Genomic DNA, 69,560 nt, shown 5'->3' on the forward strand with positions numbered 1-69,560 from the left:
TACTCAGAGTTAAGGTGTCACATAATTGTTCCAGGCCAGAGAGCAGGAAACGCTGATTTCAAAGGTGAAGACCAGGCTCTGCTGCAGCTGCTGCTGTTCTAGTTGTTTTTTAGTTTGGGGGGGTGGGGAGGGGGGAGTCGTCAGAATAATTGGAGTTTTCTTCAAAGTAGTGACTTAAAAGCTCTCGTTTCCACCTCTTACCTGCCTACTCACCTTTCTCTGCCCAGGGTGGCACCTCCAGGTTCTTGGATGAAAGTGCTGTCCTGGAAACCATTAAGTCAAGAAGTCGGTACTGAGTCGGCAGTAGCTTTTGTCTTGAGGTTAAAAGCAGTCGTGTTTCTTCAAATGCTGGGACAGCGTCCTGACCTGACCCCAAATTGGAATGGAAGCTTCTGTCACTTCTGCCTGAATCCCAAGAGAGCCAGGGCCAACTGCCCCCAGAGTCCCACCTGCTAGAAGACTCTCCTGTTCCGTGTCCTGTACTCTGGGGAACAGGCCAGGCCAGGCAGGGGCCGCAGTCATGCCACCCCGTCCACGGTCAACTGCAGACCGCGTCTGTCTTGGGCTCCTGCAGCACAGAGCGCTGCGCTGAGCTGGGACGTCACCCCCTCAGCCAGATTGGGGTTGCACCAGCTGGGGAGCCCGACCCAGAGGCAGCCGTCATCATGCAGGCTGCTGGCCTGGAGAGAACCTGGCCAGACCTTCTGCCTGGCAGGGGAATTGACTCCTGATGGTGACTTGCTAAACCAGTCATATGCTGTCTTTTGAGAAATTTCAACTTGAAGCAAAGGAAATGAATTCTCAGTGTCCGAGTAGAAAGTGGAAGCAGACTCACGGGGAGCAGGAACCAAAGGCGTGAGTGCCGTGGACTCCTCGGGTAACTGCTGGGTCATCAGGGTGGACGTTGGCCATCCAGTGGCTGTGGCCATGCGTGGCACCCAGTGGTCTGTGGGCAGCTCTCTCTGGGAAGCCCCTTCCGTCTTAGCACCCGTGTTCTCTCTCCCCTGGGAACTAAGGGCCTAAACCCGGGGCTCAGAAGACACACTGGGCGTGGCCCTTACCCTGGAGTGATGTGTAACCGGTGAGGAATCAGAACAAAGGAAGAGTGTCCTCAGTAGGAGCTGCCCTACCTTTCCTCATTTTCTATCTTATTTTTGAAATATCCTCCTGGTCAGGAATAGGAAAACATGAAGATATTTGTTAAGTAAAAAACTATTGCCCACAAAGACTGCTGCATGCCCTGCCTGTGAGAGCCTTTGCTCTGGAGAGAGGGGTTCTGGACGGAGACCTAATCCCCGGCTCATAGGGAGGATAGAGGACACCAACCGTGGCTCCTGGATGCTCTACTCGGGGACGTGGGGGGGTGGGTACGGCGGGTGAAGTGTGAAACGTGAATCCTGGTTACGCGGAGCCCGCGGCCGCTACATCTATGCTGCTGCTTCCGCTCTGGATCAGACCTTCCGTCTCCCTGGGATGGGGATGGTGAGACCATAGACAGTTCACTCTCAGCCTTTGAATCTCCAAGGGCTGCTTGGTCCCTGTCATAAAAGAATGGGGGGGGCGGGGGGCGCTGGGCTTCCCTGGTGGCGCAGTGGTTAAGAATCCGCCTGCCAATGCAGGGGACATGAGTTCGAGCCCTGGGCCAGGAAGATTCCACATGCCGCGGAGCAACTAAGCCCGTGCGCCACAACTAATGAGCCTACGCTCTAGAGCTCAGGAGCCACAACTACCGAAGCCCACGCGCCTAGAGCCCGTGCTCCGCAACAAGAAGGCACGATGATGAGAAGCCTGCGCACCGCAACGCAGAGTAGCCCCGCTCGCGGCAACTAGAGAAAGCCCGCGAGCAGCAACGCAGACCCAGTGCAGCCAAAAATAAATAAGTAAAATAAATTTATTTATATATAAAAAAAAAGAATGGGGGGCGGTGTGACAGACACACTGAGGGAGACCCGCAGAGACCACTGTGGGGGGACTGGAGTTCAGCAGCCCCTTTGGGGCTGAGGCGCGTGGAGCAAGGCTGGCGTCTGCTGCCCCCTCCTAGCCTCCTCGCCCTCTGTTCTCTCTTTGTGCCATCCAACTTGGCAGGCATCCTCTAACGTGGTGACCTACCACTTCTCTGCATCTGGGTTTCCGAGAACAATTAGGCTCTCCAAAGTGGCCCCTGTGCTCAGGAAAATTCTCAAACTTCCAGGGTAATGGGTGCTCCCATGGTCTGTGTGCTTAGTTAAGCTTGGTTAAACAGAACTGCCTGGGAGTCTGGAGACTAAGCTCTGTGACCGTGCTGGGAACTGAAAATTGTGGTGATTGGAAGCGCGATCTAATGTTGTATCAATGGATCTGTAATCAATAGTAACTTTCGTGATGCTGATATTCCCTACGTTCTCAGAATAAGTCATGTCATTTCTCTTTCTGAAGCACCCAACCTCTGGTCACCCGACCACGTAACTCTTTCTTTGTCTTCTCTCATAGTGTCCCTGTTCCCCAAAAAATCCAGCAAAGAAGAGAAACCTGTTTACTTAGCTCCTTAAACTAAGATCAGATTTGTCAATACTGAGCAATCTGCAAAGCATCCTTTACCCAAGAAGGACTGGATTGCATCGCCACCTGCTGGAGATTTCCATCGGTGCACCCTTAGGTTTAAATATTAGCTCATTTACTTAATCGCTGGGTAAGGCAGTGGTCTTCAGACTGAAATACCCATGGGCACAAGAAGACTTTTAAAGAAGGGTTCAGAAAGTTTTAAGGGCACCAGTTTCCAGCTGCCCCAATTCCATGTTTTCTCTCTCCTACAGCAGATAAACCTGAGAACCTGCTGGCAGTGGAGCCACCTGCTGTCCTTACTGCCTTCCTGCATTCCTTTACAAGACACTCAGAGCTACACAGACTGCAGGTTTGTGTCCTCCCAAAATTCATATGTTGAGACCTAATCCCCAAGGGGATGATATTTGGAGGTATTTGGTATTTAGGCCTTTCGGGAGGTGATAAGGTCATGAGGGCAGAACCTTCATTAATGGGATTAGCATCCTTATAAAAGGGACCCCAGAGAGCTTTGTGCCATGTGAGGCTGCATCGAAAAGACAGCATCTATGAACCAGGAAGCGGGCTCTCAGCAGACACTGAACCTGGTAGCACTTTGATCTTAGACTTCCAGCCTCCAGAACTGTTCGAAATATATTTCTGTTGTTTATAAGCTATCCAGTCTTTGATATTCTGTTATAGCAGCCTGAGCAGACCCAGACACTCAACCCTGGGCATCGTTCGAAGTGCTGTACATTTATTACCTCTTTAAAAGCCAAAATGCTCCAAACAAAGGGACAATTTGAAATACAGTTTGAAAGTATGTTATTGGAGAACGTCCCCTCACTCAAGACCACCTGTCTGTTGCATGTTTTGCTTTATTTCAGGGGGTAGGAGGTAGAAAGTTCCACCTTCTGACAATTAACATTATATTTCCAAGTAAAAGAGTTCTGTATCAAGATTAAATTGTGCATTTTCTTAACTTTTATTCAGATTTGCAGGAGAAACATTTTCATTAACTTTTGTCAAATGATTATTAGGTACTGTAAATGCACATTCACTTTTTACTTGGACCGAAACTTCCTCTTTGCTCTTATTTATTTCTACCACATGCCCATAAAATTTTAATATATGGGTAATGTATTATGGATTTTATTCTAAATCACCTTTTTTTGCTGCGTTTTTCACCGAATCCTGTCTCATTCGAGCAATAATCTCATTTATAGATAACTAATTTTTTAAAAGCCTACTAGATATGAGTAAAGGATATATTTCCAATAAATTACTTTAAACAGCTAAAAATTCTTTACCAAAGCATATATGTAGGTGGTTTTTTAAATCAATCATGTACTAATAATTGTAATGAGAATTTAGCCCAGAGGAACGATTTAACACTTAGAACTTTGTAGCTATAGTAAAGTAAATACTAATTTAAATTTTTATACATATTCTGTTGCAGAGGAGTATGATAGTATCATCAATAAAAGACTCTCATGTATAAACGTGTTATAATTTGACAAAATTCTGTGAGGGATATGGATGGAAATAGAATTTCGAAGGAAAAACAAACCATGTAAAAATTTAGGTAATTTTATTTCAAAATATTTACAGGATGTGGGAAACTACATCCCTTGCAACTATTAAACTTGTTATTAAAACAACAAAGAATGTGGGAGGGGTAAAAGTTTTGCCAAATTTTGGGGGAATACTCTAACGGAGATAATCGTACCCCCAAGGATCCTTGTAAGGGTTAAAAAGAGAAGTAGTAGATGCTGAATAAGTAAATGGTGGGTCTACTTTCTTCATTAATCCCTAGGATTATTGGAAGACTAAATACTAAAATATTTCCCCCTCTCAGCAATGGTGCTGGTGAAGGCTTGGCGAGCGAAGTGCCAAAGCTACGTGAAATTGCAACGCGCGCCCCTCAGGAGCCTGCGGGGACGGGAGCTTTCGGCGGGAGGGTTCGGGGTGTGTGTGGGCGCCCCCACTTCGGACCACCTTGCACTAAAGACCACTTCTCGGGCCTCACAGTGAAAGCACTAGGCGATGGACGAGGGAGGTCGCCGCCCAGGCAGGTGCTTCGGAGCCCCGCCTCCCCGGGTCTCAGCCCCGGCCCCCCACTTACCGCCCCGCCCCGCCCCGCCCCGCCCCGCCCCGCCCCGCCCCGCCCCGCCCCGCCCCGCCCCGCCCCGCCCCGCCCCGCCCCGCGCAGTCGAGGGGCGGGGCGACGGCAGGGGAGGGGCGACGCCGTCTCCAGCAAGGCCCGCGATTGGTGGACGGCACGGCGGCGGGGGCGGGGCGACGCCAGCTCTCCGGACAAGGGCGGGGATTGGTGGGCGGGACGGCAGCGGGGCGGGCCCGCGCCGGGGGCGTGACCGGGGCACGTGGTACGGAAGCGGCGAGGCGGCAGCGGCGGGCTGGTGAGCTGCTGTCACGGACCGCTAGGCGGGGAGGCCCTGAGGGCGGTGGCAGCGGGGCGGAGGCCGGGAGCGTGGGGCCCCGGGCCGCCTCCGGGGGAGCAGGGGAGGCCGGGCGCGGCTGGGGGGCCGAGGACGCAGGCCCGCTCCGCGCGTGGCCGGCCTAACGGGAGAAGAGGGTGTCGGGTCAAAAGGCCCGCTCGGGGGTCCGGGCTCTGGGGCGGCGGGGAGGACGCGCGCGCGCCGGTCTCTCGACCCTCCCTCGGCGAGGCCCGCAGAAAACTAAAGCCTGTGTCTCGTAGCAGAGCCCTTGGCGGAAGCCTGAGTTTGGTGTCGCGGGACGGCCTGCGCCCGGGGGTCAGAGGCCCGGGGTCAGGGGTCTCTAGCCCCCGCCCACATTTAAGGCTGGGAGTCTGCAGCTGGCCGCCCTCAGGCAGCCTCCGTTTTCTCACCTGTCAAGCGGAGTGATGCCTGGTCCCGGTTCGGCCTGCACCGAGTCCTTGAGACCCTGGGCCTCGCGGGCAGGGCCTCCGAGCCGCCCGCGCCGCCGACACGGGATCCTAGTGCTGGCTCAGTGATTTGGTGCAGGTTTGACTCATGCCTTTGTCGTCCCTGGTGTTTGCAGGGAGAGGTGGCGAGAAGTAATTCTGTAGAACTGTACGTTTGGATTGAAGGTCTAGATTGGGCAAACCAGAGGTCTCCACAGCTGTTTCAGTGGTTTTACACAGACTTGAAGCCCTGATTCAGGCGTTTGTTTAGGGTACCATGTGCCTTGAATCAGTGCGGGACAGGATGGGGGCACTCAGAACTGGGAGAATCATTCGTAGGCATTGCTGGATGGTTCCAGGTGCCACCGTATCACTTCTTCCTCTCACACTAGTTTCACTGTTGAAGTTATGTTACTCCCCAGAACCTTAGATTCCAAGAGGAGAGTAAGGCTGGCATTTCTTTCTAGAGGGTAGTATTTGCTTTTGCTCACTCCAGCTCGGTGCTTTCACCCTAATAAATGGAGTTCGCCAGGGCATATAAAAGAAGTGGTGGTGAAACGGGAAAAACCAGAACTGTGAGTGGGAGGGAGAAATGGACCTGGCCTGACCTCTCTGACTGGGTTAGCAGTTCAGAGGAGCAGTTGCTTTTTCTCCAGCCTTGGTGAGGTGGCCTGCAGAGCTCAACAGTCGGTCTTGGTCTCTGTTTACTCTCCTTTGATAAAAGGTGCAGCTTAGATAGTTGAATCTTTGACCTTTGCTGGAAGGCCATTGGTTAATTGGGCCTCAAAGAACATAATATTAATGAGAATATATTACAGTGAGTGTGGGATTTGTGGCATTTAATGACCAGAAGCTCAAAAGTACCTGATGTAGCATATTGTCCTGCTAAATAGGGTTTCTTTTGTGATTGAAAACTTTGACTTGTATGCTGTGCCTCTGCATTCAGGGATCCCTGTCTTTGAGGTCAGAGCCTCAGCTGAAACCCTCTGAGTTGGCTGGAAGGTTTGTATGCTCTTTTCTGGGTGTGGGAAGAGGATTGACCTTACTGAACTCACACTGCACTTCCTCGATCTGTTGCCAGGCTTCATGTCTCAGTGGATAAAGTCTCTCCTGTCTTTAGAAGTCACTTCAGAATCCTATACCAAGAAAAAGATGCTCTTTAACTACAGTGTGTCCATACGCAGGCGCTTTTCTGGCGTCCTGCTCTGTAACTACAGAGATGTGGTAGGGTCTTGTGACGCTGCAGCTGCAGTTCTGAAATACTTCCTGTCACTGCTGAGGTTTGAGTCTTGCCACGTGATGGAATCTGAGTTGTCAGTTGGAGGAAGAGGGGAGAACCCATTTTGAAAGTGCCAATTCCAGGATTTTCTGTGCTTCATATTGATTCCAGTTTTTAAAGAAGATGAGTCGGGACTTCCCTGGTGGTCCAGTGGTTGGCACTCCGAGCTTCCACTGCAGTGGGCACAGGTTCAGTCCCTAGTTGAGGAACTATCAGTAGGATCCTGCATGCCTTGAGACACGGCCAAACAAAGAAAAAAGATGACGAGTCACATGATTTCTTTTCCCCTGTATTTGTAAGGTGGAGCAGGGCGTGTTGGGTCTCACAGAGCAGAAACTGGATGTTAGAAAATGCACCTGGGAGGCTGGAAGTTTCTTTAATCTTAATCGGGCCCTAGGAGTTTCATACGTTGTCTTGGCTGTTTCTGGGCCCAGGTTGTCAGTTTCCTTAAACTGAATTACGATCCTTTCCTCGGGCTTTGTTTGCTGTGTTGTTGGTTTGTGGCATAGAGACAAGATGTGACATTTTTGGTGGAAGCCTTGGAGTGATTATTTCCTCTGTGGTAATAGTAAGGGGGAAGTTGTGTGCTTTAAGAGAGTAAAATTAAATTTTAAAAAACGTTTTAAAATGCCGGTATGTCAGTGCTCCTGGGGAGTACCTGCTTTTAATTTATATCAGATTGTCTTCAACTCAGGCCCTTCCTTCGATTACCTTCCATTTTGACATACAATTCTGTGTACCTTTTCCTTCTGAAAAAAGAATGGAGATCAGCCTGAGCCTCTGACTGCTTTCCAGAACCACTGTATCTGCCGAGGTCACTTGCTGGAGTCCTCGTGACGACTGCATCCAGTGCTGGTCAGGGGGTGGAGTACAGTTTATGATCCTGCACAGGTGCCTCCAGGCCTGTTGATCAGTTGGACCCTGTCTCGAGGCAGCACTGACAGATTCTTCCTTCCTTCCAGGAATCTCCAGGGTCTGCGGTCTGGTTGAAAGATGTCGGCCCTCACTGCCCTGTTTAAGTACGTTGATGAGAATCAGGATCGCTACGTTAAGGTAAGGGAATGTTTATTCTAGTAAACATTCAAGTTCAGTTTAATTGCATGGTACCCAGAGAAACTTTCAAGAAGCTAATATGAATTATGCTGTTCTAATCAAGTGTTACAGATACTGTCTAGATGGAGAAAGACCAGCGCTAGTGTGATCTCACATGCGGAATCTGAAAAAGTTGCGCTCAGAGAAGTTGAGAGTCGAACGGTGGTGGTCGGGGGGTGGGGAACTGGGGAGGTGTTGGCCAGAGGGTACAAACCTCAGTTACAAGGTGGGTAAGTTCTGGGGATCCAGTGCACTGCGGGGTGATTATAGTCAGCAAAACTGTATCGTGTACTTGAGTAGATCTTAAGTGTTGTCACCACAAAAAAAAGTAACTGAAAATGTGTATTGTCTAGAGGTCTTTTCCTCTGCTTTCTCATTACAGTATATAAGTTGGCTTTTGACAGAAACTCTTAATACCTGTTTCTAGAAATGGCAAAGCTAATTGAAGATTTTTGTTTATTCTTGTGGTAGATATAAAGAACTATTTTACATTTAGCATGTTTTAAATGATATGGTAATGTTATGTATTAATCTGTTTCTTGATGTTAACTTAAAGAATCATACGTTAAGATCGCCCTTGGTAGACATGTTTCAGGTGAAATCTTTAGAGTGCTCATTCTAAAACTTCTATTTTCGAGAACTTGGCCATCGTCAGGATGGTAAATAAGCCAACTTGGACTCTGAAAATATTGGGTATTTTCTGTATCTTTCAGTGTAATTTTGTCAGATGCAGATGTAAACGTGTTTATGGAACTTTGTACATGTTACACTCACGTCATGCTTTACGGTTAACGATTTTCCTGTCATGCTGTATAGTTCTTGGTGTAGGGTCAGTACAGGCAGTCCCTTTATATCTTAAGCAAAAAGCAGATGCCACGGAGCTCTTCTTCTGCGTCTGGGCAGCATGTTCCAAATGGAGTGGCCGCAGGTAGCAAGTGACCTCTGTGGGCCGGACAGTGGCACCCTTGTGAGTATCTTCCTTCCTCAAGGAGCACCTTTTCAGAATCCCTTCTGCTTATCATCCACAAACAGAAACTTGCGGAATGGGTGGCCATCCAGAGCGTGTCTGCGTGGCCCGAGAAAAGAGGCGAGATCAGGAGGATGATGGAGGTCGCCGCTGCCGACATCAAGCAGCTGGGGGGCTCCGTGGAGCTGGTGGACATTGGGAACCAGAAGGTATGCGGCCGGCACTCTCCGCGCTGCAGAGCCACAACGAGCAGGTTTACTGAGGAGTTGATAGGCCTCGGCTAGTTCTTACATGTCTTTGCTTCAGATAACCTGCTGGTCTTTCAAACAAACAAAGAAGGCCTGATTTGGATGCTAAACTGTGTGATTTCTTGAGCTGGATTAGACAGAGATTTGTGATACTCATCACTGTTCTCCAGGAAGGAGAACTGTTGAGTGTTATCTAAGCAGAAGTTAACATAATGGCCATTCTGAGGCGAGCTGGCATTCCTTCCCAGCAGTCAGTCAGCCTTCAGACCAGGAAGTTGCTCTTTGCCAGTCAGATGCAAAACTAATGGAGACTCCCACTCACACCCACTGTGTCCCCAGTTGGTAGAAACAGCACTTTTCATGACTTGGTTCCTGGAAAAGGGCTACTTTATGTGTGGGACTTGGGGCTCAGTTGCATTTTAATGCAGGATTCTGACAGATTCTAACTTGAATGAACAATCTCACTTTTTGGCGCATTATTCCACTATTTTCCTTTCAGATGATTTCAGTCCCGTGTTAATTACATGTTTCGTGGCATGCATTTTCGAAGTTTGTAACGCTCTTTTATGTTGCAGGGATAACTGGGTTTGGTTTATCTTGGTTCTCTTGCCTGATGATTTATGTGTCCATTGAAACCATATCCTGGGATTTCAGATATGGACATTCAGCTCTTTTCATAAATGGAAGGACCCAGAGGCCCAGGTGGGCTCTGTCTCCCTGGGAACCAATAATAGGCCCATGGCAAAGGAGGTTAAAATCTGGGCCTTCCAATTCCCAGTCCAGTGTTGTTTGTGTGAGATTTCTTCTGACCACAGACTTAATAGTTAACTGAAGATTACTTAAGGCACATTAGAGCTTCCTGGCACTTTGCCCACTCATGAGAGGCTAAACCAAGTTTCTTTGAGTTAGTGTCTGTTAGGAGCATACTTGACTTTCTTCCTCTTCCTTTTTTCCTAATATAGTAAAAAAAAAATCTAGGTGACAAATAATTTTTAAGAGTTGTTTTGTTAGAATAGACGGATCTATTCTGTTTAACACGGATGTTACAGTGCGGTTCTTCAGAAAGGGCCTTCCACGAAAGACTAAATGACTGCCACACTATTTGAGTTCCATGATGCCTACTTTTATCAGGGAAGGAGTTGGCAGCTTTCATCACTGTTAGAGAAGCTCTGCCGAGGTTCTCGTGGGGCGCAGCCATAGCACATGTGGTCCCCTCTGCCCATCAGTTCATCTGGCAGTGGTGTTGCCCTTTCCTGGAGGTGGTGGTGACTTGGGGCGGGTGTGGGGTGGCTGTCAGCACTTGTACGCGCAGAAGCTGGGGTACTTTCAGGCTCACAGAGGAGAGATGTTGGGAGCCCGGTCCCTGCTGGGCAAGGTTCAGGAGCCGATGTGACGGTGGGAGGGCTGATCTGGGGCTCTTGGGGCCTCCCTGCCAGGGTTGGTGCAGGAGCCGTCAGGTCCGGCCCGCCTGCAGCCCAGCGCTGCCCCGGGCGGTGGCGGGCCCTGTCCCTGAGGGCCCGAGCGCCAGACAGAGGAGCTCAGCAAATGGGGCAGTCATGGCTCCTGAGCAGAGCAGTGATGGGAGAGCCCCCGGCGCCGGTGCAGTGGGTCAGGGGTCGGGAGCTGGACTCGTGTGGTGGCCGTTAGAGTGGGTGGAAAGGAGGGAGACGTGAGGACCCCTTGACACAGACTTGTGCCCAGACAGATGCTGGTAGAGGACAGCGTGTTCTCCCTGTGAACACATCACTGTGTCTCTCGCCCAGGCCTTGTCCTGTGACATCTGAGTAAGTGGGGAAACCCAGAGAGAGATTTGCAGTTTGTGGCATGAATATCTATGGGCCCAAGTGGCTTCTTAGAAAATGCTAAAGTGTTTCGGAGGAGCTACCTGGAGCAGAGATTTATTTAGAGAAAATCTGTTTTTAAAAATCACTTTCCTATGAGGCAAGCCAAGGGCCAGCTGGGACCGCAGCGCCCCGTGTCTTGTGTGACCAGGTCAGGGCGTTTGGTTTCGAGAACGGTTCTTTGCCCTGGTGGCTACAGGCCGTCCTCGCGAGGACACAGCCCCAGGGCAGCTCGCGTGGGTGGGTGGCGAGGTGGAGTCCAGGATTGCGCGTGGGCAGCTGCAGGGTCAGCAGCAGTTAAGTTGGCATTTATGAGTAGGGTGTACTGGAAGGACAGATCCCGTATCCTGAGAGAACTCGGCGGCCTGGAACGTTCCCTGATGGGCGCGGAGACGTAGAGGTGCTCAGTGCCCCCGGGAGTTTGGAGAAGGACACCTTTACCGGCCCATCCCTTGTCCCGATTTGCTTGTCGGTTTTAGCTGCTGCTCATTTTACCTCTTAATTGTAAATCGTTACCATAGCTTCATTACCAGTTTGGTTTGTGTGTTCTGTTTAGTTACGTATGTTTTCAGAGCGTTTTCTAGTAACTAGCCTGACACCCAGGTGTGTGATGGCTCCTCTGTGACTCTTCCTCGCTCCTGCAGTTGAAACTCAGCCCGTGCTCCTTTCACCCTCCCTGCCGTTGGTGGCACTTTGTAAGGACCTCGGGTTGTCCTCTTAGACTGCAGGAACGGGGCGAGGAGGATGGGGTGCCGGATATTTTGCAGGGCCTTCGTGGGCCATGGTTTACCATGGAAGGTGCAGACGCTGAGCTGATGTGAATGTTGGAAGGGACCTGAGTTTGATGTGGGGCTTGGCACTGGCTTGCCTTCGTACACCTGCATTTCTACCCTAGATGAGGAGAGAATCCTGTGATTAATATCTGTCCCCCGCTCGTAGGGGACTGGGAGGCTGATACGGCCTCTGGGAGAAGGCTCAGGAGGAGTCCCAGCTACTGCGGCTTCACGCAGTGTGGCCTCCTGCAAATTACAGTTCATCATATCCTGGTCTACGGCCCTTTCTGTGCATGACTGTAATTTACATAAAAAACTTCAAAATGTATCTTCTGCTTTAAGATTACCGTAGTTTTTATACATTATTTTAGAAAATAATGAACTAAGCTGCATCCCAAACTCAGCCTTTGTAATATGTTTTGTTACATAAAAGTTTTTTTCAAAAATCAACCTTTAAAAATTTACCAAGCCACCTGCAGTTCGTAAACATAATTCACTCTCTGTGCTCTGATGAGATGGGGCACGTTCAGGGTGGGATGGCCGTAGTCCAGTCTCTGTGCTCCGGATTACGGGAAAGTATATTCTTGTTAATTAATGACTCGGTTGAACAGTATGATCTTGAACTCTGCAATAGAAGTGGTTGATGAGAACACATAAGATTGTCCAGGGCATGTTGATAACATCTTCTGTAAACACCACCCTCTTTAAACAAAGCCTGTCCTCCATGGCCTCCTCTCCTCCCCCAGCTCCCTGATGGCTCGGAGATACCACTTCCGCCCATTTTACTCGGCACACTGGGCTCCGACCCGCAGAAGAAAACGGTGTGCATTTATGGACATCTGGACGTGCAGCCGGCAGCCCTGGAGGACGGCTGGGACAGCGAGCCCTTCACCTTGGTGGAGCGAGACGGTAGGGACGCTTCCCCAAGGACGAGGACTTGTGGCATTTGCTTAGGAGGTGCACCCGTGGCCTCTGGGCTGTCTTTCCAGAGCTGGCTGTTTGTACATGATCTAGAAATTGGGTTCTGGAAGCCTCACGCGCGTGCATCCATCCTTGAAACCTCCGAAAGCCTTCCTTTCTTTGTCGGAACCAGGTCTCTGGCGCCTTGGGCCTGCTGGGCTTCCCTCTCCTGCTGACACTTTCCCAGGAAGCCCGATCCGAATGGAGGTGGTGCGGCATCCCAAAACCTGGGATCCAAATCTGATCCGATCCGTAGCTGCTTCCGTGGCGCGTTTTAGCAGCTCCCGTCAGGGCTTAGGGAAGCGTTGGCCTTTCCCCGATGCCTGCTGCCCTGATGAGGATGGCAGTGACGGCTCAGTGAAGCCATCGAGGGCTCCCGGGCTGGTCCCCGCGGGCACCTTGCGCACCTCTTCAGCGCCCCCCGCGCTGGCCCCGCTTCTCGCTGCCCCTCAACCCGCCCCGGGTAAAGGCTCCGCCTGCCTTCGTCACTGAACCTTCACGTTTCCGCACCGGACGCAGCCTTTCGCCACGTGGAGCAGCCCCTTCATTTGTGCCTCGTCCCCTTGGGCCGAGTGCTGCAGACCGTCTTTAAGTAAAGCCTTTCTTGCGGGACACGCTGAGTTTCTGTTGGAGCTTCCCCGGCTCAGGGACAGTCACGTCATTGCTGCGCACAGCGGTCCTCAGGGTGCGCTTGCTAACGTGTCCTCAGTCCAGAGCCTGGGCCCCCGCCCTTCCTCTCGTCCCCTCTCCCCTCTCCCAGCGGCGCCCCTCCTCCCCACCCCTGCACCAGAACCCCCTGGAGGTCGTCCTCCTCCCGCCCCTTCTCTTCCCCCTTGCAAGGCCCTCCCCTGGCCTGTGGAGACGGGTCCTGCACCGCCTCCCGCCCTGCCCCACAGCGGTGCCTCTTGGGGGACCCGGTGGGCCCCATCTTCTCTCCCCTCATTGCGCCTCTTTTTGCGCCAGCCCTGGTCACCTACTGCTCAGCCCCTCCCTGACAGCCCACCCCCAGGCAGACACACAGACACGCAGGACGGAAGAACCTGGAGCGCCCCCGTAGCCCGGAGAAGCTGCCCACACGTGCCTGCTGGCGTGCCGGGCCGGGGGTGGGCACTCTCGGCCTCTGTCCGCCTCGGCCCGCACAGCCCCGGCTCCCTGGGGTCGCTTGGTCAGTGTTTGCCACAGGGACGAGGATGCGTCTTAGAAGAGCTCTTTAGCTTTTGTGAAAAGCAGATTTAGTTTAAAAAAGAAATCCCCAAGGCAGTGATGGCTTTAAGCCCCACGCCGCTTTGGGGAGGGTCAGGTTGACCTGCCGAACGTTGAAAATGGGCTAAGGGTGAGGAGGACAGAGGACCGACCGGGACAGACTGAGGCCGGGAGGGGCCCCCTGAGCACACGGCGCCCGGGGTTCTGGCCTCCCTCGGGCCTTACGCTGCATCCGGTTCGGGAGGGGGGTCTGGGTTTGTTTCCCTGCTGTCCTTCAAGGTGGCCAGTGCCCAGCCCAGACACCCACCTTTGTACGGGGGTCCCAGAGGTGGCTGTGCAGCGGGGAGGTGACCGGTTACCCTGGGGAGGGGCAGCATCCTGTCCTTTAGTGATAACCTAGAGAGGTACGTGACGGACGTCGGTTCTGTTCTTCATCAAATTGGGCTGTGGTGTGGGTGAGACTGTGGTTCTCCTTGGTCGGTGCACCTGCATCCAGCCAGGTCTCCCTCCCCCGCTGCTGCCGGCTGGCTGTGGACTAGATTTTAACACACTAGCCAAGTGGCAGTGGTCCCGCGGAGCTGGGTTTGCAGCGCGTGCCCTGAGACGGTGGGGACCTTGGCCGCACTCCCACGGCTTGCTCTTAGATCGGGCGAGTTCTCTGGAAGATCCTAACGGTCATGTTGGGTGGAGACTCGGGGCTCCTGATAGAATGGAAATGGGGCTTCCGACACGAAGAAGAGGCTTAGGATGGCTGCGTGGGGTCGCGCTGGGATGTCGTCAGATGTTCACCGAGAGGTGCTCCTTTCTGTGCGCTGCGGCCGTCACCTGATGAACTTGCTGATTGCTGTTCTAGGCAAACTGTATGGGAGAGGAGCCACCGATGATAAGGGGCCAGTGGCCGGCTGGATGAACGCCCTGGAAGCCTTCCAGAAAACGTGTCAGGTACGCCGCCCACATCTAGGGCCCGATTCACCTGCTCCACCTGGGGATGCAGAGTGGGACTTTCTGTTCCCAGAACAGCCCCTAAAGATCAAAGAGCACGGGCCAGGAGACAGCAGGCTTCCCCCCCAAACTGCATCAGCGCAGCTGGGTCATCTTCCAGTTTATAGGCTGTTTTCCAGTTTGGGGAAACATTGAAGGTGCAGTGGTTTTACAGTTGTCCCAAGGTCACCCTGTTGGTGACTCAGCAGGGACCCAGGCAGGTGAGAGTTCCGGGCTCTGACCGCGCCTGGGAAGTGGGCGCTTGCCAGGGCGTGACCCGGGCCCTGTGCTAGCCGACAGACCCTTACTTTCTCTGTGTGGTTTTTATCCTCCTAAAACTAAATTTGATTTTTAAAAATATATTTCCTTAACTGAAACATCTGCTCCTTGTTGAAAGTTTGTAAAATACAGAAAAGTAGAGAGAAAAAAGAGGTGCCTAGAATCCAGGCCTCAGAGACTTAATATTTTGTTACTTACCAATCTTTTCAAGAATTCTTTTTAATCTGACTGTGATCATAACATATAGGCAGTTTCTGCATCTTGCTTTTATCTTGTGTTGCGATAAGAATGATAAGACAAGCATTTTTGTCAGGACATGGGGTGGTAGATCTGAAAAGGGTTCGAGGGAGCTGGGCTCGGGCTGGGAAGGCCCCTCTCCTCCAGGGCCCCTGGGATCAGCGGGTGGCCGAGCGGAGGGGTGGCCGTGTGCAGGGCAGAGCCGCTCAGCGCACCTCCCCTCACCCCTGTTCCACTGGAGTGGCAGAGGGGCGCTGCGTGTGGTGAGCAGCGCTGTCTGGGGGCAGCTCTGAGCTAGGACCCCGCAGACGTGAGTCCGTACGGGCCCAGCCTTCCATGGCCTTTGGCACCGCCTCGCTCAGGTGTGGCTTCACGTTGTCTCCTGTGGAAGGGCCGCGTGCCTCACAGCACAGCCTTGGGGAGACCTGGAAGCCCACCGAGCAGGAGCCACGTGGCATCTTAGGGTCACTGTCAGCTCTGGAGGAGAAGGGCTTGCAGTGCGTGGAGCGCCTTATGAACTGGGGGAAGCGCGCGCTCGCTCTTGCGTGCACTGCTGGTGGCCACGCAGATGAAGGCTCTGGCTGTCTGTGTCGTGGCCTTTGTTTTAGAGAGGGCGGCTCAGCTTTGCTGGAGACGCTGATTCGCGCTGGGCGAGCGCAGAGACCCCGATGAGTGGCACATGTGGTCGGGCTGGGAGCTCCTTGGAAGGAGTCCTTCTAAGGGTGACCGGCCGAAGCCACGCTTGTCCCCTGGTGGCCCAGCGCCTGGGGACTGAGGGTCTCTGTGGGCCACACACAGCCCGCCCAGTGGTCGGTCTGGAGGAAGTCACTTGTTTGAAATTCGTGACTTCCCAACATTGGGTGGCTTCCTGGCTGTTGCTTCTAAGCCCGTGAGCTCTGAGTGCCTTCCTTCACCGGCCTCCTGCCCAGGAAGTCCCCGTCAACGTCCGCTTCTGTCTGGAGGGCATGGAGGAGTCTGGCTCCGAAGGCCTGGATGCGCTGATCTTTGCCCAGAAGGACGTGTTCTTTAAGGATGTGGACTACGTCTGCATCTCTGACAACTACTGGCTGGGGAAGAACAAGCCCTGCATCACCTACGGGCTCCGGGGCATCTGCTACTTCTTCATTGAGGTCTGTGCCGAGTCGTGCGGGGAGCAGCTGGGAGGGCTCTGGGTGCCCATGCGTTCTCCTGTGGTTGGCGTTTCCAAGAGGATTTTTTGATTGTTGCCAGAGTTCTGGCATTTAGGAAGCACCTTGCTTTGCTTGTTGAGGGAGCAGATTTTGATTTCGAAAATGGTCGTGTGAACGTTCTTTGCTCACTTTACTGTCGCGTGGTTAAGAACGGGCTCCCGTCAGCAGCCAAGCAGGGTGGCCATGTGTCCGCAGGTGGAATGCAGCAACAGAGACCTGCACTCCGGCGTGTACGGCGGCTCGGTGCACGAGGCCATGACCGACCTCATCATGCTGATGGGTGAGCGTGGGCTCCGTCACCGCGTGGCAGTCGGGCGGGAGGTTGGTGCGGGCACTGCTTCCAGGCTGCTTCATGCCTTCTGTCCCTCCCTCCCACCCCCCCGCCACTGACTGGTCCCTTTAAAAGACCCCCATGCTTCATTTCTGCCTCCCCTCCCCCCCATGTCGTCTCCGCGGCCCGACTCGGGCACCCCGCCTGCCCTGTCACGGCCGTCCTTCCTCTGGACGCCGTTGTGTGTTACGTCCCTGGAGGGCGTCAACCTCGGTCTAGTTGACACTGTGACTGGCCGCAGCAGTCTCCTGCACGCTCAGCCCTGTGAGAGCGAGGCCACGGCTCCCTTGCCTGGTGTCCCCCTGGCGCACGGCCTCGGCCCGCCGTGTGCTCAGTCCTGTTTCCTTCCGTGGCGGGCGGCGGCGGCCGTGCACAGAGCTGACTTTTCTGGGACTGGAGTCTACCCTGCCCCACTCGGTTTTCCGCCCTCAGCGTGGGAGCAGGTAGTTTCTCGTGGGACGTGCCTCAAACAGGACACGTTGGACAGAGGAGTGGTTTTCAGGGCGGGCCTGCGGGAGCCCGTTTGCTCCATGTGTATCCTGCTCCGTGACCGTGGACGGCTCACCTGCCTTCCGTGTGTTACACGGCAGGTGCCCCCGCTCTCCTCCCTCGGTTGTTACGGTAACAGAACGCCTTACGGAGCGCATGCACGCTGAGCGCTCACCCTCCCCACTCCTCCAGGCTGCCTGATGGACCGCACGGGGAAGATCCTCATCCCGGGCATCAGCGAGGCGGTGGCCTCCGTGACAGACGACGAGCTGGAGCTCTACGACAAGATCGACTTCGACCTGGAGGAGTACACCCGGGATGTGGGGACACAGACCCTGCTGCACGGCTGCAAGGTGCTGCCCGGGCGCCGCGAGGCCTGCCCCCCGCCGGGCTTGCAGGGTCCCCGGGCCGGAGGCTGAGGGCTGGATGGACTCGGGCGTACCCCGGGCACGGGAGCAGCCAGACGGTGCAGGCGCCGGAAGGCACCACGCGCCAGGCTGGGAGCTGGGAGCTCTTTAACGTGTCACATGTCGACTGTGGAGAGCTCGGGAGCTGGGGGACGTCTGCAGAGAGGCAGGGGCTTTTCCTCATTTGCACATGTGGGGAAGTCACTTTACCACCGGGCCAGAGATGATTTAAGCCATTCCTGACGGAGCTGGGTGCTAAGGTGGAAACCATTTGCACAAAACATTTACTTAACTGTCAGGAGAAAATCGTGTTGTGACTTTTCTCTTAATTAGCTTAGTTCCTGGTTTCTAAGGTGTGACTATAAGTTCACGTGGTTAACTAAGCTTTAGTTGAACCGCAGCGGCAGGCCCTGGGGATGCAGGAGGAGCGCAACCGGGCTTGGCCCTTGAGTGTCACCTCTCCAGGTGACAGACGGGCAGAGAAGCTTAGGGGGTGTGCGGAGGCCACCGTGGGGTGGTCTGGCGCCTGGGGGGAGGGGGAGGCCTCCTTAGACGGGAGTGCCACCGGGCCTGCAGGAGACAGGCGGGGCTGAGCGGCAGAGCAGGCCTCAGCTGTCCCGCTCGTGGGCGGCCAGTGAGGCCCGGGGTTCGGAGTGAAGATGCCTGACAGAAAGGCCTCTGATCTGCCGAGGAGGTCGTGCACTGTCCTGGAAGACGGCGGTGTGACTGGTGCTGAGTAGAGGGACGCGCTGATGAGCCCTCGCTGGGGACAGACTGCGGGCAGGGGGTGTGGCGGGATAGGAGCTGAGGCGCTGGGGCTGGGGGCCGTGAGGCTGCGGGGGGCGCTGGGGGGCGGGGAGGCGGGGCCGGGGACCCCTCAGGCTCAGGACGCATCGGAGAGGACCGAGCGGGGTAAGGATTTCACAGGCGGAGCCGAGACGGGGTCCTCGCGGGCGGCAGTCAGTTGGGTCCTGACACCGTGACCAAGAGAGACTAGTCCCAGGGGAGAGACGAGTCTGGGGAAGGTTGGGCTCTGGACACATTTGTGTTTCCTCCTGCCCCGCTGCCTTCCGGTAACGTTTGCCTTTACGTGAGGTGTCTGCTTAAGGGCCGTGTCTGCTCCTTCCGGCCGTCACTGGGCTCTTTGGTTCACAAACACGTCCAGAGTTACGTGCTGAGTCGCCGAGGAAGCCCAGGGGTTCGGGCGGCAGCGTGTCCTCTCCTGATACGTCGCGTGCCACCGCTGGGACGAGAGGGGCATGAGAGGCGGCCGTGTCAAGTAGACGCTCGCGAGACGGGGGGCTGCCTTGTGCCCATCCCCACAGCAGAGGCTGCCGGGCTTGTCCGTGGGCACCGGCCTAGGACGTGATGCACGGCCTGGCTTCCCCTCCTCGGGGAGCTCGCCCCACACTCGGTGTCCTGTAAGCCCAGGACCTAGGATGGCCGGGGTCATGCCTCCCTCCCCTTCCTGGTGCCCCTGGCTCTGCAACAGCCCTCATATGGGTGGGGCTGGCCAGAACGCCGTGGCTCCTGTGTGGTCAGTTTTGTTGACCCGGGCGGTGCGGACTCACTGGGAGGCGCGGAGGGGACACGCTTGCGGCCGTCCTGGGCGCGCAGAGCCCCCTTGGGGGGCTGTTGTAGCGGCTGCCGGAGCGCCTTTGGGGCCGGCTCATCTACCGGCCCTGCCGGGTCGCTCCTGCCTTCCTGACGGTGTGCGGACCCCAGGCCGGCCGGGCTCCTCCGTGAGCAGGCGGTGCCGTCTCCGACCCACTTTGTCGTGTTTCTGCAGAAAGACATCCTGATGCACAGGTGGCGGTACCCGTCCCTCTCCCTCCACGGGATCGAAGGTGCCTTCTCTGGGTCGGGGGCCAAGACCGTGATTCCCCGCAAAGTGATCGGCAAGTTCTCCATCAGGCTCGTGCCAGACATGACTCCTGAGGTGGTCACCGAGCAGGCACGTGGGGTGCTGGGGCGTGGGCGGGGCGTGCTGCGCACCCGGGGCCTGTCAGCGGGGCTCTGGGCAGCGGGAGGGCGCGCCTCCACCTGCACAGCCCTGTCCTCGGCTCTCGCCAGCTCCGCGGCTGCTGGAACAAGCAGTTCAGAGCTAATCAGGGATCAAGGTCTAGACGTAAAAGGGCATCCCGTGCGAGTGGCCTCTGTCACTGCTGAGGCGTGCTGAAATCTCATCTCTGACCTCGTCCCGAGGCTCAAGGCAGTTGCTGACTTCGGGCTGCCTGTGTTATGGTGGGAGTCCGCGGGCCTTTGGTCCCTGGTGAGCAGCAGAGGGGGAAGCGTCCAGGATTGGGGGGCAGCTTCCAGAGGGGGAGGATCCAGAGTGGGGCAGCATCTGGTACCTGAGAGTCAGCCAGGCTTGCGGGGAGCAGTCCCTCGTCCTCCCCCGGGGGGTTTCACGGAGAGACGGAGCCAAGACCTTCCCTGTCGGGAGGGGAAACTGAGGGCCGCTCTCCAAGCCTAGGACTGAGATGTGCTCATCACGAGGTGACCCTGGGTCAGCACCTGGCTCTGTTTTTGCTTTAGCCGTAATCGTTTTTGTAAAGCAAGTCAAGGGGCGTTTTCTTTAAACTTGATTTAAGCGTTACCATCATACGGGATTTAAATATTAACATCATATGGGAATATCTGCGTACAGGGTGAATTGCTTGAAATTAAAACATTACCTTTTACCTTAAATATCTGAAGTTTGTTTCATGATAAAATCCCTTTTTCTGTTATCGTAGTTATGCAGATCAGTGTTTAGCAGCAGCACATGAGACTCATCGTAGACCCATAGACTCACTGTAGACCCCTTATAGACCCGTTGTAGACGACTGCGGACTCGCCCCCAGAGACTGTTGTGGAGTAGATCCCCAGCACTAGGTCAGAGGCCAGGCTTGTAAGACACTGTCTCTCCTGCCTGTGCTTCAGGTTACGAGCTACTTGACCAAGAAGTTTGCTGAACTGCACAGTCCCAACAAGTTCAAGGTGTACCTGAGCCACGGCGGGAAGCCCTGGGTATCCGACTTCAACCACCCTCATTACTTGGCTGGGAGAAGAGCCCTGAAGACAGGTCAGACGTCCTCTTTGGGGGCGGATAGGCGCTGGCGGATCGTGGGCGTGTGGCTGTGTCGGCTCTGTCTCTGTGCGGGCTGGGCTGTGCCACCTCCAACCTTGAGAGCAGGGCTGCTGATCTGGACTTGGGGTTGCGGGCCAGTAGATCTGTGGCGGATCCCTGGCCTCGCAGCCCTAAAGCTCAGTGTCTTTTATTCCATTCTCCCTCAGTTTTTGGTGTTGAGCCGGACTTGACCAGGGAAGGCGGCAGTATTCCTGTGACTTTGACATTTCAGGAGGCCACAGGGAAGAATGTCATGCTGTTGCCCGTGGGGTCAGCAGATGACGGAGCCCACTCCCAGAATGAAAAGCTCAACAGGTGAGGGCAGAAAAGAGGGGCCGTCTTGGGGTGACTGGGGTGGGCCAGTCAGGGACCGAGGCAAAGAAAGGCCCTGCTTGGAGGGCAGGGGGAGAGCACAGAGCCCTGGGTGTTAGGACACAAGGTGGAGACCTCGCATCCGGACAGGGAGGAGCTGTGGTCCGGGTAAGGCCCTTCACACTAAGTACCGGCTGAGAGCCACGCGTTCCGTTAGACCAGGACCAGGGCTGGTCCCTGGTGGGGCAGTCGGACTGGACTTGAGAACCAAGGCAAGCAGCGCTCAGGGCCAGCACGCCAGGCCGGTGGGACGTCCGCTTCCGGAAGGAACGCAGTATTTGTGCCTGGCCCTCGGGACACCAGCCAGCGTGATGACTGTTCCTCCCTGTCAGGCACAACTACATTGAAGGCACCAAGATGCTGGCTGCATACCTGTACGAAGTGTCCCAGCTGAAGAACTGAGCACCGCCCTCCTCCCATCACCTTGCGCTCTTCCCGTCGCTCAGGAACGCGGAAGCCCGTCTCTCTCCTTTCCCTCTCGTCAGATTCTCCAGGCCTCCAGGAGTGGGCGCGAGACCACCCACCTGTCTCAGGATGGAGTTAACCTATCCCGGCAGCGATAAATGTTCAGCCCTGGGGGCTTGTAAACGACCCTGGGTGACAGCTGAATTCTCCGTGGTGTCTCCAGAAAATAGCCAAGGCCTAAAAGCACAAGTTCTTCTGTAGAAAGTTCTGGTCGATGTCCACTGGGCTAAAGAGAGGCCTTGGTGCTTCCTGGTCCCACCTCTGCCCCCAGAGTCAGGGTCACACACACTTGGAACATTGAGTCGCGGGCACCTGGTGCCTCGAGGGCCATCCTTTCTGTCCTTTGCTGTCTTGGGCACATTCTGTCCTTTTCTCAAGACCTTAACTGTTACTGGTGTTCCACATCTTCTGTTTATTACGATCCCTCAAAACCTCAACCTACTGGGAGGGTTATTTGATCTCAGCCTGAGTTGCTAAATAAAAAAAGCTGAGCTTCTGGAGGAGCTGCCGCCTGTGCGCCTTTCTCTGCGCAGCCGCGTGCCTGCGCGCGGTGAGGTACGCGGAGCGGGCTGGCGGGGCTGGGGCCGGGCTCAGGACGCCGGTGCCCGTCTCGCTCGTCCTCTCCTGTCCCCGCTCCCGGTGCTGCCGAGCCGCAGGAGAGCCCATCCGACCGGTTTAAACAGCACAGTCCCCCGGCCCAGCCGACGGAGGAGGCCACACTAAACTCCCCTGAAGGAACCGGGCCCTTGTTGATCATGAATGAAGTCTGTGTTTTGTCTACTTTGCTGACCCTCCTGACTCAATAGGCCGGGACTGGGATGGGGGACGGGGGTGCTGGTTATTGGGCCCTGTCACACCTGACACCTGACGGGATGGAGTGGAGCCATGCTTTCCACCCCTGGATCTCTCCTTCACTGCCCGGGTCCCCCTCCTTGCCCCTGGCGTCACCTCCACAGCGTCCTCGCGGCGTCGGGAGCCGCAGCCTCCTTGTCTCCACCCTCACCACTCATCCTGCTGGTCCTCGGGGAGGCTCACCCAGGAGAACAGTCTGGTACCAGGCACCCTGCACCCTGCAGGGGCCGAGTCCTTGGAGCTACCTGCTCAGGCTCTGTGCACTTTAGTTTCCAGTTAGGGGAAGAAGCTTTACTCAGTGCTCGTGAAATGCATTCATCCCACTGTTCTGGGGGAGGAGAGGCGTTCCCCAGTTGTGAAATCCCAAACTTGCCCTGAATGGTGTTACTCCACGGCAGGAAGCTGACTGCTAACAAGAATCCCCTGCCTGGTCTTATTTAGAAAAAGAGAACTTACTGGGCTGCATTCTTGACCCAGAAGAGAGGGAGCCGAGAGGAGTCCCGGCCTGAAGGAAAGCTGAGCGTCTCCGCGCGACCAAGGGAAAGTCGAAGTTCCTTTTGCTCTTGCTTTTTGGCCACGGCATCAGGAAAGGGTGGTAGACGTGTCAGGATCCTTAAACCACATGTGTTAGTGAGGCCGCTGTGACCACGACGACACAGTCTTCAAGGTGATGACAGTTTTCTCGGGCAGGCGGGGCTCCCCGGCTTCAACGTCAAGGTCGTGGCCTCTGCTCCAGCCTGCAGCCCCAGCCTGTGGGAAGGAGGGATGGGGGAAGACAGGCTTCCTCGCTTCTGGGCACCATCCAGAGTTTGCATCTTTCTCAGGTAGTCACACAGCCACTCCTAACTGCACAAGAGGCAGGAAACATGCATGGATGACATTTCTATCGCTGCAGGAGAGGAAAGACATACTGGGGAGTCAACCTTTATGTGCCTCTGTTGCCCCATGGTTATACCGTGACCTTTGTCCCAAGGAAAGCAGGGAAAAAAATGAGTATCTAGCATTAGAAAGAGGAAGGACTCCAGGAGCACTTGGTCATTCACTTTTCAGAGAGAATTTTAACATCTGCATCGGCCTCTGGGGCTCTAGGGAGTAGCTGAGTGGAGGTCAGGATGGTGTTCCCAGCCTGCCTGCCTTTTCCTTTGCACCTTTTCACATCAAAATGTGACTATGGGCCGTCTCGGGCTCACAGTGGAGCCAAGTGCAGTCTGTTCCTTTCAGGTCGACGTTGGGCATCATAAATCTGCTCTATTTAGTAGAACCCATTCCCCCACGTCGTAAGGGAATGGCCCTGAAGCGGACTGCTGTGTGAAGGTACTGTTTGCAGAACTCCTTTGACGTGTGTTCCCTGAAATGGCCTTGCAGGAGAGGCTGGTTCAATGCACAGCTTGAAAGGAACAGTCATTTAGTAGGAGCTGAAGTTCCTCAGGACAGCAGACAGTCCAGGTCAAACCCACCCAGGAGGGAACAGTGTGGACCAGGACCCAGACGTTGGATGGATTTGGTCCTGTGGCCCCAGCCGTTCATGTGGGAGAGACCAGGGACTAACCCCGCCCAGGGATAACTCTGACTCCCAGGCCTGGGGTGATTTGAAAGGTCTCTCTAAGTGCTTTGGGGACTCACAGCCTGTTAGTGGTTGAATCGTATCCCCTCAAAATCCGTATTAAAATCCTAACCCCCAGTACCTCAGAGTGGGACCGGATTTGGAGACGGGGTCTTTGCACAGGTCATGTGGGCGGGCCCTAGTCCAGTATGACTGGTGTCCTTATGAAGGGGGACGTGTGGACAGGAATGTACCCAGGGAGAGGGCCACGTGAGGGCGAAGGCAGAGGCTGGGCCATGCGTTTGCAAGACAGGGAACATGGACAATCGCCTGCAGCCCCTGGAAGCTGAGAGAGGCCAGGCAGAGATCCCCCTGCCCTTAGGGAGGAACCAACCCTGCCAACGTCTTGATCTTGGACTTCCCGGCCCAGAACTAGGGGAGAATAGATTTCTGTTGTTTAAGCCACCCGTTCTGCCGCCCTTCACTGTGGCAGCCGGAGCAGACTGATGCCCAGCCTGTCATGCTGACGCGTTCTAGGGTCACAGTGACAGCACAGGGCCGAGGTGTCACCTGCCAAAGGTAACAGCGTGTGTTCACGTGGCCTCCCTCAGGTCTGCCAGCCTTGGGCACGTGCGCCTGCTCCCTGCCAAAGGTGACACCCTCCACACACGCCAGGCAAAGCCCCTGGGCTGTCACCCACGGCCTGGGCTGGCCTCGATGGCCTTCAGTAACATCAGATGACTTCCAGGCCGCTGCCTCATCCCATGTTTGTGCATGCGAGATGCGTTGTCTCTCCCTCTGCTGGCGAGTTGAACGCATGTCTCTGAAGCAGCTTTGTTTTCCGAATGTGAATAGGTCCACTATTCCAGCCTTGTCTTCCCTCTGGGGGAGTGGGGAGGGGGCAGACAGGCCCTTCGTGGGGGGATGTTTAATGTGACCAGCTGAGGGCCTTGGTGAGACCTCCTCTTCCACTTTCCTTCGAGGTCCGGGGGAATTGCTGAGACCACAGAACTGCCGCCCAGTGGATCCCAAAGTAGGAAGGATGGTGAGTAGACCCTCCAGCGCTCAGAGTCTAGGGGAGCAGAGTGCTAGCCTTCCGCTTGCCTGACGGTGCGTGTGCACGCCGGTGAGGCAGGTCACGGAGCGGATCCCCACCTGCACTTAGACACGTTCTCAGGTGCTCCCTTTCTCAGCCTGAGCGACGCGGCATTTGGAAGTAGTTTATCGGCACGCTTTGGGTGGCTGTACGTTCCAACAAATAAGTAAATGGCATTATTTTCAAGCATCTTATACAGTGCCTGGAAGGCAGTTCCCCTCAGTGAATGCTGGGGTCCGGGGTGCTGACGCAAGGCCCAGGCAGGTGGGGTGAACTAGACGTTCAACAGCACACTTCTCCATACTCGTCTTTTCTTCCCACGGAAAGCAACATTCTTATCAAAACCACGGAGCACAACTTCCAACTGCTGAACGCAACAGTCCAAGTACCACTTAGAGGGTGATATGGAGAGCTCTACACACCCAGGTACAGTTCGCCGCCCTTTCTCACTGAACTCTGAACCCTGCTCTGCTTCCTGCTGCGCCCCCCCACCCCGCACACACACACACAGAACATTAGTGTGAACAGTTTTGAGGTGGAGGTCTAGGAATCTGCATTTTTAAAGCATGGAATTCAATAATTTTCAGTATATTCACAGATATATGTGACCATCACCACAGTTCATTTTAGGGTGTTTTCATCACCTCAAAAAGAAGTCCTATACTCCTTAGCGATTACTTTCCTATTCCCCTATTCCTGCCCCAACCCTAAGCAGCCACTGATCTACTTGTATCTCATTTAGGGCTCTCTATGGTGCAAGCAATGAGCTATTTAATAAGAAGCATTTCTAAGGAAACAAAAATAAAGGTTAATGATTAAAACAAACTACAAATTCTGTTTTTGAGTCCAGAGGGCAGTCGGTCAAGAAAACCTCTGGCTGTTGGGCTCAAAGGCATCTTTAGATGGTGGAGTGAGGGCAATTCTGGCAAATTTCCTGGTTTGTAGTTTGAATGACTCTGGGATGGCGTTGGGCATTCTGGTGAACTTTCCGAGTGGCCCACCCAGCAGCAGTCAAGCAAGTTGTCCATACGTGATTCATCATGGTGATTTCTCTGTAGTTTATATCAGCTCCAGTTTGTAGGGCTTCAGGAAAAGGGCAGCTTTAGTTCTTAGTGACTCCAAGTTAGAAGGGTAGGAGAAAATTGGAAATGTTAGTTTAAAGAGTTGTAGCCAGATATTGGAGGAAACTAGCAGAATTCAGGGTCCAGTTTACGAATAGATAACAAAACCTCAAAGAGAGTGAATAGGGCTTAGATCTGATAATGGATGTACTATAGTTTTTTATTGTAACATAATGTTCTCTCGACAGTGACCTCCATTCCTATCAAATATAATCAGAGCAGGACTAATTGGTAAACAGTCTAGTCTCATTACACTTGGCCTGATTATTTGCAGAAGTGCTGCAAGAGTAGTGTTTGATCATATCAGCTCTTAAGTCCACTTTACTGGAACTTTCAAAAGGAATCTCAGATTAGACTTGTAAAAGCTTCTCAAGGCCAGGAAGCCAAGCCAAGTGTCACCATCAGACTTGACCTGCAATAACCAAGATCTGGGTGAATTCCCTTCTTCTTGAGGCCTCCAGTATACCTAAAGATTCCTGGGTCTGCCAGAAAGTGACCTGTCTTACTCACCTGTAAGAGTAGGAACTCTGTAACAAGGCACCAGGCTGTCTTTTCAGGAGGCTTTATTGGCTCAGTAAAGTCAACTTTAGTTCCTTAAAACTTCTGTTCACATCTGATTCTATGCCTATCATTCTCAAATATGGCATCTCAGCCAAGGCCCTGGTAATAAACCAATGTTTTCAATTTAGTCCTGTTATACAGAGAAAAGATTCTTATTTAACTTATGCATTTGCATATATATATATATATATATATATATATATATATATATATGAACTACAGTGTCATGAAAATAAGAGCACTCAGTAAAAGTTTATAAATACTGGAGGTATGAGGGAGAAAAACATAAATGTTTCAATTCTGTTTACAAAGATACAATTTATCAGATTACTATAAGTTACAGATAGCTTAAGAGAAAAAAAGTTTTCCTTAAACCTGGAAACAAAACATTAAAGAACTAGCAATATTTCAAACAAAAAGTCACAAAAATTGCAATCATTCTCATCACTTCATTCAGTCCCATATAATGATTTTTGTTTTGCTAAATCTTGGGTTACAAGTTTTATGAATCCGTCAGCTTTTCCATTAGTTCTGGAAATCCTTGCTCAGTCCAGTGGCATGGTCTCAAAGTTAATTCAAGTGATGTCATCGTGGTGCTTCTTGCCTGTAGCTGATTATAAATGTTTTCAGAGAAGAATCAGAATAAAACTATAACTCTTTGTGAATGACAAAAGACTTTAAATAGCCATGGTTAAAGATATGGTGAGAGTTCATTTTAAAAAATGACTCAGTGGACAAGGAAATTTGATTATTTCTAAGGCATACAACGTTTTAAGATAAAAATTGGAATTATGATGATTAATTGGACAGTAAGGACACTGACAAATTTCCAGGAATTTTTGCACAATTTTGAAATAACTTATATTAGTAGCATACACCCATACAAATATAACCTGTTAAACATCACTTTTATTTGACAGTGCTTCTCATGTAACTTAACATATCAAATAAGCCTAATTAGTTTCATATCACTATTTTTATAAGGAGAGACAACAAATCTTTGATATTTTCTGGGGGCCCTCTGGAAAAATCCCAAAGTTGGTTCTGGGTCAAAAAAGACTTCATTTAAAATTTGACTTTGGGAGGTTCTCAAATATGTCAACAGGTTTAAGACACTTGATTCAATGTGATCACAAGTCACCATGAAACAATACTTATTTATCTCTTTTTTTTTTTAGTTATCTCTAACTAAAGTGACTTAAAAGATTTCAAAGGCATGTTCAGAAAGTTGCATAGTTATAAAAAGACTTTAGTTCTTTTAATATTGAGAAGACTCAGTTTTCTTAAGTAATCAAAGAGCTGATTAAAACAACATGAAATACAGGAAATTATTCTGATAAGTGCAGAATCTTTGTTTTCTAGGCAGATTATTCAACAGGTAAAGAAAAATCTTTTGCAATAATCCAAGAAAACCTTGTCCTTTTAACAGAGTAAGAATGTTGAATTCTAGTTTTGCATAGGCACACTGTTGATATTAAAGATCTTTTTTTAAAAAACAAAAATCTTAGAATAAATTCATTTAGTTTTAGCCAGCTTGACCACACAACGTAAGATTTTTTTTTCTCACTCTCTCTTCTCCAACTTTTTATACCTATTTATTTTTTTGTCCTTTATTCTCCTTAAAAAAAATGAAACAACCATTAAATAACCTCTACACTAGGACAAAATTATTCTCCTTTTCCCTTAACGAAAACACATCTTCATACCTTATACTTTTTTTTTTTTTTTTTTACCAAAATCACATTTTGCATCCTTGCATACTTTGTATATAGAGATTTTTTCCTTTACCCTTTTTATTTCTAGTAGTTTCACTTAACATATAAGACTAGAATTCTTAACCCTTAGTAATTAACATCTAGTGAAAACTAGGAGGTAGGCAATCGTGAACTGTTTGTCACATACAACATTCTGTAGTAGGTGAGCAAATTTACATACATATCATGTCATAATTTCTAGGGGCATATGCTCCCTCATAGTACAGGTTATTTTCAGTGTGGCGAAAGAACATATTTACTAACAGACTCAAATACCTTTAGTCTCTCGGTAATAAGCCAAAAGTATATAAATTTAAACTTATGTTTAGAAATGTCAGTGTTTTATCTTATTTAGAAATGATCTGGATATTTAATGATCACCCATCATTTAACTTAATGTAAATTAAAGGTTTAAGTTACCAAAAAGATTTCGGAACCTATTTTTGAGCAGACATATTTTATAAAACCTAATTCTCACTTGGGTTGCTGCGGAGGAGTTTGTTGACTGGTGCTGGGAGCCGGGCCCTTGGAGATGTCGTGGGAGAGAGAAGAGGTGGTGTGAGTCCAGCCTCGGTCCTCTGACCCCGTCAGGGCAGCCAGCACAGAGCTCCTGCCTGAAGGGAAGTATGGGCACATCATCCGTGTGATGGAGCCCAGACAAGCTGTTATACGTTTAGTCTCACTGTCTTGGGGCAGATGGAGAAACACTGGAGCCAGGGAATTGAAGCCTAAGGACATCCCTGTCCCAGCCCAGTGCACAGGACAGTAGGTAACTCCTACACACCAGGATGCGAGGGGTTCCTGTCCCCAGAGGGGATGCGTTTCTGATGGGTCTTCATGTTGAGACTGTTTACTGAGGCTGGCACAGGGCCAGGCTATAGAGATGAATTCGTGGTAGGGTCTTCTGATCAAGATTCAGTATGAGTTCACTCTTACTCTCTGCCATCCTCTTCAAACAGCGCAATTACATGTACTTTAAATGTTTTAATTAAAAAACATAGACTCAAAAACAGAATAAATATCCCTACTGAACAGAAATAAAACAAAACACACAGTGGTGAGTAGGGGCTGAAGCTGTGGCTTTGCTGGACTCTGGGTCCAAACGGACCATGGCACCTGGGAACAAGATGCCTGCAGGGTCACAGGGACCAAAAGCCCCCCAGGCACAGAGGGCAGCCAGAGCCAGCGCCGCTGCTCGGACGGAACCCAGGGGTGGGGTGGGGTGGGTCTCCGCGCTGAAGACACAGTGCCGCCCCATCGCACATGGGGAGTGCCAAGCCTCCAGCCTGGGACCTGGCCCCGGGCTGGGCGTCCTGCAGCACCAGGGGGAGGTACCCCCAGATTTCTAGGCACAGACCATTGCAGAGAGAAGGAGAATAAACCAATTGTCGTCGTTCAAGTTGAGCCCGCAGGTTAAATTTCTGAAGTATGTTAGAAACACTAACAATAAGAAAGATAATCCACAAAATTAACTGGGAAGTGAATTTACTGCCACTGAAATGCAAACAGTAGAACATGCTTCAAAATGGATACAAAGTACGTTTAAAATCTTCAAGAGATAAATGAAGGACTAAGAATAAGAAATTATAAAACAAGTGGGCACATATGAGTCAAGAACAGATGGGTAGGAAACACAACCAATTAGCAACCCTGCAAATGGAAACTAGTCACTGCAGTAACTCAGTAGAGGATGTTAATGGCAACTGGCCACAGCCGAAGAGAGAATGCATGAGCCGGACAGCAGGACTGAGGAATTCACCCAGGAAGTGGAGCGCAGAGAGAAAAGGAAAAAAAGACGGAAAGGAGAAGAGAGCTGGAGGACATATGAGAGACTGAAAGCCAGCTGTAGTAGCAGTCCTAGAAAAGAGAGTAAAGGAAGTGGTGGAGAAGTAATGTGAGCACATAGGGTAGGGGGTCCCCGGAGGAAAAGAACCAGATGCAGCTTTTTGACAGAAGAGAAGCCATTTTAGCCTAAGCCATTTTGGGATCTAAGCCTGGCCACCATGCTTGCCCTTGAACAGGTCTCCGTAATTAATGATCTTAAGGGAACGAAAGGAGGTGGGAACAAATGACTGTCATCAGGCAAGAGAAGTAAAAAGAGTGAAGATAATAAATCAGTTGTAGAGACTCCCAGTTCCGTTTCAGTGATAAAGATTAGCCTGAAGGCTCAACCCCGAGACCAACTGGAACCTCAGGGGTGATAATGTTGACCTTTTCTGACCCTCGTGACCTCAGTCAACTAAAACTTGGACTCTGGTGACCTTTGCCCCAATTCTGTGCTGAAGCCCCTTCATGAATATGCATATTCCCTTAGCTTAAAACTTTCCCAATTTTGCTGTTTGGGGGGACACTGCTTTGCGAAATATCCCTGATGTTCTCCTTACTCGCTGCAAGTGATAAATCCTTCCTTCTCCCACTCTCTGTCTTGGTTGTGTCCTTTGGCTCGACACCCACCAAGAGGTGAACCCAGTTTTCAGGTAACAGTGATATTAGAGAATTACTAGGCATTTTACAGAATAAAAAAAGACAGAAATGAGTCTTCAGTTTGAAAACAGTGATGATTGAGCAAGATGTGTAAATTTGTCAGTCAGACCCATCACAGTGAGGTTGAGGGCATCAGGGAACAAGAGCAAGTCTGCAGTCACTCAGGGAGGAAGGGGAGCGGCACTTGGCGAGGTGCAGGCTCTGGGCTCCGTGGGATGCAGAGGGGGGTCCCCGTGAGCCTGGAGCAGCTGGCATGGCTTTGCTGATGGAGAGCTGGGAGGCTGGAGGGGACTCCCAGCAGGCAGATCAGTGAACAGAGGTGCACATGTGGGTGTTTGGGGGTCTGCCGGGAGGGAAAAGTCTGCCCAAACTTGACATGCACTTTTTCCCTTATTCAGGTTTACAGCTGGAATAGTTTTATTAGTAGACAGATTCTGCATTTTCTACACAGTGTTGAAGTAGAACTAGTTACATTAGTGAAAATCAACTACTCTTGGTGTCCTTCAAGGCTATGCATGTAATTATTCAGTAAATACTGGCTGGACTTGGTCTTGTTCTGTGACAGGCACAGCTTAGGCTCTTGGGGACCTGGGACATAGGAAGACCAAGTCCCAGTTGTCATGCAGCTTATGTTCAAGTGAGTCAAATGATAATTATTAAATAAGCAAATAAGAGAATATTAGTGACAAGAGACTAACAGAGTGTACTGGGTCAGATAATGGCCCCAAATCCATGTCCTCCTGGAACCTCGGAATGTGACCTTACTTGGAAGGAGGACCTTTGCAGATGTAATTAGTTAAAATCAGGTCCTACAGGATGGGGTGGTCCCCAAAGCCACTGCCTAGTCCTTCTTAGAAGAGGCAGGGATATGCCCAGGAGAAGGGCAGGTGAAGACAGAGGCACAGGTGGCAGGGATGCCGCTATGAGCCAAGGAACACGAGGATTGCCAGCCACGCCCGAGGGAAGAGCAGGAGGGACCCTCCCCTGGAGCCTTCGGAGGGGGTGCGGCCCTGCTGGCACCTTGAGTTCTAACTCCAGAACCGTGAGCGTTTGAACTCCTGTTGTCCTAAGCCACCCAGCCCGTGGCACTTGGTTCTGGCAGCTACAGGAGCGTAGTACACAGGGATTGAAAAGTTCCTGCCCTGTCCTTGACATGGCCCTCGTTCTTGACTATTCACGTGTTGAACTTTCGTCCCCAGCTGCACAGTAGCCTGTGGCACTGATTCAGGAGGAGGCCAAGCCTGGAATTCTTCCTTCCCTTTATCGTTGGGACCTTGCTTCCCAGTGTTGAAGGTCATAAAGCCCCATGTTTTGAAATCAAAACAAGTTTGTGCTGTGAACTTCAGCTTTAGAAGATAAGATTTAAAGGCGTATCTAGGTAAAAAGCAGGCGTGCTCTCTGGTGACAGCTCCGTTTGGCCCGTCCTGCCAGCACCCTGTCCTCTTCTCCCGACTCCCGGAGGCGTCGCTGCGCCTCCCCGGTCACCCTCCTGATGCTCTGAGTCTGGGTCTCCCTGCCTCTCGGGTCCCACTGACCTCAGCCCCGCCATCCCGTTCCCCTACTCCCTCTCGTTATGCCGCCGGAACGCCCCGAGTTCACCTCTTGTGCCCTGAGATCATTCGGTCACTCCTACAGGTATTTTAGATTTATTCTGTTAACACTCTTATGCAAAAATGCCTCAAACGAGATCTAGAAGAAGGAAAAGGGGGCAGCGGCTGTGGTGCAGCCTCAGCCAGGAGCTCTGGAGGTCTCAGCCTCACCCCAGGTTTGGGCTCCAGGCCGGGCCCAGCACCGCTGATGCCCGGGGGGGACACCCTCCCCTCTCGGGGCGGGCGCCGTGGGCTCCGGTGCGGGATCAGAGCCCCAGGCTCGCCTCTGAGGAGCTCAGCGTCCAGCTCTAAGTGGTGGCAGCGCCCTCACCGTTTCCTGCCCTCTGTCCCGACCTGGGGGACGCGGCTGCCTGTCTGGGGGAGAAGCAGCAGGGGTCTCTGGGAGCTCCGGCCCTCCTTTGCTCCGCGTATTTGCCTCTGTGCTGCCGATGTTTCCAGAAGACAGAGGCTCCAGAGGCAGCGAGCCCGGGCGGTCCCTCAGGCTGATGTCAGGAGAGGCCCAGGTCCCTGGCCAGACGGGGAGGGTAACACGGACGGAAGAGGTGGCCTCGCTCGCTGACAGGCCAGCTTCCTCCTTCCCGCGGCCTGTGCAGGCAGCCGGCTCCCCGCTGGCAAAGACCCCAGGCGGTGAAGAAACGCGCCCCCCGCCGTCAGGAGCCGGTCTTTGGCCGCCTGCCGCCCCGGATGGAGCATTCCGGAGCCCCGGGCCTCGAAGGGCCGGCCGCTGTGGGAACCGACCTCGGGCCCTTCCTGGCGGCACGTGGTGGTGCTTTGTGCCTGTTTCACAGCCTGTGCCCCCTGCCCGCAGCCGGCTGTCGGCCATCGGGAGGGGCAGAGCCCGTTCTCAGCTCCACGTGCGCCCCGGGCTGGCGCCCAGGGCCTCCTCGGTCCCCGCTTCTGGTGACCTCTGCCCTCCGTGGCCCTGCGGAGCCTGTGCTGGCATCCCAGCCGCCTGTGTGCGGCGTGCGGGTCACCTCTGGGTCTGGGAGTGAGGCTCGGCCACTGACCCCTCCTCTGGGGGTCAGACTCGCCCGGCAGACCCCACGAGAGGATGGTGGACACACTGCAGTTCTTGGGACTTTCTGGGGTGTTCCGCTCCTTGAAACTGCCTCCTTGGCCCTGGCGTGAGTCCAGGCTGCCCTGTGAAAGCCACGCCCTCACCAGCCTGCAGGACTGGTTAGCCTCAGCAGGAATCGCTGGGCTCCGTTCAGAGCCGGCAAGGGAATGAACACAAGCCGGAAAAGCCTGTGTTTTGGTTTGGAACTTTTGTTTTTAATCCTCTCATGGTGAGATAAACTAGGCTAACAAAGCATTTTTCCTGTATTATAAAGTTCATCAAAGCAGACACCAGCAGAGCGACCTCTGTAAAAGTCACACCAGACTCTAAAGGACTTGGTAAGTAGAATTCTTGGCATCCAGGTTGACGCCGGCACTAAAGTTTCTTACGGGGGTGGAAAAGGGCTTGGCTGATGGGCCATTGTGTGTACCCGGGGAGACACCCTTGGCCCAGGCTGTGTGCGGTGAGAGCGCTTTCATTTTCTGTTCTTTATTCTGTTCAACATCAGAAACTAACCACCACCCAGACTCCTTCGGAGATGCCTGCTGTTTTCGTGGCAGGAGATAGAGAAGTGTCATCGGTTGAGGCAGCCCATGGGATCTCAAGGCCACTGTCAGCTAGGTACACAGCTCCTCTAACTGTCTCCAGTTGTTGGCTGGGGCTGGGAGAGAGCAGAGTGGCCACTGAGGCCTGCGTCCAGTGGGAGGCGAGGCTTTGAGGAAGTGAAGCTCTTTGGATTAGGGGAAGGACGGGGTGGGGGATGGTTACACCGCAGAGGTGTGGCCTGACTTTGAGAAGTCAGGAAGTCCTTACATTTAAATGTAAGTACTCAGCACAGGGGCACGTGGAACTTCGGTTCCCAGTGTGAGAACAACCAGCTGGAATTAACAGGAGCCTCTGGGGCAAAGGGGTTTCCTCTGCGAGGCCCTGCAGCCCAGGCTGGGCCGCCGGGCCCCCAGGAGGACGCTAAGACCTGGGCTTCCGTCTCTGCTCCCTGACCCTCGCCCTCACCTTGCCTTCTCCAGCGACTGCTCCTTCCTGCGAAGGCCAAGGCCAGGAATACCCTTTCTAAGTCCCCAGGGTTTTGTTGGGTGATTCGTTCAGGTCAAGCATGACTGTAACCCAAGAAAACAAACAGAAAGGTGAGGAACACAAGAGACTCAGGAGGAGACCGAAGGATGCCCAGGGGTCCCACCTGGGATCCTAAGAGCAGGATGAGCGCCCACAGCCGGTCTCTGCAGGCCTGACGGCGAATGGAGACGGGAGACAGATGGGGGGAAGGCTCTGGGGCTGAGGGGTGCGGTGGTGCAGGCCCTGTGGGCAGGACCGCGTCTCCAGGAACAAGCCTGATGGAAGCTCAGTCCTCAGGAGGGACTCTCGGTCCTCTCAATCGAGGTTTTTCCTTCCTATCCTTTTCCTTTGGCTTCCTTTCCTCTTCACGTTTTCCTTTCATATTTCATTGGAGAGGAGCACCAAATAATTTTTCTAATTAATTAATTTTATTTATTTTGGCTGTACTGGGTCTTCGCTGCTGCGCGCGGGCTTTCTCTAGTTGCGGCGAGCGGGGGCCACTCTTCGTTGTGGTGCGCGGGCTTCTCATTGCGGTGGCTTCTCTTGTTGCGGAGCATGGGCTCTAGGTGCGTGGGCTTCAGTAGTTGTGGCACACGGACTCAGCAGTTGTGGCTTACGGGCTCTAGGGTGCAGGCTCAGTAGTTGTGGCACATGGGCTTAGTTGCTCCGCAGCATGTGAGATCTTCCTGGACCAGGGCTTGAACCCATGTCCTCTGCATTGGCAGGCGGATTCTTAACCACTGCACCACCGGGGAAGCCCCCAAACAATTTTTTAATGCAAATTGAATGAATGAAGAATAAAAATAACAGTTCAAATATTAATTTAGATGGATCGGCTGCAAAAAATTTCCTCCTCCACTTGCACGAACCTCATGGTCCTCCCACTGTGGGTCTGCAGGGGCCTTTTCCTCCTGGGTCCTCGCAGCCCCTGGCTCTAGGCTCTGCCCACGGGACTTAGCTGCCCTCAGAAGGGGAACTGGGAGCCGCGGAGGAGGACGGGGGAGATGCTTCACAGCTCACTGGCGCCATCTGCTGGGCCAAGTGCTTCGTCCACTCACGGAGGAGCGTGGCTCGCTTTGACCCTGATGTCACCCTCACCTTAGCTTCCTTTATAGACATTTCTCATACGCAGTAATATATTTGTATTGTTGAATGAGTGCTTACATTTATTATTATTATTTTTATAACTACTGTATTACAATACAATTCATTTTCCCTACAATCCACCCGCTTACAGAGTGCATTGCAATTCAGTGGTTTTTAGTGCATTCAGAATTGCACCATGACTGCCACGATCAACTTTAGCACATTCTCATCACTGAAAATGAATCCCCAACTCATTAGCAGTCCTAGCCCACTTTCCCCCAACCCTCCCAGCCCTAGGCAACCACCAATCTACTTTTGTTTCTTAGGATTTACCTATTCCAGACATTTCACATAATTGGACTGATCCAACGTGTAGTCTTTTGTTTCTGGTTTCTTTCACTTAACATGTGTTCGGGTTCTTTTGTACTGTAGCACGTGTCAAAACTTCACTTCTTTTTATGGCTGAGTAATATTCCATTGTGCGTCTGTACGACATTTTGTTCATTCAGTCGTTCATTACTGGTCATTTGGATCGTCTCCAGCTTTGGCTATTACAAATAATGCTGCTGTAAACGTACAAGCACAAGTTGTTGTGTGGACGTATGCTATCATTTCTCTTGGGCACACACCTAGGAGTGGGATTGCTGGGCCGTAAGATACGCTGCGTTGAATCGTCCGAGGAGCTGCCAGGCTGTCTCCAAAGCAGCCGCACCATTTTACATCCCCAGCAATAGTGCGCGAGGGTTCCAATCCCTCCACGTCCTCACCAGCTCTCGTTGTCATGTGGCATTTTGATTGTAACCATCCTGAGTGGTGTGAACTGTTGTCGCGTCGCGGTTAGATTTGCGTTTCCCTGGTGCTAACGATGTTGAGCATCTCTTCATGTGCTTGTTGGGATTTGTATGTTTTCTTTGGAGAAATGTCTATTCAAATCTTTTGCCCGTTTTTAATTGGGTGAATTTGTCTTTTATTATTGAGTTGTAGTAGTTCTTGATATTCTAGACCCAAGTCCTCACCTTGGCTCTGTTGGTGCCTGGAACTGGAGGCCAAGGGAAGAAGCAGCCTGAACCTAAGATGTCTCTAAAAACTAAAGTCTATTTCAAAAATGAACAGAGCCAATCCAGAAGGAAGAGTTGGTTTGGAAGAAGATAATTAGTTTAGTCTGCAACCTGGAAATCCTACTGTCTTCTGGACCCAGTTTTTCTGCTCTGCACCCAGCCTGGAGCCTGCTGTGGGAGTCCAGAAGAGACTAGGAAGGGATCACAGGGAGAGGGAGGAGGGAGGAAGTGGGGTCTTGGGCAAAGGAAGGAAGGGACCCGTCAGGGATGGAAGCAGAGAGGCCAGATTCGTGGGAGGGAAAGAGGAGAAAGCCACGGACCAGGGGCTCCCAGGCAGAGACTGTGGCCAACAGTGTCCACATGATCGCCCGTCCTGCAATGTTATTTATCACAGCGTGGCTTGTAAGTTTCTTCTCAAAGTATTCTAACCTCAGGAGCTGATGGAAAGAAACCCTACAACACTGCACAGGATTTTAGTCTTTCCTTACTTTTCTAATATTACATAAAGTGGTTAATCACACAAAGAAGTCTTGTTGCTGTTCTTTTTGTTTGTTTTTTGTTTTTAATTATCTCACATTTTTCTCTCTTATAAATATTACCCTTAACACCTGGGTTGTAGGGAGCCGACATAGCTTTATAGGAAGTGAACCCATAGGAAAGATTGTATCATAGGAAAAAACCGAACAACAGCATTGCTTAAATACAAGCTTGTTAACTTGGTTTCTATCTTATTAAAATTCTTTAGCATTGCAAATGAAGGGTTTGGGTGAAGATATAGCAAAAAATATATTTCCCATTCTACTACCTTGTGTTATTTTAGTTCAAAAGACTGGAATCAGCTGTGTTGGATAACATTAACTTTCTTGAAGTACTTGAAAGGTGGAAAGTCCAAAACCTGGTCCTTATTTTAAAATATCCCCCCTGTCACATGCTCACAGGCACCATCTCTCCTTCCTTGCTTTCCTGCTGCTGCTGGACGGAGGCATGTTGTCACCGTCCTCCCCGCCCACCGGGCTGCTAGAGAAGGTCTTCCAATACATCGATCTCCATCAGGATGAATTTGTACAGGTGAGAGACACGGCACACACAAAATGCTTGGATGTGCCCTTTGGGAATCTGGGAGAATGGTTATTTGCTGGAAGATGTGGATTTTTTTTTTTTTTTTTTTGCCTGACAACTCCATGTAAAATGCCTGTGACTCCTCATTGACTTAGAATAATAAATGTTGGTTAGATTCAGGTAAGAGATCCCTTCCGGCCATTCCTTCCAAAAAGGGCATTCCCAGCACGTTTGATCTAGGGATGGCTGTTTAGCAATGACCACCGAGCTCCACTGAGCTCACCTTTACTCTGGACCACCATCAGGTGGCCCATCCTCCCCTTCAGAGACCCTCTCCACCTGCAGAACTAGCTGAAATGCATCCTCCCCGTTCCGTCACCCCCTGGCACGTCCCCCTCCTCCTGCTGGCTCTCCTGTGCCCCCGGCACGCCTGGCCCGCCTCCACCGCCCGGGAACTCCCTGAGGCCGCCCTGGACCCCGAGCCCCCGACACCGTGTCTGGCACACGATGTGTGTTCAGTGTACATTTACTGGGTCAACCAACCCAAGTCAGGAATATTACTGTGCAAACAGACGTGAATCCCCCATGATTCATACTAAAGCACAAAGCTCAGTGCCCAGGCTGCGGTGCTTAGGCTTGACCTTCATGGAAGCCTTCCTCATGTGGGCGTGTTGACTTGCTGTAAGTGCCTGTTGGGATGTTGAGACCTGCCTGGGGCTCGCAGCGCAGGCTGGAGCTCACAGCGGGGAGAGAAGAGGCGTGCGGTGGGAGCACGCGCCAACGTGGGCCTTTCAGCCCGAACGCTGCTCTGTGCGGCGTCCTCGGATACTCCCGGTGCGTTACGTTTAGCGCTAACGTGGCGGCGTCCGCCCTATAAGTTCCAGTTTAAAAATGTAAAACACAATATTCCTTCAGATCAAACACATTTCTTTACAATAAAAATAGAAGTGCTACAACCAGGATAGAAATCAAACTAAAATAAGTTAGGAAGTAGAGTCCAAAATCACAGGTATGGTTTCTAATAAACACTGCGGCTGTCCCAGTGTAAGCAGCTCAGGTGCAGACCCCGGAATGGGAAGGATCGCTCCTGACGCTGAGAATCAGCAGCGGTTACAGAGCACCCGCGGGGCGAGGCTGCGGCCTGGGCCTCCGGTGTACACGTTCTCACTCCGTCCTCACCTAGAAAGACGTGTTTCCTCTTCTGTCCCCAGAGTGTGGGTTTCCTGCACAACAAGCAGGTCTCCAGTTGTCTGTGGGCCCCCCCGGTGTCCTGCGACGTGGCTCACCTCTGACACTGTCTTCCTGGAGGTAGTGTTGCCCCTACCCCAATGCCGACCTCAGACGCCAGTAGCTGGTGGTGGGTCCCCAGGTTGCCCACACTCTGCCTGACTCGGCTACAGATCAGGGCCTCTGGTGGCCCCGCCTCCGGCTCATCGTTTGCTAGAAGAGCTCGCAGAACTCAGGGACACGCTTCCACACGTTTGCCCGGGGCGGGAGCTTCTGTCCTGTGGGTTGCGGGGTGCCCCTTCCCAGCCCGGAAGTTCTCTGAACCCTGAGCCTCAGGGATGTTTATGGGGGCTTCGTCACGTAGGCATCAGCGATTCTTAGCTCCATCTCCAGCCCGTCGTCCTTCCCCCGAGGTGGGGAGCTGGGGCTGGAGGCTCTGAGCGTCTGATCGCGGCTCGTCGGTCTTTCTGGGGACCGGCCCGCACGCCCAGGAGCCTCCAGAGTTCCTCGCTAGAACAAAAGTGCGCTCCTTTTCACCCGGGAAATCCCAAGGGCATTAGGAGCTCTGTGTCAGGACCCGGCGTCGAAGACCAAATATTAGAACAAGAGATGCTCCTAGTACCTTACCGCTTAGGAAATTGTAAAAGTTTTAGGAGTGCTGGCCGGGAACCGGGGAGAAAGACCGAAATGTGTACGTGTCACTGTCCCACAGCATTACATCCACCGTAACCCGCCGCGAGGGAGCCTCACGCCCCCCGGCAGCGGAGAAAGCCGAGGCTAAGAGAGCTTCAGGGGTGTCCTCGAAGTCCCCCACCTGCAGTGCGCAGAACCAGGACCAGGGACTCAGGATGTCTGCCTGCGCAGCCCTGAGTTCAGACCCGGGGTTACACCCCCTCCCGGATCCTGCAGGTGCAGCGGGGGGACCTCAGAACTGAAATGCACGGGATGGTCACGGGGGCTCCTGCAGCCTAGCTGAGGCCACCGTGGGGTGGATCAGAGTGACCTGTGAGGGACGTTTGTGGGAAGCCGAGCCCTCGAGGGGTGGCTGCTCTCAGTTCTTAGAGGCCACGAGGGGGGCGGGGACCCGCGCCTTCTGTATGAGCCTGGTGGCGCCGCGGGGCCGGCCAGGCTTCAGAGGCGGCCTTCCGCCAACCGTCCCGCCCTGCGTTGACCAGACGTCTCTGGCCTCTGGGCTCCTGATCACACCTCCCGCTGTCTGCCACTTGCTGTGAGTGTCGTGTGTCTGCCAGCTCGGTCTCCAGGTCAGATGAGGGCGCCGGGGACCCGGCGAGGTGCGCCCCCAAGAGTGGACGCGGATGAGCCGCGTGCTGACCACCTGTCGCCTTTCCCCCCAGACGCTGAAGGAGTGGGTGGCGGTCGAGAGCGACTCGGTCCAGCCCGTGCTGCGCCTCCGACGAGAGCTGCTCAGAATGATGGGCCTGGCTGCAGAGCGGCTCCGGCTCCTGGGAGCCCGCGTGGACTCGGTGGACGCGGGTTTTCAGCAGGTGCTGGCATCCCCCCAGCCTCCGAGCTGCCGCCTCCCTGGGCATCAGCCAGGCTTCCCTTCATGGCGGCAGGACGGGGCTTTGCTTGCCCCGGTGCTCAGAAGCAGCACCGCGACTCCCAGTAAGGGTGAAAATCACCACCTCATCCCACCGGAGGCTGCAGCATCGACCTCTCGTCCTGGCGGGACCGGGGGCGGGGGGGGGGGGGGGGGACGGGGGGAAGGTGGAGGGGGCGCGCGAAGGCCCCCACCTGTGCTGTTCGTGTCCTTCACGTGCTTCACGTTTCTCCCAGATGGCCCTTTCCCTTAAGTTCAAGTGCCTCTTTCTCGAAGGACCCAATCCCTCATCAGAATCAAGGCTTATTACTGCCCCTCGGGAGTAGATGGATCTTTAATCTACCCTCTCGGTGTCGCCTGCTTTAGCACTGACGAGTCTGAATAGTCTGTTTCCAGGACTGTGTCCACCTGATTGGAGCTAGTAACAGACTCCTAACGCCATCCATGTCTTTGAATTTTCTGGAAGAACCAAATGGCTTTTTTTCGAAAAAAGTTATCCGTTTTCCGTCTGCAGCTGCCTGATGGTCAGAGCCTCCCGATACCTCCCATCATCCTGGCCGAACTGGGGGATGATCCCAAGAAGCCCACCGTGTGCTTCTACGGCCACTTAGACGTGCAGCCTGCCAGACAGGAGGACGGGTGGGTCACGGACCCTCACACGCTGACGGAGGTGGACGGTCAGTGACGCCTCGTGCTGGGCTCTTCTGTGGGTGAAGGACGGCTCATAGGCCTTAAGAATTCGAGATGTGACTGCCCCGGGCTCCAGGCCTTACCTGTCGTTAGGAGTGCAGAGAATGCTGCCCTCATGGTCCACCGGTTGGTCCAATGAGGCTGATTTTCTTTCAGTTGTGAAAGAAACCATGAACCTTTGTGCCCCTGGGCAAATTAAGTCCCCACGAGGAGAGTTCTTGGGTTTTGAGGAAAATAGTTGTGTAGGTCACATATTTTCTTTTTAAAAAACACCAAATGTAATTATGTTTTATAAAGACAAGAAAAAGAAAGGTTAATGGAGACACACATACACCCGTTTTCATTGTCCTGCTAATTGTAAAATCTCAGAGTGAGAGGCTATATTACCTGACATTCTGCAACAAACCCGCGGGTCTTCTTCCATGAACTTGGATAAAATAGCTAATTACTGTTAAGGCCAAAGGGATCTGTATATTTCAAATTAGCTTATGTTTGCTGGCTAGCATACTATTTGTACATAAGAAACAATACTTTGTGATTTCAGACCAAGACGTCTGCCTAGAAAAATAGAAAGCACCATTAGAACAATTACCCGTAAAACTACCTTTAGTTTTGGCTCACTCAACTTGGCAGAGGTGTCCATGCTTTTCTGAAAATTCTTCGCCCATTTTTAAAGGAAAACTGTACGGCCGAGGAACGACAGACAACAAAGGCCCTGTTTTAGCGTGGATCAACGCTGTGAGCACATTCAGAGCCCTGGACGAGGTAGGTGCCGGCTGTGCTTGGGAGCGAGGATGATGATGGTGATGGTGATGATGATGATGATGGTGATGATGACGATGATGATGATGATGGTGATGATGACGATGATGATGATGATGGTGATGGTGATGACGGTGATGGTGATGGTGATGATGGTGATGATGGTGGTGATGGTGATGATGGTGATGATGATGGTGATGGTGATGACGGTGATGGTGATGGTGATGATGGTGAAGATGGTGATGATGGTGATGGTGATGGTGATGATGGTGATGATGGTGGTGATGGTGATGATGGTGATGGTGATGATGATGGTGATGGTGATGATGGTGATGATGGTGATGATGGTGATGGTGATGATGGTGGTGATGGTGATGGTGATGGTGATGATGGTGATGGTGATGGTGATGATGGTGATGATGATGGTGATGGTGGTGATGGTGATGACGGTGATGATGGTGATGGTGATGATGGTGATGATGGTGATGGTGATGGTGATGATGGTGATGATGGTGATGGAGGCAGCTGGCTTTGAGCTGCATGGTGTCCTTTACTCTTCCCAGCAATCTGCAGAGGAATGTGTTACAATCACACGCATTTTACAGATAAAGAAAGAGAGGCTTGGGAAAGGAAGGGAACATACTCAAAGCCACCCAGCTGGTCTGGGGCAGGGTGATACCTTGATCCCGTGCTGTTGACATGCAACAATGAGACACAACAAAAAACATGATGAGCCTGTGGCTACATCACCATCTGCTGGGACTTGTCTTTTTTATCTTCAACTTACTCAGCTTGTCTTTTTTATCTGCAACCCGTCCTTCTTATCACAAAGTATGGTTTTGTTAATAGAGACAGACATACGCTTTAAGAAATATATTAGGTGCTTTGCAGATTATCAGGATAGCGATCTCTGGGGGTGACGTTCTGTCTGAATCCTTGAGTTCTTTGCATTCTTGTGGGAAGTGGTTTCAATCCGTCCAAGGAGGGGTTATGGTGGGGTGCAGCTTTGAGGGGAGGGCTACTCTCTCAGACCACCAACTAAAACTGTGTTGTTTGCTGTGCTCACGAGGATGGTTTCATCTCGCACTGCTCTTTTCTCTTCTGGTAGTGAGCGTGCTTACACTCCAAACAGGATCCAATCTAGCTATGTGGCCATGGGTGGGAGACTTAACCTCTCTGGGCTTCAGATTCTGTTCTGTAAAAGTGAGGGTGTTGATATGGGCGCCGGCCCTCTAACACTGGGTGGATTTGATGGTGTGATTCCATCCCTTTCATACAGAAATGGCTCCGCTAGTTGGTGAGCTTGAGCCTGTGCCAGGGAGACCAGGCCCAAGGATGAGACCCAGCCCATTCCAGTCTGGGCTCCACAGAGTATGGGCTCTGCAACCTGGGGGTGCAGAAGGAGTTTGTGGGGTCACCTTAAAAATGTGCAGCCTTGCTACCTTTCCCTCATCTTACTTGTGTGGCTGAATTGAATTAAGCACTTCGGAACACTGGAAATTTAAGAGGAAGTGGGGCCCATTTGTTGGGTTCATGGACAGAAAGGGACGTGTCGGCAGTCACAGGGCAAACCCCTGCCAACCATCCCCACCCCGTCCCCAAAGAGGCTCTGGGAGCAGCACACTCCTTCCGAGACAGAGGGGTGCGAGGTCGGGCTGGGATGTGCCTGTCTGGGGAGGACTGGGGGGGTCCACCTCCGGGCAGCGTGTCCACTTGTCCGCAAGACAAGTGGAGCGGCCCAGCTGTTGCCCGAGGTTTAGGTCCCTGATGCTGCTTCTCCCAAATCCTGTCCTTCGAGCAGGTCCTGACGTTTTTTCTTTCCCGGAGGTGATTTCATCAGACCCCAGGGGCTTCTCTCATGAGTCTGTTGTCTCCTGAGACATAAGCGGAAGAGAGGGTTTAACTGCTCTGACTTGACTGCTTTATCTCATTGAGGAAGACAGGCTTAGTGAATCAGGACGTTTTTCTGGCTGGGCCCTGCTGACCACTGCAAGGTTGTCCTCTTGTTCATGGCACTCCCCTAAATAAGCCCTTGGTTTCTCTCTCTCTCTCTCTTTTCTTTCTTCCTTCCTCCCTCCCTCCCTCCCTCCCTCCCTTCCTTCCTTCCTTCCGTCCTTCCTCTCTGTCTCTCCCCCTCCCTCCCTCCCTCCCCACGTCCCACCTTTGTCTCTCGTTTTCTGTCCTTCTTTCTTAAGAAGAGGAAAGCAATATTTATAAGACAGGTCCTATATAAAGGTCAAAATCTGCTTTGCTTTTTAAATTTCAACTCTGAAACATATAATCGCAAACAAAACCTAAGGAATCCCCACTGCCCTTAGAAAAACCAGCTAATCTCCCTGAGGCTCACTCTCCTCATCCGTGATCTAGGAATGATCATATCTGTCTCCAGGCTTGTCGAGTGGATTCAGTGAATAGGAAAGGTTCCCTGGAGCCTGCGAGTACTAGGCCCTTTATGAGCTCTGGTTTCTTCCTTCCTCGTTCCCTTCTGCCCTCCATCCCCTCTTTCTGTCTTGCTTACAGAGCACTTAAATGTACATCACCTCACTGCATCATCTTACCAAGAGGCAGAGCAAGTGTTAACAGAGAAGTGGGCTGCCGAGAGGTGAAATGGCTGGTCCTGGGTCCCTGGGTGTCAAGGGACAGAGCAGAGACCAAAGCCCAGGCTTGGCTGCCAGCCCCACGTCCTCCTCCAACACTTAATAGCTATTGACTTGTATTTTATTAATCACATTTTGCCAGAAAATTCTTAGGCTTTCCAGCTACTTCTTGGGAATTGTTTTCTAGTTAAACGTTAATAAAGCGCTTTCAAACATTAAGATTTCAGAACTTTAGCTTAACTTCCTAAGACACATAGAAGTGTATTCAAGGAATGCATTGAAAAACTTGTCATCCCCAAATGCCCTTAAGCAGCTGAATGACTGAAGGTCACATTTTCTAATACATAATCCTCCACCCGTCCTGCTTTTGTTAATCTGGGGCTGGGCAATCCCACTCATTAGAGCTAATGAGTGTGTCTGCACTGCCTCGTCTGCATAGAATAACTTTTCACCACCCTCCCTGCCCCCCCCCCCCCCCCCCCCCCCCCCCGCCCTGCACGCGCCTTATGCTCTAGGAAAAGCCATCGACCTCTCTTCTCCACACGGCTCTCAAAGATATGAAGTTATAAATTATACAGATACAAAAAGATCAAAACCAAATGGGGTAAAGGCACATTGTAAGAATTGTAAAGGCGCTATTCCATGTCCTAATATTAGAGAAAAACTCAAGGTCCGTTTTGCTGCAAGATCAAAGCCTTTGAATAAGTTAAAAGGCAGATTGAACTCGTAGCTGAAAAATAACAGATACTTGAAATGAAAATTATCCTGAGGCTTAAACATTAGACAGCCTTTCAAAGGAAAGAGTTCTCATTTATCATGCTCAGAATTATGAGGACAGGAAAGAGATTTGTAACTGAGTAACCTTTCTGGAAAAATTCCTTCTGGGGAGAAGGAGGAACGGGCTTCTCTGCAGGGGCTGAGTGGAACCCCATATGGTGGACGCAGCCTTTTCTTTAGGGATGCCCTGCCCAGATCCTCTGTCATCAGTATTAGGTTGATGGCTCCCTGGCCATTACCTTGAATTCTCTGTCACAACCTGAGTTAAAACTCCTTCGTTATAAACAGAGCTTTGGGGAATGTATATAATAATTCAGTGTGTTTAAGTTACATGCAAACAAATCTGGATTTTAAAAGGTGAAAGGGCAAAAAGGTGTCCACTTTTTTTGACAGCGTGGTTTGCTCCACTGTTCATTCAGGATCTGCCCGTGAACGTCAAATTTGTCATCGAGGGGATGGAGGAGGCTGGTTCTCCTGCCCTGGAGAAACTTGTCCAGAAAGAGAAGGCCGGGTTCTTCTCAAGCGTAGACTACATCGTGATTTCAGACAATCTGTGGATCAGCCGGAGGACGCCCGCGCTCACGTATGGGATGCGAGGCAACAGCTACTTCATGGTGGAGGTACTTGCCGACGGCAGCCGCCTGGAGGTGGATCCGTGCTGGGGTACCAGAGGGGAGGAAGGAGAGCAGACACCGCCCCGGGGGCATGGCCCCGGGGATCACGGGGTCTTGGGACTGGGGGAGTTCATGAAGCCCCCAGCCGTGAACGCATGTGCTGTGTACGTTTTTCTGGAGAGAAGATTCAGAGGGGTTTGTGACTCACCATGTTTTAGGAACTCCAGCTGTGAAATTTGGAGGCAGGCACAGGGGCACTGGGGTAAGGAGACTGACCGCCTGATCGGGTTCTGGGGATGCTGTGAGCGGGCATTACCTGATCTGCCCACCACGTCTTGGACAGAAAGAGAAGGGGTGCCAGCACTGACAGGGCCGGCACCCGAGGTCTGGCTCATCCGGCCAACAGCCTTGAGCGCACCTTAACCTCGGAGCCTGTTTCCTTACCTCTGAAGTGAGCACAGTAATCCTCCCAGGGTCACTGTGATCACTAAAAGCGACCTCGAGTTCCGCCCTGACACGTAGTCTGCTTGCTGCTCCTTTTCTATCAATGCGGACGAGCTGTGATGGAGCCTGCACGTTAGAAGCAGAAAGTCCTCCCTCGGAGAGCAGCGGGAAACCCCAAAGGGGAGGGGTGTGTATGAGAGCTGGAGGGCGGGTGCGGTCCTGAGCCCGGCAAGGGCTTCCGCTCTCCCGCGGGGGTCCCGGGCAGCTGCAGAAGCAGGGCAGGGTCCGAGGCGTGAAGGCCGGGGAACATCTCGCTGTCGTTGGCCTCTTTCTACTGCTGAGTCAGAAGGAAGTTTCTCTGCAGAGACATGTGCTGGAAGTGGTCTCTGTGGGGAACAGGTGGGCACGAAGAAGTGGCTGGCGGACAGGTTAGGGTGTTTAGTCCCCTGTCCGAGCAGTGGGATATCGTTTGCAGCTGTGCTCAGGAGCCAGTGGTGGAGATGCCCCAGTGGGCAGGGTTGATCCAGGGCTTAGGCTGTGCCCGATGGTGTGATGGAGAAGGAGGCGAAGTCAGTCAAGACATCGCCCACGGAGAGGCTGAACGGATGCACAGAGGCATTCAGGTTGAATGGGGAGAAAAGAAGGACAGGAGGACGAGAGGTGGGGAGGTCTTGGATGGGTCAAGGGACTGGACGTCTTGCTGTGGCCAAGAACGGGGGAGGGCAGGCTCGTGACGAGGGGGCCAGGAGGAGGGAAGCTGTGAGCAGAGGTGGGATAAAGCGGCAAAGATTTCAGAGGTGGGGCTCTGCAACCCCACAGTGCTTCGTTAGCATCACTGCCTGATGAGATAGAGGTCTTAAGCTACGGTGACTAAATGGAAGATTCACCGGGCAGGGCTTTAAAGATGGCGCTAGAGGCAGAGAAGGGCCAGCCGGGCAGGAAAGGTGAGAGGGAACGGGTCAAAGAGAATTAAAAACCCAAACTCATTAGAACTTGGGAACCGATTGGACGTAGTGTGCCTGGGAGAAATCCAAGATCATTTTTTTTTAAAGATTTTTTTTTGATGGGGACCATTTTTAGAGTCTTTGTTGAATTTGTTACAATATTGCTTCTGTTTTACGTTTTGGTTTCTTGGCCGCGAGGCATGTGGGATCTTAGGTCCCCGACCAGGGATCGAACCTGCACCCCCTGCCCTGGAAGGCGAAGTCTTAACCACTGGACCACCAGGGAAGTCCCCAACATCATTTTAAGGGGATAGATTTATAGGACTGGCATCTCTCCTTGTTTTGGAAACGGCAAGCTAGGAGGAAGTAATTGTAGAAGATGTTCCCTTCTAGACCTCCTCAAGTTCAGAAGCTGGGAGCGCACCAAAGTGTTATGTACCATAGGCGACTAGAAGCTTTAGGTCTCGTGAGTAGGTCAAAGGTCAGACCTAGGGAAGGAGCGTTGAGAGTCTGGAGGTTGTAAAGGAAGTCCCGTGGGCCTTGAAGCTCTGTGTGTAGAGTGATCCCAGGATTAAGCTGGCGGGCGAAAAGACAGAAAAGAAGTTATCAGAGGAGACGTAAGTAGAATGGTCCTGCAGGCAGGAAAAGAACAAGGAGAAGAAAGTTTCTTGGAGAATTTTTCTGGAAGGAGCGCTGAGCAAGAGATGGCGTGAAACCAAGAGGAAGGCAGCTGCATTACACGTCAGTCGTTAGGCCGAGGAGGGGCTGGTGGTCTGGGATTCGGCGCTGTTGGTGGCAAGGTCGGGGCTGAGGTCGGTTTCGGGGAAATCAGTGGGACCTGAAGACGTGGGGGGCAGACGCTCCACATCGTGTGACAGAAGCACGGCGGTGACAACGTCAGCGGACCCCTGAGCCCTGAGGGCCACCCGGGGCGGGTCGGCCGCCCGGTGAAAGGTGTCTCTGAGCAGCCGCGGTGGAAAGCAGCTGCCTTCCCGTTCCCTGTCTTGCAGGTGAAGTGCAGAGATCAGGATTTCCACTCAGGGACCTTTGGTGGGATCCTTAACGAACCTATGGCGGATCTGGTCGCTCTTCTTGGTAATGTCTTCTTTCGTTTCACTTTTTAAGCATCAAGGAGTCTGCTAACGTAGTTCTGTTGGACTCGGCTGTCTCCCCCTTGGTTTCCAGGCCAGCCCTGAATAAGGGCGGAGCGGAGGAAGACCAAGGTCTTAGCTTCCCCCTTGGCTAAACGTTTCTTAGGCTTGTTACATCCACGTTGTTTCTCTTCATGGACTGACACCCTTCCTCAGTCCACCCCCTTTCCTTTCACCGGATGTTGTGACACATCTGGCTGTACTTGAGGGTAGTGGCAGAGAGACCTTTCTGGAGAAGCATCCAGAGTTGGTGCCCAATCTACCCACGCCTCTTGGCTTCCTTCCTGTGAGTCCCCGCGGTCCCACGTGGCTCAGCGATGCCAGTGAGTTTGCTTGTTGCCCCTGCCCGTGACCTCCTCAGGTGGTGGGCCTGGTGGATGCAGGCGGGAGTCGTGTGTGTGTGTGTGTGTGTGTGTGTGTGTGTGTGTGTGTTTCCAGAGAGCCAGCTTGCCCACCTGACTCACCTGGAGCTCTTGCCTACATTCGGACAACCCAGCTTCCGGGTGGATCCCGGAATGGAAGGAGGCTTCATCTCCAGGGCCTCGCTTGCACAGTCCTGGCAGGGACACTGCGCGTTCATAGTCACAATTTGGTTCTTTTTAAAAAAGAGGTTTTCAGGTTACATAAGCCTCAGACCTCGCAATACCTGGATCTTTCTCACCGTTAAAGAACAAAGAATATTTGTTCTTTAACGGTAGTTGCATTACGGTTTTTACCTTATGAGCCATGGAGCATTTGGTGAAGCAGATAAACAAACCAGAAATGATCACGTACATCCTAAGACGTTCTTCCAGCAGGTCCGCTGATCAGCTGTGTCCCACAGCCAGGTGTGATGTCCCAAGGGCGACTTTATGCAAATTTTACAACATGCCCCTTTTGGGCAAACTGCCAAAAAGCACTCCCTCTTTGGGGATCAATTAGGAAAAATCTTTTTTCTATATTGACACAGGTCTGCCTTAGCCACGCCCTCCCGAAGCCCCGTGGCCTCGGCAGCATCCGACAGGGAACCACCGGCCTACGGGGCGACCTGTTGGGAGGTTGCCTCTGGGTCTTCAGTATCACCTTTATCCTAGAGCTTCCTGCTCCTTCATTGTCTAACTAAATCCATCTGTCTATCTATCTACCTATCTATCTCTCTATCCATCCATCCATCCATCCATCCATCCATCTATCTATCCACTCCATCATCTATTTATCTGTCATCTACCTATTTGATTTATCATCTATCATGTGTCTATTCTTTATGGCCTTCTAGTTTTCCTAAAATACAACTCTTGGACAATATTTTCCATGCTTGACACTTTTAGACAGAAAACAACAAGCCATTTTTCTTTAAAGTGTTTAAATTGTTTCCAAAGAATTCAGATAGCATGCAAGTTAACATTCTTTTGCCGGGGGTGGGGAGAGTTTACCGGAACTCATTTTCTCCTCCCTGGGAATGGCATCACCACTTCTTTGGGACTGCATCTCGATTCCCCCCTGAGCGTGATTGCCACACGGCATCCTGGTAGACTGATGGTTTCGCTCAGGCATAGAATCCCATTTAGCCCCGCAAGCGCATATTGCTCTGCTAGGAAAAGTCAGATCGGGCTCATGCGCAGAATGAAAAGCACATGGTTTCACTTTCTTTGATTTTTGAAACAAATCAAATAATCACTCCTCCAGCCCACGCTGGGAAGGCTGCCTCCATCCTGAGAAAACAGCGATTTAAAGCCACTTCGAGGGCTGGGCCCTGGGGCAGTTCTGCTGGCGAGAGTGAGCTGCTCAGATCACAGGCTCATTTGCTTAGGACGTCTGTTTGAATCACCCCTGCCCCCGTTACGGGGTGATGTCTGGCAACACCAGCGAAACCGGCACCCTAACACAGACACTGAGCATCCCGGCTGCTGGAGTAGCTCAGGTCTCTCCTGTTGTTCACCTTGACGTTTCAAACACACACCTCTGTTCTCACCACCGAGCCTCGGCTGGCTCAGGGCTCGTCTGCCCACGTGGGCCCACAGCTGACTCTTCACCTGTGTCTTTCCGGCTGGATTAGGAGCAGGGTCTGCTCCCATTCACCTCTGCGGCTCTGTCCTTGCAGATGAGCCCGGCAGCAGAAGCTTAGGGGTGCGTACTAAAGGGAAGACTCAGTGATGTGTCACTGGCGGGGCTTTTACGTTTTGCTTTCGTGATGGTGACAGGGTGACCTGTGACTCAGGGACAGCCAGTCCCGGTCATCTGGTGCCCAACTTAGTTTTTTACTTGAATTTTCCTAATGGGTTGGTATCATTTATTTGATATAGGATACACTTTATTGGGCTAAATGAGGGCAATTCATAACTCAGGACCCGCAGGGAGGCCAATACGCACACAGCACCTGCAAGTACTGTCCCCGGAGTGCGGTTAGAGTTTTGTTCAGAGTTTATAATGAATGTATATTATATAATATAGTCTTTAATTTGTTCTTTATAATGAATATTTATTCTTTAATGGTAGTTGCGTTGCGGTTTTTACCTTACGAGCTATGGAGCATTTGGTGAAGCAGATGAACGAACCAGAAATGATCACGTACATCCTAAGACGTTCTTCCAGCAGGTCCGCTGATTGACGTTATGCGTCGAGTTGGGTGTCGGCGGTGTCATCCTGCTGTTCTGTGTGTGTTACACCCCGTGAAGAGGGTCCCTGTCTGCTTCCCACAGGGTCATGTTCATCTTATTACTTAGAAGGCTCGGAGATGTGCTGGGGGAGCGGGAGGGGGGCCGAGGGGGCTGAGGCTGAGAACCAGGCGGGGAAGCTTCTCCTCGTGCTTTGCTGCCTTGACGTCCTCACGCCTCAGGGCTTCGCCGTCCGTGATCGGCTCAAAGCGCCGGGAAGCCCCTTACGTTCCACACGACTGCCACCCTGCGGATTTTGGTGGGATGTTTACTTTGTCTTTAGTTCTGTCTACACAGGCCGAAGCACCTGCCGTCCACTCATGGGGTCACGCTTGTTATTCAGCCCCGTGTGGTCAGAGACGTGCCCTCATGCTGGAAGGCGGGGTCTTCAGTGCGGGTGGGTGCCCTGCGTTCATGTGGCGTCCAGAACACGGCAGGTGTCGTACAGCCAGGTGTGACGCCCTGGGTCTCACAGGGCCCTCCGCCCCGTGCTTTGCGGTTGTCGACTTTAACAGAAAGATTTGAAAATACAGTGCTTCACAGTAATTTTCTGACACTGTCAGGTTATAATCACATGAAGCATGTGGCACATATTTTTATGAAGTGCCTTCACTTGAATAAAAGGCCCCATCTGGACTAAAGATGAATTTAGCTGCCTTGGAGACATTTCCGTCATTTTATTTTTAGTCTACTTTCTGGTTGCATTGGGCCTTTACTGTAAGTCCTTTCTCAAGACAGCAAGCCGTGTTTACCCAATCTCAGCATCTGCTTCTTTTATAGATGCTCATTGATGATTTTTCACTCATTGCTGTTAATCCCCAAACTTTTTCACAAATAACATAGCAGTGTATCTGCTTCGCCACTATGAAAGCTTTCATGGTTATGACGTGTAGCTCGTAGACTAGACCTCAAGGCTGTTACGTTTTTGATTAAAGATGAGTATTTATTATATTATTGTGGTGTGTGTAGGAGAGAGAGGTTGAGAAGGAACGATGACTTTCAGTTTCTCAGGTTTGTACGTATATTCACATACATATATATTAAAAAATTTTTTCTAATGAACACATTACTTTTTAACTCAGGATAAGATAAAACTAAAAAAGGAACCTTGTTTATGATGTAAGAGTGTAGCTGAGAACTTGCATGTAACACAGGTAAGTCACTCCAAATGTAACTGACTGCAGAGCCGTGTGTTTCCATCCCTCTGTCGACGAGGTGGACATTAAAACGGGTCTGACGCAGGCCGAGTCTTCCTGGTGACTGGCTCCTTCCTCCCACCGTCACATCTGGGACGTGAGCTACTGACAAGTGGCTCTGCTGTAGGGCCCAGGGCCGGTCGCAGGCCCGCTGCAGCCCCAGGAGGGTCCCTGAGGCTCTGCTCCAGGGCCAGGACCCCATGCACCTGTAGCTTCCACCTGCCTTTGTCTCCTGTGTGTCTCTCATAGGCAGCCTGGTGGACTCTTCTGGCCGAATTCTGATCCCTGGAATCTATGACCACGTGGCTCCTGTTACAGAGGAGGAGAAGAGAACATACGAAGCCATCAATCTGGACCTCGAGGAGTACCGGAAGAGCAGCCAGGTTAAGAAGTTTCTGTTTGACACCAAGGTAGGTCACACGTTGACGGGTAACCTGAAAGAGGAGCGATGAAAACCCCTATTTTCCCAGTGCCTAGTTTGCTATGTGCTGCTGTTCCGCACATCTCAGAGCTGAGAGCACGTGCTAATCAGGGGCAGGTTTCCCTTCACGAAACCTCGTGGTGCTCGTGGTCTAGATCAACTGGTCCTTTTCTTGGGGTCCGTCTGGCACTGGCCTCAGGCGCCTAACCACAGGGCAGTGATTCACTTCACAGCCGTGCGTTTCCAAACTGGCTTATGAGGCTCAACCTCACGCCAGCCCTCAGCCAGTGAGCTGGGCTTCCTATTTGTTTAAAGGTTGAGAATAGTCTGAGATCATTTCAGCTCCAAGACCCCTAATTATTCATTTTTTAAAAGACAAAACCAAGAGCTTTACGGGCTAACGTGTAAATTGCTACGTTGCTGTTTGAGTGTAGTAAGTAAACCCAGAGCCCAAAGCTTTGGCTACTGGTAAATTTAGATTTCGTTCTTTTCGCTTCTACTTCTCCTCCTCCTTAAAATAACAACAACAACAACAAAAACCAAACCAAACAAACAAACAAAACCCTTGCCTGCTGTGGTGTTTGGTAGCTCTGGCTGGCTCCTGGGCAGACGCTCCAGGAGAGGGAAAAATGCCGAATACAAGTGGGGAGTTTACTATTATGAAGTATGTCTCTTGCCTCAGACTAGCTCTCTGGTGGCCACTGACTCAAATGTCTGTAGATTTCTTTGAAACCTTCTGGAAAATAAAATGCATTTAGCATATAAATTGCCGTCACGGCAATGATGGGATAGAAATTTACAATTGAACCCCAGTTTTGGAAAGGGCCCCTTTGCCATCTATTAACTGCAAACTTCAGAGCTGGCGTGGTGAGGGGCTCTTGTCAGTGGAAGCAGCTAGGGCAGCTGAAGGCAGCAGAGGGTCTCAGGTCCTGAGGGAAAAGTCCACCTGTACTATTAGTGCAGACATATCTAAGTACGGTGGTCACTAACTCGTCATGAATGGTGTCACAGATATACAGAAATTGGTGATACAAGCGATATAATTCAACTGGGTTTTAACTAAACACTCCTCTATATAGTAAAATGATTTTATTTTACTTTAGGAGGAACTTCTAATGCACCTGTGGAGATACCCATCTCTTTCTATTCATGGGATTGAGGGCGCGTTTCATGAGCCTGGAGCCAAGACAGTCATCCCTGGCCGAGTGATAGGAAAATTTTCAATCCGTCTAGTCCCTCACATGAACATGTCTGTGGTGGAGAAGCAGGTAACCAGAGTGCGTTGTTCTCCTGCCCAGTGGCAGTGCCATTCTGAGCACCGCACATCACAGTTTAGCAGGCAGTTCAGCTGTTCGCGTTGAAGTATCATTTTTTTTTCTTTTTTCCAATACAAAAGGGACTGGAACAAATGTCAAGAAACTGATAAATTTTTGTTCGGTAAAAATCTCTTTGCTCAATTATACGCAATTATAGTAGTCAGATAAGTAACCATTTGGAGTTGGAGTGATGGGAAATTTTTAAAAATTAAATGGTAGCTATGAAGGCAAGATTGGTTTTACTCCCAGATGGAGAAGCTAACTGCCTACGGCTGGGCTGAGCTGGGAAATCTCAAGCTGCAGTCATCAGTTTGTCTGTGATGTCTGAAATCTACACTCTGAGAGCAGCCCTTTTAATGAAAACGTTCGTTGTCTGGAGGGAGTGCGTGTCTCAGTTACCCACCAGTCATCGGTTCACCTCAAGTTTAACAGAAAGTAGACTCTGAACAGATAAGCTCAGGAAGCACCTCATCCCACCCCCGTCTACCCCACTGTCCCTTTCACTGTCTCCTCAGTGCTGATTACATCCTAAAAGACTCTCCATCCTTCCTCCCTCCCTCCCTTTTTGTCCCTCTGTCTACAACATACAAATTCCACGAGGGCAGGACCGTCCTGGTCTTGCTCACAGCTGTGACCCCAGCACCCAGAACAGTTCCTGCCACTTGACAGGTGTCCATTAATATTGGTTGAAGCAAACATTGGAAGGATTTTTTTTTTCTTTTCTTTTTGCCACACCACACGGCCTGTGGGATCCCAGTTCCCCGACCAGGGATTGAAACTGGGCCCTTGGCAGTGAGAGGGAGGAGTCCCAACCGCTGGACTGCCAGGGAATTCCCTGGAAGGACTATTTTAGAGTATGGAGTTGTTCTCGGAGGATTTCCCTAGTAGCAGATGGAACAGAGCCAAGGAAGAGAAGGGCGCTGATGACAAGGGTCCTTCACAGCTTAGCTTGGAACTGGCTCCCACTTCTCAGAAAGTTCCAAATGCATGGTATTCCCCATAAGAGTCATTAAGGTACTGGTAAGTCCAAAAAGAGTGATCAATCGTCAGATGGAGAAGTTGTACTTGTATTGTGTTTCATAATTACCAAAATTCATAATAACCAAACGTTAACAGTCAGACACCCTGGTGAGGATGGGGGGGAGGTCAGAGCTGGGATTGGAGGGTCTGGGGACGGAAGGGGCGTGAGAGCTAGTGTTCCTCCCACTGGCGAAGCTCCCAGTCCTGGAGACCCTGCTCACTCCACGCCACCCCTCCAGAAGAACTAAGGTAAAACCAAAATACTTGAATTTGTTGGGTTGAGGTTTCATCAGTTTCTTGATGAAAGACGACTGTATGTTCATGGTATGAGAGAATAACTTGAAATTTTCTCTTCCACCTGAAAATGTTCCTTTTAGGTGAGGCAGCATCTTGACTATATATTCTCCAAAAGAAATAGCTCCAACCAGATGACTGTATCTATGACGCTAGGACTACACCCGTGGACTGCAAATACTAGAGATAATCAGTATCTTGCGGCAAAAAGAGCCATCAAAACAGGTTGGACTTCAGATATTTTTTTTATTTAAAAAAATTTTTTTAACATCTTTATTGGAGTATAATTGCTTTACAATGGTGTGTTAGTTGCTGCCGTATAACAAAGTGAATCAGCTATACATATACATATATCCCCATATCTCCTCCCTCTTGCGCCTCCCTCCCACCCTCCCTATCCCACCCCTCTAGGTGGTCACAAAGCACCGAGCTGATCTCCCTGTGCTATGCAGCTGCTTCCCACTAGCTATCTATTTTACACTTGGTAGTGTATATATGTCCATGCCACTCTCTCACTTCGTCCCACCTTACCCTTCCCCCTCCCCGTGTCCTCAAGTCCATTCTCTCTGTCTGCGTCTTTATTCCTGTCCTGCCCCTAGGTTCTTCAGAACCATTTTTTTTTTCAGATTCCATGTATATGTGTTAGCACGCAGTGTGTGTTTCTCTCCTTCTGACTTCCTCCACTCTGTGCGACAGTCTCCAGATTACAGAGGGGGTGGTGCCTGGTGGAGCAGTGGATACGGCAGACGAGTTTAAAACTTCAGTATCGACTCTCCTTTTTATACGGGCTGTATTACCGTGCACAGCGCTCTAACTCATGAGTCTTCCCAGCAGCCTTTCCCCATTTTACGGGTTAAGGCTTGAGGAGATTAAGTAATTTGCTGAAGGGCACCCAGCTATTAGTGGCAAAGCCAGGGTTTAAGCTTACACCAGGAGATTTGAATTTGGAGCAAAATGATGGACTTGAAAACCTCCAGTACTCCTGGAAATGATGACCAACATTTGAAAACATGCTTTTAAAAGCACAGCTGAACTTGCCTGAAAGTAAAGGAAATCTTCTGGGATTAAAAATGAAGAAGGAGCTAAAATTTAGTGGACTGAGCAAGCTGACACGGGGCCGCCCTGTGGGGACTTGTTCTTCCTGGTCACAAGGGGGTGTGGGTTTTAATGGTCTCGGGTCAGCGTGAAGCAGAAAACGAGACCCACTACATAAAGGCCTCGCTCCAAGAGCCACGCTCACCCTGGACGGGGTGTGTGTGTGTAAGCTTGACCGTCCTTGCTTGGGTTTTCGGTGAACACAGAGTCTCCCCTGTGGATGGACCGATCTTGGCATGGGTTTGGGTCTTTAATTACTGTGTGTGGTCCTCTTCTTCCCAAGCCCATGCTGGACTGCCTGGCTGGTGCAGACAGCCCCACGGCAGGCCATGTGAGCTTTCCACTGAAGAAGCTTCCTGGATATGAGCTCCTTGTATAAAATTACAGAACACACGAGAAACTCAATTCCAGCCTATCCGACTCTAAAACCAGCGGTCTTTTCACACTCTGCTTCTCCAGAGGTAGGGAATAGCTTTATTTGTAATTTCCTCAGCGGTGCCTGTTTTGACTTCACGTATTTCAAAGTCCCGGACAGGATACATGGTTGGGGAGCAGGGACACAGGCCTGGGCTTCTGGCTGCCTGGGGAGAAGGAACAGCCAGTCTTTTTTGCAGCAGGAATGGGACACTGCCAACAGTTGAAAAGTGGGGAGCTCTCCTAAAAGCAGGGGGAGTTTTGGGGTCTCTCCAAACGTTAGGCGGGCAGACACTGGCAAGTGTTTAGATAGACTATGCACTATGTTACAGCTGGGCCCTGGGCCACACCCCCAGAGATGCTGGAGCTGGAACTGGGGGTGCAGACCTCCTTGGAGCCCTCACTCCCTGTCCGGATTATCACTACAGGGACACAGACATTAATAATCACAGGACAAGTCCAAGACTTAGAGGCGTGCTTCTCTGCATAATCATTCCCACTGTCCCAACTGTAACAGCATTTTGCCAATTTTGGAGTGATGAAAAGAGGAAGAAGGGTTAGGAAGATAAATGTAATGCCACTGAAGAGAGGCGTGTGGTTGAAATGTCAAGGCCTGACGTACTCTTGCAGGAAAGCATGGGCACCTTTGGGCCTGTTTGTGTGCTGGACCAGTTCTGCTAACAAAGTCCATCATCTTTATTCTCATTCACGCCTTGCTCTGTGGATAAAGAAGGTCGGGCACGCTCTCTCTTGCGACTGTTTCATTTTTCATTCCTGCTCCGTCACCAGCAACTTGTCCTCTAGCCTAGAAGGTTTGAACTCATCTCTTTCCAGACCCTAGGATATCCGTTAAAACTATTTCTTGGGATACCTTGAAAGTTGAGCACAAACGCTGAGACATTCAGGTGACAGTTGAGTATAGCTATTTATTTGTATATTGGTTACAAACAAAAAAAACAGATTGTCCCACCTTCGCAATATTTAATTCATGAAGCAACCATACAGGTGGGTATACCATCCTGTGGTGCTCCTGCCAAAAATGCATGACTTCTTCCAATCATGAGAAAGCATCAGACAAACCGAAACTGAGAGACATTTTACAAAACAACTGATCAGTACTCTACAAGAGGGTCAAGTTCATGAAAGTCAAAGAGAGGCTGAGAACCTGTCACAGACTAGAAGAGACTTAGAAGCAATGACAAAATGCAGTGTGGGATTCTGGATTCAATCCTGGTATAGAAAAAGGGAAAAAGTGGTAAAATTCCAATCAGGTCTGAGTCTACTTAATAATATTATTCCAATGTTAATTTCCTATTCTTGATAATTGTACAATAGTTATATGTTAACATTAGGGAAAGTAAAGGATATATGGGAACTCTGTACTGTTTTTGCAACTTTTCTGTAAGTATAAAATTAGTTCAAAACACAAATTTAGAAATATTTTTTAAAAGTAAATAATTGTACTTCCCTGGCGGTCCAGTGGTTAAGACTCTGTACTTCCACTGCAGGGGCCGCAGGTTCGATCCCTGGTTGGGGAACTAAGATCCTGCATGCTGCATGACCAAAATAAATTAAAAAGTTTAAAAGCAGACAATTGTAAAAAAGGCAACCACAGTTTTCTTCTTGACTCTATTGATGATTTTAGAATATAAATTATGTGAAATCAAGAAGCTTATCGAACCCAAGTATCAAATTAAATGATTAAAAAAAAAAAGAAGAAAAAGACAAAGCAAACACTACATTTGAGGAGATTACTGGGGGTAGTCTTGTCATTATTTTATTCAAATGCCTTCTTTTCCTGTGTTTCAGTGTTTGGGACAGAGCCAGACATGATCCGAGATGGATCAACCATACCCATTGCCAAAATATTCCAGGATACCATCCAGAAGAGTGTGCTGATGCTTCCGCTGGGCGCTGTTGACGATGGAGAGCACTCTCAGAATGAGAAAATCAACAGGTTAGTGCGTCCTGTGGGCGCGCACCCCTCCCTGCACAGGCCTGGGTCCTCACTCCGGGAACCTCCACACAGGCTGCACGCTTCAGATGCCATTTCTGTCATCACGTCTTCCTGTTTAAACTGTAGACTACTTACCCTCTGTCATCTGAATGGGAATAACAGTGTCTCTCTCTGTTTCTTTTGTTAGGTGGAATTACATAGAGGGATCCAAATTATTTGCTGCCTTTTTCCTGGAGATGGCTAAGCTGCATTAATCATGGTAGAAACCTTCCAGCCTAGGTCTGACCTACTGACAGATCCCCTTTCACACAACCCTGGGCAGGAACAAAATCTAACCATCCAGAGGAATTTGGTCCCCAAAATAATGTTTTCCCTTGTACATTTGGACCAGTAATAAAATATTTCCAAGGCGCAGACATCGGACGTGGTTTCGTGTCACCGTGCACACCTTTCTAAAGCCACAGCCATCTTCAACAACCTGATTTCCCCGAGTCCTGCTGCGGCTGCCCCAGGCCTGGACTCACGGTACCCTTCAGGATGAGGACAAGTCTCTGATGAGAGTCTCCGCTTGCAATTTGATTGGCGTGATCACTGCAGTTTGCGTTCTAGGCCTCTGAGTGCTTGACACACTGTCATCCCAGCCGGTGACTGTCCATCCTACATCACCCTTGCTTTTACCACTTGTGCCGTTTATCTTATTGACAAACGTGTTGGTCTCCAGCACTGCCTGCTGTAATTTCCCTGTGGGCTCATTTTTAGAGGAGTTACTAAAGCATGATACCGCATTAACCTCTTGCTTCCCCTTCATTTATTTTTCCTGCTTCTTCAAAAGTGTTGAAATGGAAATGATCACTATTCATATCCTTATGCCATCTGGGATTCCTTGTGCGAAAATGAGTACTTTTTAAGTTCCAAGCCTCTTTACCTTTGCTGCAATTGATGCCAACCAACCGCCCCTGCTGCAGCCTCTTCTTTCTTCCTGCCCCGTCAGTAAAGGCCTGCTCGCTCTCCAACATCTGTGCACGTGTCAGTTCGCCACCGCAGAATTAATCCTGATAGAACTCCTCTCACCCTGCTGGAATTGTACTCGGTGACTACATCTAATAAATTGCTCAAAGCTTTTAATAGCATGGTTTTAGATAGAGAGCTAATCAACCCTGACATCAGTAACACATTCTAAATTTAAAGCCATCAGCTAATGCTGCGTTCATTAATCAATTTAGTTAACCATCTTGTTTGGCTTGATTGGATTTGACAGTGTAAACAAACAAAAAAATGCAATTTTTCTACAGTTGAGTATATTTAAACAAACTGATTTAATCTTTATAAATTCATTATTTAAATCACATTAATGGAGAAGAATTTAAAGGTTTCTTAAAAATGTTTCTCTTAGGATTCTAAATAAAAAACAAGCATAACACATTCCATTGCTTCATGGGTTCTTGAAATGTCAGTTTTAAAACTTGCTGCACCTCATCTAAAATGGCTGGACCAGAGGGCCAGTAATTCGGCTTGTCCTGAACCGCGTCACAGAAATGGGACCCACCTGAGGCTTTAGCCACTTTTCCTCTGATGCTGGAGAACATTTAAATGCTGTCTGTTGAGTATGGGCAGGAATTTGATATTTTTTTGCTATTAAGCTTCGTTTGTGCTTGCCAGATTACATAGAATCTTTTGACATTTTGGATTTTGTGGGACCTAACTGGTGTATTTGGCAGACTTCTCAAGAACTAAATATACAGTAAGTTTATGATCCCCATTCATATTTTTAAAAGGGCGTTCACATTAGTCAATTAACAAGGCTGGTTAAAATGTATTGTAACCACTTCTGAGCAATGTAACATCAGTTTTACCAAGCAGCTAAATTATAAGATTACTCATTCACTGATATACGTTCCTGCTGAATCTCTGAGACCTGCAACGTCTGGTCAATTATTCAGTTACCACCAGGCAAGAAAGGCAGGACAAAGGCTGAGGTCACTGAGTCTAGGAGATCCCAACCTTGGAATGTCTGGGTGCAGAGCCATGGTTTTCTGCCTCTAGGGGTCACGATGAGTGTCCCCAGCTCTCCCAGGTCCGTCAGGGTTTTCTACCCAGCCCCAAGCCAGGTGCTTACCTGGGTTCTGCTGTGATCTGGAGTCAGAAGGGAAGTATTTTCAGGGCGGTTACACACACACACACACGCGATAGAAATCTACCCGGTTATTGGCCAGGAGGCCAGGTAAAATTTTTAAATTTTCTCTATCTCCAATCTCTGTCTTCCATTTCCAACTCATCTCTGTACTTCAGGGGTCCAGTGAAGTGCGCTGCACACAGTAGGTGCTCAACATTGCACGCTAAAATCCTCCTCTTGGTTCCGCAGCTGCATTTTTGGGCTTTCCCTGGCCTGGACTTCTATCCTTATGCTCTTTGCCGCACATCGTTCCTAGTTGAAACTGTCTTGGGAGCAGCTAGTACTGGGAAAAAGCACATGAAACAAGTCATACTGAGGTGCCATTGACTGATAACAGCGCCTGTGTATCCTCCCAGGCAGCATGTGCTGTCTGCACAGGGGCCACAAACCAGCAGCCCGTGAGCCCCATACGGCTGCCTTCAGTGCGTTTCACGTGGCCTGCACGTTGTTCTAAGCACTTCTCAACTGGATGCCAGCATCTCAAAATCAGCAGGTCTCACCCAAATGATTTCTCTTGAGCAGCAAGAAGACTGGGTAACACCGATCTGCGGCTCCTGCAGGTTGACAGCCAGCTGAGCTGAGGCGAGGTGGTGCTGAGCGTAGTGCCTGGCCCATAATATGTGCTCAATAAGTTTCTTAGACGCGGAGTAAGAAGGAAGCTCACGAATAATGCAGTTGTATTTGGCTTCTCACTTCTACTGATAAGTTAGTCTCACTTAAAAAACAAGCCCCCAAACAAATACCATTTTATGATAGGTCCAAATGATTTTTAAATACTATACTATTTTAAATATCTAGTGTTATATGTATTCAATGCCATCTAGCTATTATTTTTAAATTTTATGTTTCAATTCAAGTTTGAATACTAACTGAACATGCAATAGATAAAGTTAAATAATGAGTTGCGGACTTGATTATGTAAGATGAAATAAAATATTTGTTTCAGTGGTAATGTACCTATGGTTAAATCTAGCATAATTATATTATCTATCTGTAATACCACTGCTGTTCATGACAAGCAGCAAACTTAAACCAAGACCTAATACCTGCACATATCATTCTGTTCTTCCACTGACCAGCTCTGTAACATCTGCATTCTATATTGCAGGCCACTTAACTGGTAAGAAAGATAATCTCCCTCTTTACTATATCAAAACAACTTTCCTCTTTGGGAAGCAAGCTCTGGGAGGCCGAGGCTGGCTTGGGGGTGTTCTTTGTTCAGCTGTCCAAAGGCTCAATCAGTCGATGAAGTACAAAACCAGAAATACAGATTTTCTGAAGCAATGTGTTTTTTCTTTCCAGCATGATGTGGAAGAGAACGGATTAATGACTATAATTTCTTAACAGTTATGATAAGTAAATAAATGCTTCTGAGCTTTCTTCGACTAGGTAGATTGAAGAAAAAAAAATTGTCACTACGTGGAAAAATTTTATTTAAAAAATTATTCTAGTGTAATTTCTTATTGAGAATGAAAAAAGATGTCAGAAAAATTATGCCTTTGACTATAATAGAAAATATGAAGTTTTACATCATCTCACCTCCCACATTGAAATTCACCAAAACAGCATTCAAAGAGAACTTAGATTTAAAATTCTAGCGTGGGTGGTTAAGTGTTCCTAGAATACTTTTGTTGTTATCATAGGTAGGCATGTGAATGTAGTGGCAGAAATCGTTAACTTAAAGGAAATAAGAACTTTAAATGACACCGTTAAAAGTAAATTAGTCATTAAGAATGGTTAGTCACCAAAAATGACCAATGCTTCCTTTTCAAATTTTAAATAATTATAGTCAAATAAAGGCAGCTATCTAAATTTTATTTAAAACCCCACTTGAAAAACTGGAAGGCAGACTTCAGGGCTCCTACATCAGTACAGAGTGAGGGGAAGAGGTTTAGGAAAGGACAGCCACAGAGGGGAAGCAGCACATTCTGCATGCTCTGCCTAAGTCTCTGGATGACCTCTGAACCATGCCTGTGTGAGGCGGACGAAAGCCTCTCGGCTAAGGCTGAGGGAACTGAATGTGACTTCAGCTGCTACCATGACAGGAGAGACAAAGTTAAGGAGTAGGAGTACAGCCAGAACAACTGCCTGTTATAACGACAACAACCAACCTCTTCAGAAGAACAGAAGTGAATTCAGAGTCTCTACATTATATTACTGAAATATCTAGGATACAACCAAAATTACTGGGCATTTAGGAAAAAGGGAAACATGACTCACAATCAAGAGAAAAGAGCAAATTAATGAAGATTAACCCCAAGATGATTCATATGCTGGAATGAGCAGACAGTATGTCAAAGCAGCTATTATAACTTTGCTCAAAGACACAGTGCAAAATATGCCTTTAGTAAGTGAACCAACAGGGAATCTCAGCAGAGAAATAGAAATGGTAAGACAGAACAAAATAGAAATTTTAGAACTAAAAGATACAATATCTGAATTAAGAACAAAAATATCACTAGCTTCTTTTAACAGATGATTGGAGATGACAGAAGAAAGAATCAGGGAACACAGAGAACAGATCAATAAAAATGCAATCTGAAGGTCTGAGAGAAAAAAAAGAATGAAACCAAAACAAAAAAGGACAGAGCCTCAGTGAGTTATGTATAATATCAAGAGGTGTAATATATATTTAATTGAAATTCAAAAGAAAAAGAGAGAATGGTGAAAAATAACAGTATTTGGAGAAATAATGGTCCCAAATTCTCCAAACTTGGTGAAATACATAAATTTACAGGTGTTCAAAGTTCAGAAAACCCCAAATAGAATAAATATGAAGAAAATCATGCCTAGGCACATCACAATCAGATTGCTGAAAGCCAAAAATCAGAGAAAATTTTGCAAGTAGCCTGAGAAAAGTGACAAATTACATATAGGGAAACATAAAAGGGAGAAAAACATCTGAATGACCTCTGCTCATCAGGAAAAAATGGAGGCCAGAAGCAATGGAAAGACATCATCTTTGCCAAACGTGTCTTAAAGAAGCTCCAAAGGAGCTTTATTTTATATAAAATCTGTATATATATAAAGGATATACATATTATATATAAATTTTCCTAGAGACACAGAAAAACAAATTTTTCCTATATTCTTGGATTCTCTTGAGCATTGCATGACACGTAGTAGGTGCTTAATAAACCACAGCTATCACCGCTGTTAGTATTATCTAATGGGACACAGTCTTTTAAATGTTTTAATGAGAGTAACAATATTAGACACTATTACTGTGGCTTAGAAATTTTAGAACCTCTTCTATTTATATTAACAGAATGACGAAAGGCGGGAACTTTACCCTAAATGACTAATTTTATACACGAGTAAGTCAGGTTGACTTCCTTAAGGTCACTGTATGATGCAAAGGTCCTGTCTCAGTAAAATACTGCATGATGGGGAACTGAAAAATAAACTCAGATTTTATTTCGCTGCTCAAAGAAGGAAGATGAAATGTTAACTCAGTTCCCAGGGTAAGAAAGGTAGCAAGATCAATCTACAAATCAACAGAATGCCTCTTCAACATGGAATACGGTGCTAGCTACTCTTAAGTGTTGAGAAATTCATCACCTTCTCATCCAAGACTAACACTCTTGAACTAGCTGTTCATTAAAAGATGCCCGGTGGACTGGAAAAGGTTGACTCTGGAGTTTGGAAAGTGAGTTCCACCTTTACTAGCTGTGTGATCTTGGAACAGTTATTTGACTCTTCTAAGTTACAACTTCCTGTTGTGGGTGACGGACATGAGAATTCATGTGGATTACAGTAAAAATTCGACCAGATAATGTCTACGAAAAGTACTCTGTAAACCAGTATTTAAAACGTGATTATCACCTGTCTATTGACTTAAATAGCGTTGAGCTGGAACTGGCCTTGAGAGATGGGTTTGGTTTAGAAAGCCTACCATCATTATTATAGGACCATCCTTTAAAAACTCCGTTTACCTAAAATTATACAAATCCAATTATTTAAGAGCTTCCCCTGTACCTACAAGATAAAGTCAAAACTGCTGAGCAAGCGGTGTCTCAAGCTGATCGCAAGTGGGATGTCGCCGCTCATCTCTATATAGGTGTCCGTCAGAGCACTTTGCAAGCCGCGGTCTTCCTTCCTGGATCTCGAGTTTCCGGAGAAGGGCTGTAAGCTTCAGGTCCGCGGATGCTCCCGCAAGAGGGGCAGGCGGCGGCGGGGACGACCACGCCTCGGTCGTGCCTTACTTTCTTCCTAACAATTCTTGCGCTGCGTCGCTACCGTTATAAAAACGGTCCGGCGGGGGCTTTTTAAACACCCAGGGCGTTTTCGGCTTTTATTGCCAAACTGGCCGACCACCACACTCGGCTGCTCTGCCTCCCTTTTAGTATCGGAACTCGGCTCCTGGCTCCCTGCGGCCCGTGACTCCGAGGATCCTTTCTTGGAGTCCACCGACAGACTGTCCTCAACATCTGGGGTTGCGCACGCGCCTGGCCCAGCAGAGAAAGCGGGTCCCCGTAGACGGGCGCCTAGAAGCGCCGGGCACCGTTCGGGCCCCGGAAGGCCCAGGGCAGCGGCCGCTCGCCCCGCGCCGCCCTCTGCGCTCCCGCGCCGCCCTCGGGGTCCTCTACGGCGGGCGGGCGGGGAACGGGGTAGGGTGAGGAGGCATGGGGCACGGAAGGGGCGGACTGTCCGGAGGAATCCGCTTGGGGACTCTCCGCAAACCCCACTCGGCCCTCCGCCTCAGACACCGCCAGCCTTCCAGCCGGACGCGTCTCCCCTTCTTTAGATTGACTTCTTCGGCTTTTCGTTTTCCTCTCTTTGGGGAGGGGCGGGACTTCCGGTTCCATCTCCTAGCAACTTCCGGCGAGAGCTGACAGACAAAAAAAAACAAGAGGCACATAGGTGCCCCGGCCAGTCGGGACAGAACAAGGGAACTCGATGTGGGTTTTACTAATCCAGTTCCAGGATCCTGCTTTTTGGTCATGGTGTCCGGCGCGCAGTCCACGAAGGAGCCGTCCTGAGGACTGCCGGAAGTCGCTCAGCGGAGAGACAGGAAGTCCCTCCCCTTCCTCCCAGAGGGAAGACGGTGAGCCGGAGGAGTCAGTCAGAGGGGCGAGCAGGAGCGATTCCGTCGGCAAACAGGTAAGTTATTCTCTGGCCGGGGCGGGGGGTTTGGAGGCGGGGACCGTCCAGCGTCAGCGCGGGGCCTGGGGGCGGTGGCTTGAGGGCCCGGGCCCGGGCGGCTGGGCGCCGGGAGCCCCGCCAGGGCCCTTCGCTCTTCCTCCTCCCCCCTTCCCCCCGCCTCCGCCCCTCCCCGCTCGCCGGTCCCTCCCGACGCCGCCCAGACTCACCCGACACACGCCCGCCGCCCGCGCGGCCTTGCGGCCGCCCGGACTCCGCGCCGCCAGCCGCTGCTCGCCCCGCGGCCCGGCTCACACGGGCCTGGCTGTCAGGGCGGAGGCGGCGATCCCGCGCGCCCCTGCCCGTCGGGCGCTTCTTACCGCCGGGCTTCCCCCGAGTGAAACGCACAGGCCGAGCTGCCGCGTGTCGGTTTCCTCCGGCTGCCCGCCTGCCCGCGCGCCCCCTCGCCCCCTCCCGGTCTCCCGGAGCCGCGCCGCTGCCACCAGCGTCGGCTTCCGTTAAGGACGCCGGGCGGGCGGGCAGCGGTCTGGAGCGCTGGTGCCCGAGAGCGGTACGACCGGAAGGGTGGGTCCTGGCCGCTCGGGTTCAGCCGCTCCGCCCTGGACGGAGACCCCAGGCTGCCGCACACCACTTTTTGGAGCAGCGGGTACCCCTCTCCCCAGCTAGTGGGCACGTCCTGTGTGTGCTTGTCCGCTTTCTGGGGACCAGTCTGGTGGAGGCGGGTGGCAGGAGCGGCTGACCCCTGTCGGCTGCGTCGAGGTGGGAATAGCTTATTTTCAAGGGAGAATTATGGAGTGGGATATCTTGGCAGGGCTGGCATCCAGGGACACACGAGTAGGATTTCTTTTTTTATAGGTAACCATAGCTCTAATGGTGACTGAGGTATATAACGTTACAGCTCGTGCCCGTGGAACTAATTACAGTGTGCACCTGTTCTGCGGTGAGGTGTTAGTCCAGCTGGAACACCGTACAGGGAAGGGCGCTGATTATCTGTTGACTAGAACATCATTAGGAGAGCTCATTTGATATATACTCTGTATACTTTACTTAGCACAGCAGTCTTGTAGAGCAGGAATTAACCCCTTTCCACCAACTGAGACCCAGATTAAATAACTTGACCAAAGTTAACGTCCGGATTCAAATCTCAAATGTTTGTTATTCATTCTTCTTCAAGTTTGCTACATGTGAAATTACTAACTCCTAGTGTCACGTCTGGAAAACACTAAGGCGGGGACTTCCCTGGTGGTCCAGTGGGTAAGACTCTGCGCTCCCAATGCAGGGGACCCCGGGTTCGATCCCTGGTCCAGGAACTAGATCCCGCATGCATGCTGCAACTAAGAAGCCGGCATGCCGCAACGAATGATCCCTAGTGCCGCAACGAAGACCCGGCGCAGCCAAATAAACAAATAAACAAACAAACAAAACCCGCCAAGGCAAGGCTCTGTAGTAGCTAATGTCTTCTTAAATGATGTGTAAGACAGTTGTGATGATTGCTGATAGCGCAGTTGCTATTGGTGCCTTTAAAAAAAAAAAAAACCTGTGATTTTGGAATAATTTCAGATTTACACAAAAGCTGCAAGATAGGACAGAGTTCCACTGGTGTTTAACAAAGCAAAGTGGCTCCACTTAATAATCACTGGTTCCTGCTTCATGCCAGACACCATTTTAGTGCAGGAGAGAGTAACATATTGCCCTAGATGATTTCAGGGTCCGTTGGCGGAGACAGATACATAAACAAATGTAAAGCCTTTTGCCAAGTGCTGAAATGGAGATACGGGAGCACGGAGGAAATGATCACTGCTGGGGTAGGAGTGGTGAGAGCTTGCAGGATATATTTGAGTGGAGATCTTAAGGGTTAATGGGTATTCACTTGATTGATGGAACATTTTCCCCAACATTCATTCTAATTAGGTTTGTTTTATTAGAGGAGAACTCTCTTTTATAAAACACTCTTCTGTTTGATTCACCTCCCTCTCTCACAGCCCCTCTAAGAAGAGATTTGTTTCACAGGTATCACAGGTTGCGAGAAGCATCCCAGTTTATAAATCCATGAACAGGAGGATAAATGAAAACTGTGTAGTAATGGAAATATCTAGATCTATACATTTTAAAATTCTTTGATTTTCTTGCTTGTGAATCCTTCCTGTGGTTCGATCACAGTCGTTATGAGAGGTCACGGAGCACAGTTCTGCACTGTAACTTGGCGTGTTAGATCCCCACACCAGAGGGGACATGTGAGTGTCTTAGTCAGCTCTTGCTGCTATAACAAAATACCATAGCCTGGGTAGCTGAAACAACAAACATTTATTTATCACAGTTCTGGAGGTTGAGAAGTCCCAGATCGAGGTGCCGATTCCTGCTGAGGGAATCTTCCTGGCTTGCGGATAGCCACCTTCTTGCTCTGTTGTCACATGGCAGAGAGCGAGAGAACTCTGGTCTCTCTTCCTCTTGTGAGGACACTGATCCCATCTTGGGGGCCTCACCCTCATGATCTCAGGTAAACCTACCTTCCAGAGGCCCCGTCTCTAAATACTGGCACATTGGGGAGTAGGGCTTCAACATACGAATTTGGGATGGGGGCTGGGGGCGGGAATTATAATTCAGTCTGTAGCGTAGGTTTCTTGGAAGTTTTGTTATTATGTGGAATTCCTCCAAAATAGACTTGATACAGAACTAAATAGGAAACTGTAAAATTAGAGTTCATATGGCTTTCACTAAAGCAAAGTTAACGCAGTTTTATTTAAAATAATAAGAAATATGATTCAGAGACCAGTTGATGAAAGGGAGAAATTTTAATTGTTTCATTTGGATGAAAGAGAAATATGTGAAATGCTGTGGTTCTCTTTTCACTTTTAGGCCTCATAGAGTTGTCCCATTTTAGAGGGCATAAGGACCGTGGCAGTGATCTATTTTCATTCTCTCATTGTCTGATGAGGAGGCTGAGCCCCCCAGAAGCTAAGTGACAAACATGTCTCAGAAATTAGTGGCAGAACAAGGATTAGAATCAGGCCCCCTGATTTATAGGCTAGTCTTTCTGCTCTTGGAAGCATCAGTAGCTCTCAAATTTAAGGTGCATCAGAGTCACTGGGGGGCTTGTGAAAACACAGATGCGGGGCATCACCCAGGGGCTCCGATTCAGCAGGTCTGTGCTGGGCCTGGGAAGTTGCACTT

At 50.6% G+C, this 69,560-nt stretch overlaps 3 protein-coding genes across 6 annotated transcripts in view; all 3 read left to right on the forward strand.

The window, feature by feature from the left end:
• Positions 1 to 4,871: 4,871 nt before the first annotated feature.
• Positions 4,872 to 22,148, forward strand: CNDP2 (carnosine dipeptidase 2). Of its 2 annotated transcripts, none has more exons than XM_068562242.1 (12): positions 4,872 to 4,937; positions 7,664 to 7,754; positions 8,826 to 8,969; positions 12,369 to 12,531; positions 14,639 to 14,727; positions 16,212 to 16,412; positions 16,668 to 16,752; positions 17,485 to 17,645; positions 19,489 to 19,653; positions 20,625 to 20,766; positions 20,979 to 21,126; positions 21,516 to 22,148. In XM_068562242.1, exons 2-12 carry the CDS (start codon positions 7,695 to 7,697, stop codon positions 21,583 to 21,585), a joined length of 1,428 nt encoding a protein of 475 aa, XP_068418343.1. In that variant the 5' UTR covers positions 4,872 to 4,937; positions 7,664 to 7,694; the 3' UTR covers positions 21,586 to 22,148. The 2 variants fall into 2 exon arrangements, with proteins under 2 accessions (XP_068418343.1, XP_068418344.1); XM_068562243.1 differs by lacking the exon at positions 4,872 to 4,937 and adding an exon at positions 5,004 to 5,522.
• A 2,883-nt stretch (positions 22,149 to 25,031) lies between these two features.
• Positions 25,032 to 59,931, forward strand: CNDP1 (carnosine dipeptidase 1). 2 transcript variants are annotated; one of them, XM_068563717.1, is made up of 15 exons: positions 25,032 to 25,088; positions 25,467 to 25,565; positions 34,001 to 34,064; positions 34,235 to 34,347; positions 37,880 to 38,009; positions 40,583 to 40,732; positions 41,303 to 41,465; positions 42,155 to 42,243; positions 46,034 to 46,234; positions 48,627 to 48,711; positions 52,846 to 53,006; positions 54,121 to 54,285; positions 55,731 to 55,872; positions 58,966 to 59,113; positions 59,301 to 59,931. In XM_068563717.1, the coding sequence occupies exons 4-15, from the start codon at positions 34,265 to 34,267 to the stop codon at positions 59,365 to 59,367; spliced, it is 1,584 nt and encodes a 527-aa protein (XP_068419818.1). In that variant the 5' UTR covers positions 25,032 to 25,088; positions 25,467 to 25,565; positions 34,001 to 34,064; positions 34,235 to 34,264; the 3' UTR covers positions 59,368 to 59,931. The 2 variants fall into 2 exon arrangements, with proteins under 2 accessions (XP_068419818.1, XP_068419819.1); XM_068563718.1 differs by lacking the exons at positions 25,032 to 25,088; positions 25,467 to 25,565; positions 34,235 to 34,347 and having other exon boundaries at positions 33,872 to 34,064.
• Positions 59,932 to 66,268: 6,337 nt separating this feature from the next.
• ZNF407 (zinc finger protein 407) overlaps positions 66,269 to 69,560 on the forward strand; it is a 417,847-nt gene continuing 414,555 nt past the window's right edge. For both annotated transcript variants that reach the window (XM_068563714.1, XM_068563716.1), the window contains exon 1: positions 66,269 to 66,389. The gene's annotated coding sequence lies outside the window, so the exon portion shown is untranslated. The remainder of the gene's footprint in view (positions 66,390 to 69,560) is intronic.

Source organism: Eschrichtius robustus, chromosome 14 (assembly GCF_028021215.1).
Source record: "Eschrichtius robustus isolate mEscRob2 chromosome 14, mEscRob2.pri, whole genome shotgun sequence".
NCBI classification, from domain to species: Eukaryota; Metazoa; Chordata; class Mammalia; order Artiodactyla; family Eschrichtiidae; genus Eschrichtius; species Eschrichtius robustus.

Coding starts and splice junctions, on each gene's coding strand:
- CNDP1 (XM_068563717.1), top strand. CDS start 34,265: ATGCCTGCTGTTTTCGTGGCAGGAGATAGAGAAGTGTCATCGGTTGAG. Junction 34,348..37,879: donor TCAAGGCCACTGTCAGCTAG/GTACACAGCTCC, acceptor ACATGCTCACAG/GCACCATCTCTCCTTCCTTG. Junction 42,244..46,033: donor CATTCAGAGCCCTGGACGAG/GTAGGTGCCGGC, acceptor CTGTTCATTCAG/GATCTGCCCGTGAACGTCAA.
- CNDP2 (XM_068562242.1), top strand. CDS start 7,695: ATGTCGGCCCTCACTGCCCTGTTTAAGTACGTTGATGAGAATCAGGAT. Junction 16,753..17,484: donor CGACCTCATCATGCTGATGG/GTGAGCGTGGGC, acceptor CCACTCCTCCAG/GCTGCCTGATGGACCGCACG. Junction 19,654..20,624: donor CTGAGGTGGTCACCGAGCAG/GCACGTGGGGTG, acceptor CCTGTGCTTCAG/GTTACGAGCTACTTGACCAA.